Here is a 72,089-nt window from a genome sequence, read left to right on the forward strand (position 1 = left end):
TTTCTCCAAACACTTTTGCATCCTGCAGTGTTGCCACATCAAGCATAGGGCGTAATTTAGAATTCTCGGGTAGTGGTTGTAAGTGCAGCCTCTTGTCATCTGGCTATGCAATGCATTGCTTTCTGCCGATTAAGCTGTTTGGGTAAATGAAGGGCCGTTGCTTCTTAATTTCACACAGTTCCATAGATAATCATATGTGGTCGGTTTCTGATCACTTCCTCTGTACATGGGGACCCTTTAGCTCACCAGGCACTGGTACTCAAGGTATCACGGGAGCATTCTGTGTTTTTTCATGCTATTTTACAATTGACATCCACTACCTAGCAAAAACTGCTAGTTATGAACGCTGGGTCATACCTTTCTCTTTTATGATCAGAACATGACTTGAGTTTATTGCGCTTGATGATACAGCTAAAATTTTGTCAAACCGATCCTGTTTATGAATAAAATAATTACAGCTTACCGTTTCAAAATGAAAATCAAAATTACATCTTATTATTAACAGCTTAACTAGTAGTCACTTAGAGTAAGCTACAACTTCACATACACTAAAGAGCCAAAGAAACTAGTACACATGCCTAATATGGTGTAGGGTCCCCGCAAGCACGCAGAAGTGCCACAACAGGACGTTGCATGGACTTGACTAATGTCTAATGTGGTGCTGGAGAGATTTGACACCATGAATCCTGCAGGGCTGTCCAAAAATCTGTATGAGTACGAAGGGGTGGAGATCTCTTCTGAACAGCATGTTGCAAGGCATCCCAGATGTGCTCAATAATATTGACGTCTCGTGAGTTTGGTGACCAGCGGAAGTGTTTAAACTCAGAAGAGTGTTCCTGGAGCCTCTCTTTAGTAACTCTCGACGTGTGGGGTATCGCATGGTCCTGCTTGTACTGCTCAACCCCGATGGATTAAACAAAAGACATGAATGGATGCACGTGGCCAGAGAGAATGCTTCAGCACATGTCATCTGTCAGAGTCGCATCTAGTCGTATCTAGTCTATCAGGGTTCCTTATATCACTCCACCTGCACACGCTCATTACAGATCCTCCACCAGCTTGAACAGTCACCTGCTGACATGCAAGGCCCATGGATTCATGAGGTTGTCTCCATACCCGTACACGTCCATCAGTGCGATACAATTTGAAACGAGTCGAGTCAGACCAGGCAACATGTTTCCAGTAACCAACAGTCCAATGTCCATGTTGACGGGCCCAGGTGATGCGTAAAGCTTTGTGTCGTGCAGTCGTGAAGGGTACACGAGTGGACCTTCGGCTCCGAAAGCCCATATCGATGATGTTTTGTTGAATGGTTCGCACGCCAACCGTTGTTGATGGCGTAGCATTGGAATCTGCAGAAATTTGCGGAAGGGTTATGCTTCTGTCACGTTGGATGGTTCTCTGAAAGATCTTCTTCCGGCCGCAGCTATGTCGGAGGTCTGATGTCTTACCAGATTCCTGATACTCACGGCACACTCGTGAAATGGTCGTACGGGAAATTCCCCACTTCGTCGCTACCTCGGAGTTGCTGTGTCCCATCGCTCGTTCGCCGACTGTAATACCACGTTCAAACTCAATTAAATCTTAATAACCTGCCATTGTAGCAGCAGTAACCGATCTAACAACTGCGCCAGACACTTGTCGTGCACAGGCGTTGCCAACCTCAGCGCCGTATTTTGCCTGTTTACATATCTCTGTATTTGATTGTGGATGCCTATACCAGTCTCTCTCGCGTATTTGACCCTGACACAAGAGCGTAGAACAAGAATTTTAGCATGACAACCCGTAATGTGATTATCTGATCAGGACGGGCCTGAATTAACAGAATTCATGGGCGAGTTGCTTATGAAAAGTCCTCTTGACTGTACACGTAAAGGGTCTTTCAAATGGCCACCCAAGGCAGGACTTCAGAAACAAGAAGAAGCTCAAATAATTTATAGAAGCGCTGGCAGTAAGAAGATGCATAAAACAATAACCTTAAGAACGCAGACCAAGAACTGTAAATCAGTCAGTGCACATACACAGAAAATTACAAAGCATGCCAACAGCAATCCAATAATGTAAATCTAAAACGTTTTGAAAAAAAAAAGAATAAGTAAGCGTCCACACGTCTAACACTGCGTCTTTACAACGAAAAATAAGTACCATTTTAAAGCAAGCACTGCAGTGACATAGCAATATTTAGGCACAGCAACATACTAATCTTTGTACAGCAATCCGTGTTCCGAAATTTAACTCATTTGTCAGGTGAACAGAAAAAAGTGTACTTTCTTTTGCTGTTGTCGGGGGCGGGGAGAGTGATGGTGTGAATGCTTGCTGTTTACAAAGTCATTTAGTGCACAGTGATGCTTCACTTTATTCGCAAACAAGCGTTGAAGCCGCGACGAGACTCCAACCTTACTAACATCATTACACGTACAAGTGCAGAAACTAAAACATAAGCAAAATCAAGTCACACAGATGTAAATCATAACATATAACATACATTTGCCAAAACAAAATGCCTCCTTGCTCAACACAGTTCCTCAAAATTCTGTTTCCAGTAACTTGTGTGAGTCGTGCCGTCCAAACAGGAGACGCCAACCTCAAACATTTATAAACAAAGCCAGTAAATAAACGAGAAAAAGACAGGTACACAGCAGCTCGCTGTTCAACTCCGAACTCTCAGCCTAATAAATGAGTTACAACTGCCGTATGGCCTGCCAAAGAATGTACTCAAGTCACACGACTTTATATAAGACGTTGACTGAATGAAGGTACGGTAGAATCACTTCCAAAACCAGTCAAGTACGCGAAAACAAGTGCACAATCACTCACTGTTTAATTCTGTACACTCAGAGGTATAAACGAGGTCGTGTTAGTTGCCACACAACTTACTCAAGGCACACGATCGCGAACAAATACGAGATAGATACAGCAGGGAAATATGGCACTGAAAAGTAAGTTCTAAAAGTGCGTTCCGTTCACGCAGAGTCAGCAAAGCAGAAAATAGCACTCCGTCTTTTCTATAAGTCAATGATCAATGGAGATTCATGCAAAATAGTAATGACTACTTAAACTCTGGAAATGTAGTGGTATGTAAAGGTCAAATATTACAGGAACTGTTAGAATCAAACAACCTAGGCAAGAAGGAGGGGCGTTGTAGAAATTGGCTGATTACGTGCTATATGTTTTACAATAATTCACTATAGCTTTATTAAGCATCATATAAGAAAATTAAAATATTTGTGCTACAAGGTCGTGTTTGCTCAAAATTGGGAATTTAGCATTCAAACAAATCAGATTGTGTAACTCTTAGAGGATCACAAGTTACATGAAACGACAATGAATGCTATGCCACTACAGCTATTTCGTAAAACTAATTTCGCAAGATTTAAAATACATAATCACACCACCCTGACGACTTCACTAACTAACTAGCGACTCTGATTAATAACGTTTCGTGAGAGCGAAATAGCTCTAAGTACAAAATGAGATAGGACTACACCTAAATTACAGATGTAATAAAAAGCATGTGAGTAAAGGCATGGGAGACGCTACTGAAAAACAAAGACCCTGATTCCAGTCTCTGTCTAGTGCTCAGTTTTAAACTAGCAGAAATTTCCATTGATAAATTAGTTCCACGACAATGGTGAAACTTACCTACCAAATGAGGGTTTCTATCACACCTAAAATACGTAGATAGGCGTACTTCCTTCAGACAGTAGATCTATACGAAGAGAAAGCAAAACAAAAATTGTTAGCTAAGTGAAGGAAGCGTCAACAGCATATTTATTGTATGATTAAAATAAAGCTTTGTGTGCCCGCATCTCGTGGTCGTGCGGTAGCGTTCTCGCTTCCCACGCCCGGGTTCCCGGGTTCGATTCCCGGCGGGGTCAGGGATTTGCTCTGCCTCGTGATGGCTGGGTGTTGTGTGCTGTCCTTAGGTTAGTTAGGTTTAAGTAGTTCTAAGTTCTAGGGGACTGATGACCTTAGATGTTAAGTCCCATAGTGCTCAGAGCCACTTGAACCAAAGCTTTGTGAGTTCCGCATTGTGATCAGTAGTTATTGAAGATCATCACATAGAATATCCTTGGCCCATGCATACACTACATACTTTCATTGAAAAAATGAAACTCTATTTAAAAATTAAAAACGCAGAACTGGCCTCGCAACCCACCTACTTTCCAAAATACTATAACATAATGCTTTAATGACGGATCAAACACAACAAGTACGTCAGATCTTAACCACAATTAGGATCGTACTTGAAAACAATGGAAATACGAGACATAAACAGCCTTTATAGTTGTAAATTTTAGGGTCTGCAAAAAGAAAAAGTAGCAGTGACAACGGTTCCCTACCGCTATTGAAGGTGGTAGATGATAAATTTCATCGCACCGATCAGGAAATTTTCACACCGCTGTACGCTATGTGATTTCGGCTGCAGAAGTAAGTAGACGCTTTGCCTTAAAACAAGGCCTTTGTAAAGTACTAGAAAAAAGTACGTTAAAGTATAAATAAGTCGACATACTAAAGTGAACAAGTTCAGAAGCTGATAAGCAGTAAAATTTGACTGACATTATATAGAGAGGTATAGCACCTTTTTTGATAAAATTACAAAAATGAATGATTGTGACTAACTGAGAGTGTGTAAGAGGTACGTTAGTAATAGAGTGGTAGAATTTAGTAGAAAGGAGCGTGGTTATTAGTGAAAAAAAAGTTTCTTCGCGTATTTGGTATTGTGCGCAGTTTTCCCTCACAGTTTACAACAAAGCAAAAAGAAATATATCCTCAGTCCGCCAATAAAATTAGGCCACGTACTTCAAAAATAAAAAATAAACGTGGTCTTTTGGGTAGGAACGGGTGGAAGCTGGTATAAAGGCTGGTCCGCTAGATGGCGCTCACAGTAGTGAATGTTAACAATCCGCTACAGTTACACTTTGGAGATATGCCTTCTAATGTTATATGGCAGTAATTGTGATAATGCCGCGTGGAAAGCCTCTGTCGGGTGAAAATCGAGCAAGCATTTAGGCGTACAAGGAAATGGGCGTGGATAATAGCAAGATTGCTAAGAAATTATGGCGTTCCAGTTGTGTTATTGACAGTTTCGTCAGATTGGGTGCACAGAGTGCAAAATCAGCAAATATGGGCCGGACACGAAAATTGTCAGCATCAGATACGCTTTTGATTGTGCATAAAGCAAAAGTCAGCTGCTTGTATTCCTCTCAAATCGTGGCTTATTTCCAGTTATCTGTTACTTACAGTCGCATTAGACAAATCGTGGCTCACGACGCGAATCTGGCAATCAAGAAACGGCTCCACAAGCCACCTTTGAACAACGCGCATAAGGAGGCTGCACTGAACTTTGCGGAATAAAATATGTCGTGTACCTTAGAATGGAACAGTCATAAGGAGAAGTTTAATTTGGACGGGTCGGTTGCTTTTCAGTATTACTGGCATGCTATCCGCACAGAAGAACACATGCGGATGAACAGAAACTTTGCCGGTGGAAGCATTATGTTCCGGGCAGCATTCGTTCTAGAGACACGCCCATAGCATGGCTGCACCCGAAAATGAAGTCCGATAACTATACAGGAATGCTGGAGATTGAACTGGCTCGTATGTATGAGGTATCTGACGATGGTAATTTTCATTCCCATGATGATAATATGAGATTCACAGCTCTGCCAAGACGAAGTCATGGTTTCGAGATAAAGGAATTATACTTGTGAGTCGGCCATCAAAAATTTCGGTTTTAAATCACATGGTGAATCTATGGCGGATTCTAACACGACGTGTTTATCGCAGTGGACAAGAGTTTGAGACCGTGGCTGAGCTGAAAACTGGAATCCGAATGGAGTGGACCTTAAGTCGGGAGAAGAGATAACTCCCCTTATACAATCAATATCTAGGAGGAGTTTCGCAGTTGTTAAGAACAATAGAGATAGTATGTCACAGTTGTGCTCTATTTAGTACATTCTGACAGCAATTCAAAGGTGGGTTTTTATACCTTTATATCAAATTCCACCTCTAAGGTGGTCTTCTTTCTTTAATGCCACTGCTAATGGTGAAATGAGAATGTATTTTGTTTTGTTTTATTGTACACTGTATGGGAAAAATGTGTGAAATACCAAATACTCGTACGTAAATAAGCATGTTTTTTTTTCAAATAACCACGAGCCTTCCTACTAATTTCCACCACTTTCGTAATGCCGAGTGATATATATGCATATACACTGAAGAGCTAAACAAGGTGGAACACATGCCCAATATCGTATAGAGCCCCCACGAGCACGCAGAAGTGCCGCAAAACGACGTGGTATGGACTCGACTAACGTCTGACGTAGTGCTGGAGAGAATTAATACCGTGAATCCTGCAGGGCTGTCCGTAAATCCGTAAGAGTATGAGCGGGTGGAGATCTATTCTGAACAGCACGTTGCAAGGCATCCAAGATATTCTCAATAATGTTCATGTCTGGGCAATTTGGTGGGCAGCGGAATTGTTGAAACTCTGAAGAGTGTTCCTGGAGAAATTCTGGACGAGTGGGGTGTTGCATTGTGCTGCTTGTATAGCTCAAGTCCATCGGATTAAACAAAGGACATGAATGGATGCACGTGGCCAGACAGGATGCTTACGCACGTGTCACCTGTCAGAGTCGTATCTAGTTTATAAGGGGTCCCATATCACTCCACCTGCACACGCTCATTACAGATCCCTCACCAGCTAGAACAGTCCCCTGCTTACATGTAGGGACTATGGATTCAAGAGGTTGTCTCCATACTCGTACACGTGCATCAGCGTAATACAATTTGAAACGAAACTCGTCCGACCACGCAACATGTTTCCAGTCATCAACAGTCCAATGTCCATGTTGACGGACCCAGTCGATGTGTAAAGGTTTGTGTTGTGCAGTCATGAAGATTACGCAAGTGGGTCATCGGCTCCGAAAGCCCATATCGATGATGTTTCGTTGAATGGTTCGCACGCTGACATTTATTGATGGCCCAGTATTGAAATGTGCAGCAATAGTCGGAAGGGTTGCACTTCTGGCATGTTGAACGATTCTCTTCAGTCGTCGTTGGCCTCGTTCTTACAGCGTTTTTTCTGGCCACAGCGATGTCGAACATTTGATGTTCTACCGGATTCCTGATACTCATGATACACACGTGAAGTGGTCGTACGGAAAAATCCCCACTTCATCGCGACCTCAAAGATGCTTTGTCCCATCGCTCGTGCGCCGCCTATAACATTGCGTTCAAACTCACTTAAGCCTTGATAACCTGCCACTGTAGCAGCAGTAGCGGATATAACAACTGCACCAGACACTTGTTGTCTACCGAGCGAGGTGGCGCAGTGGTTAGCACACTGGACTCACATTCGGGAGGACGACGGTTCAATCCCGCGTCCGGCCATCCTGATGTAGGCTTTCCGTGATTTCCCTAAATCGCTCCAGGCAAATGCCGGGATAGTTCCTTTGAAAGGACACGGCCGACTTCCTTCCCCGTCCATGCGTAATTCCCCCAAACGACCAAACCAACCAAACTTGTTGTCTTACATAGGCGTTCCCGACTGCAGCGCCGTATTCTGCCTGTTTACATATCTCTGTATTTGAATACGCGTGCCTATACCAGTTTCTTTCGCTCTTCAGTGTACTACTATGTAATGACACTGACGTGATTTAATGTAAAAAATTTGTAAAGTTATGATAACTTCATTCAGCGAACAGTGAAGAACTATGCCTGATGAATGTATGACAACAGGGAAAATTTTCCAAAGTTATGATAACTTCATTGAGTGAACACTGAAGAGCTAGGCCTTGTGAGTGTATCATAACTGGGAAACTTAACTTATTTCCTGATGCTGTTACGCAGAGCATAAGTCTTCGACGAAACTTTTCCACCACACTCGATTTCGAGCAAGCATCTTCAACTCTGCAGATGTTTTCACCTTTTTCTTGACCTCTTCCTGCAATGTCCTCCTCCATGATGTCTTTGGGCTTTGTTTGTTTCGTTTTATCTGTGGGTTTCAGCAGAGAGCTTTTCTGTCTACAGCATTATGGATTTTTTGGAGAATGTGTCCGATTCAGCTCCATAGAAAGGCGATAGCCTCTTCTCTAGTTCTCTTACAAACGTCTTCGTTGGATATCACATTTGGGCAAAAGATATTTAGAATTCTCTTAAGACATCTTTTGTGGAAGAGTTGATAAATGTTGGTGACAATAGAGATAGTCTGTATCACACCCGCGTAGGAACGCTGATTTCATGTTTGCTCTACATGTTAGTAGTTCAATTGTTAAGCAAGTTTCTCTTGATTGTGGATAAAGTTTGTTCAAAACCAAGTTCGCCTTGCGGATTCTTGCTATGATATCGGCACCTGCTCTTCCGTCTTCAGTCACTACAAAGGTATGTGAACTCTTTTATCTTTTCATCACACTCATCGCTCAGTTTCAGCTTTCCTGCATCTCTAGTATTGAGTTTTATAAACTCCATCTTGGCGGCATTCACATTCACCCAACAATCTTGGCAACTTTCCTTCCGTATCAGCACTGGCAAAGAGGGGGCAGATGTCGTCGAGAAAGTCTTGCAGTCGGTCAGTCAGTCCTCATTGACAGCTCTCTTTTTTCCTCCGTCACTTACTTCATCTATTCTTCCATAAGCCGGTAAAAAAATTGTCGGAGATAAAACACATCCTTAGCGAATTCTAGACTTAAGTGGGTAGGGCTCTGTTACTCGGCATGTGTGTTTACTGTAACTTTCACTGGTAAACTTAACTGCCTAGTATCGCATACTTTTTCAAAGATTTCCACAGTTCAGTAAGGTAAAAGATGCGGTTAGAAACTGCGTAATGATAGCCGCCAACGATGAAACACAATGGGAGATTATGAGTCGGTAATAAAGGCATCTGTTTTTATATTTGTCTTTATGTAATGATAAGATATTAAAAAAAAGATGTTAAGGATTTCTGTAGGATGGTAACCAAGCCGACGAAAAATGTGAGTGAAACATTTGATTTCGAGTGTATAAATTGATGTTACAAAATGATATCTTACTTATGGTTACCATGCTGTTGTTTTGATCTTCAGTACAGAGACTGGTTTCATGCAGCTCTCCATGCTACTCTATCCTGTGAAAGCTTCTTCATCTCCCAGTACCTACTGCAACCTACATCCTTCTGAATCTGCTTAGTGCATTCATCTCTTGTTCTCCCCACGATTTTTACCCTCCATTCTGCCCTCCAATACTAAATTGGTGATCACTTGATGCCTCAGAACATGTCATACCAACCGATCCCTTCTTCTAGTCAAGTTGTGACACAAATTTCTCTTCTCCCCAATTCTATTCAATACCTCCTCATTAGTTATGTGATCTACCCATCTAATCTTCAGCACTCTTCTGTAGCAACACATTTCAAAAGCTTCTATTCTCTTCATGTCCAAACTATTTATCGTCCATGTTTCACTTCCATACATGGCTACACTCCATACAAATACTTCCAGAAACGACTTCCTGAAACTTAAATCTATACTCGATGTCAACAAATTTCTCTTCTTCAGAAACGCTTTCCTTGCCATTGCCAGTCTACATTTTATATCCTCTTTACTTCGACCATCATCACTTATTTTGCTCCCCAAATAGCAAAACTCATCCACTACTTTAAGTGTCTCATTTCCTAATCTAATTCCCCCCGCAGCACCCAACGTATTCGACTTCATTCCATTATCCTTGCTTCTGTTGATGTTCATCTTATATTCTCCTTTGAAGACACTGTCCATTCCGTTCAACTGCTCTTCCAGGTCCTTTTCCGTCGCTGACAGAATTACAATGTCATCGGCGAACCTCAAAGTTTTTATTTCTTCTCCATGGATTTTAATTCCTACTCCAAATTATTCTTTTGTTTACATTACTGTTTGCTCAATAGACAGATTTAATGATATCGGGGAAAGGCTACAACCCTGTCTCACTCCCTTCCTAACCATTGCTTCCTTTTCATGCCCCTCGACTATTATAACTGCCATCTGGTTTCCGTACAAATTGTAAATAGCCTTTCACTCCCTGTATTTTACCCCTGCCACCTTCAGAATTTGAAAGAGAGTGTTCCAGTCAACATTGTCAAAAGCTTTCTCTATGCTCCCACTTAAACTCTCTAAAATCTCTGGTTCTGTCGGTTTATCCTCGTCCCATCTCCTCAAAATTGCCATCTTTTTGCAGTTTCTTCAGTTTTAACCAACAGTTCATAACAAATAGATTGTGGTCAGAGTCCACATCTGCCCCTGGAAATGTCTTACAGTTTAAAACCTGGTTCCTAAGTCTCTGTCTTACCATTATATAATCTATCTGAAACCGTCCAATATCTCCAGGTCTCTTCCAGGTATAGAACCTTCTTTCATGATTCTTGAATCAAGTGTTAGCTATGATTAAGTTATGCTCTGTGCTAAATTCTACCTGGCGGCTTCGTCTTTCGTTTCTTACCCCCACTGCATATTCACCTACTACGTTTCGTTCTCTTCCTTTTCCCACTTTTCGGCTCCCTTCACTAAATGAATAATTTCTTTTGTCTCATCATACATTTCATCAATCTCTTCGTCATCTGCAACTACTTGTACTACTGTGGGAGGCGTGGGCTTCGTGTCTATCTTGGCTACAATAATGCGTTCACTATGCTGTCTGTAGTAATTTACCCGCACTCCAATTTTTTTATTGATTATGAAACTCCTGCATTACCCCTATTTTATTTTGTACACTAAGGGCCATTAAAATTGCTACATCACGAAGATGACGTGCTACAGACGCGAAATTTATCCGACTGGAAGAAGATGCTGTGATATGAAAGTGATTAGCTTTTCAGAGCATTCACACAAGGTTGGCGCCGGTGGCGACACCTACAACGTGCTGACATGAGGAAAGTTTCCAATCGATTTCTCATACGCAAACAGCAGTTGACCGGCGTTGCCTGGTGAAACGTTGTTGTGATGCCTCGTGCAAGGAGGATTGTAGCCTATCGCGATTGCGGTTTATCGTATCGCGACATTGCTGCTTGCCTTGGTCGAGATCCAGTGACTGTTAGCAGAATATGGAATCGGTGAGTTCAGGAGGGTAATACGGAACGCCGTGCTGCATCCCAACGGCCTCGTATCACTAGCAGTCGAGATGACAGGCATCTTATCCGCATGGCTGTAACGGATCGTGCAGCCACGTCTCGATCCCTGAGTCAACAGATGGGGACGTTTGCAACACAACAAGCATCTGCGCGGACAGTTCGACGACGTTTACAGCAGCGTGGACTAACAGCTCGGAGATCATGGCTGCGGTTATCCTGCATCACAGACACGAGCGCCTGCGATGGTGTACTCAACGGCGTACCTGGGTGCACGAATCTCAAAACGTCATTTTTTCAGATGACTCCAGGTTCTGTTTGCAGTATCATGATGGTTCATCGGCGTGTGGCGACATCGCGGTGAAAGTCCATGGGAAGCATGTATTCGTCATCGCCATACTGGCGTATCACCCGGCGTGATGGTATGGGGTGCCATTGGTTACACGTCTCGGTCATCTTTTGTTCGCATTGACGGCACTTTGAACAGTGGACGTTAGATTTCAGATGTGTGTTACGACCCGTGGGTCTACCCTTCATTCGATCCCTGCGAAACCCTACATTTCAGCAGGATAAGGCACGACCGCATGTTGCAGGTCCTGTACGGGCCTTTCTGGATAGAGAGAGTGTTCGACAACTGCCCTGCCCAGCACATCCTCCAGATCTCTCACCAACTGAAAACGTTTGGTCAGTGGTGGCCGAGCAACTGGCTCGTCACAATACGCCAGACACTACTCTTGATGAACTGTGGTATCGTGTTGAAGCTGCATGGGCAGCTGTACCTGTACACGCCATCCAAGCTCTGCCCAGGCGTATCAAGGCCGTTCTTACAGCCAGAGATGGTTGTTCTTGGTACTGATTTCTCAGGATCTATGCACCCAAACTGCGTGAAAATCTAATCACATGTCAGTTCTAGTATAATATATTTGTCCAATGAATACCCGTTTATCACCTGCATTTCTTCTTGGTGTAGTAATGTTATTTGCCAGTAGTGTATTTTTTACCCTGTATTCACCTGACCAGAAGTCTTGTTCCTCTTGCCACCGAACTTCACTAACTCCCACTGTATTTAACTTTGACCTGTCCATTTCCCTTTTTAAATTTTCTAACCTACCTTTCCGATTAAGGGAACTGACATTCCACACTCCGACCCGTAGAACGCCAGTTTTCTTTTTCCTGATAACGAGATCCTCTTGAGAAGTCCCCGCCCGGAGATCCGAATGGGAGACTATTTTACCTTAGGAATATTTTACCCATGACGACCCCGTCGTTATTTAACCATAGAGTGAGGTTGCATGCCCTCAGAAAAAATACGGCTGTAGTTTCCCCTTGCTTTCAGCCGTTCGCAGTACTAGCACTGCTAGGCCGTTTTGGTAAGTGTTACAGGGCCAGATCAGTCAATCGTCCAGACTGTTCCCCCTGCAACTACTGGAAAGGCTGCTGCCCCTCTTCAGGAACCACACATTTGTCTGCCCTATCAACAGACACCCCTCCGTTATGGTTGCACCGACGGTATGGCTATCGCTGAGGCACACATGCCTCCCCACCAACCCCTAGGTCCATGGTTCATGGGGGGATGGTTACCATAAAAAACTATATTTAAAAAGCATATCAAGTTTTGTGTTCATTATCTTGGAAGTTGAATGTAAAGTATGGAATTTTCTATATTAATTTGTATGCATTGTTTATCGTATTAGAAATGGTAATGGATTTAGTTATTAGGAGAGCATGGGAAATGCTCTAACAATATGATTGGATAAGAGGAAACTGAAATCCGAGACTGAGTTCGTGTCTCGATCCGACACATAGTTTAATCTGTCAGTAACATTAATACTGAAATGGCACGCCGATGTAATAAAAAGAGGTTATCTGGGGCCACATGACATAATAATGAAGTTGAAACTTTCTGTTAGCATTCTTCGATGTACAAAATGTATCGCCAAGCTTCGTAACTAATGATTAGTGCTTTAACAGTCCCCAAAAAATTAATAATTTATTGCAGAGTGCAAGAGAGAACGCAAGTTCCCTAAGTGTTTGAAACTGTAGTTGTTGAGGTCTTCAGTCCGGAGACTGGTTTGATGCAGCTCTCCATGCTACTCTATCCTGTGCAAGCTTCTTCATCTCCGAGTAACTATTGCACCGTACATCCTTCTGAATCTGTTTAGTGTATTCATCTCTGGGTCTCCCTCTACGATTTTTACCCGTCACGCTGCCCTCCAATACTAAATTGGTGATCACTCGATGCCTGAGAACATGTCATACCAGCCGAACCCTTCCTCTGGTGAAGTTGTGCCACAAATTCCTCTTCTCCCCAATTCTATTCCATACCTCCTCATTAGTTACGTGATGATCTACCCATCTAATCTTCAGCATTCTTCTGGAGGACCATATTTCGAAAGCTTCGATTCTCTTGTTGTCTAAACTATTTATCGACCATGTTTCACTTCCGTACTTGGCTACACTCCATACAGATACTTTCAGAAAAGACTTGCTGGCACCTAAATCTACACTCTATGTTAGCAAATTTCTCTTCATCACAAACACTTTCCTTGCCATAGACAGTCTACATTTTATATCCTCTCTACTTCGACCATCATGAATAATTTTGCTCCCCAAATAGCAACACTCATCTGCTACTATAAGTGTTTCATTTCCTAATCTATTTCCCTCAGCATCACCTGATTTAATTCGACTACGTTCCCTCATCGTCGTTTTACTTTTTTTGATGTTCATCTTATATCCTCCTTTCAATATGTTTCAGGTATTGCCTTCGTAACAATGGTAAATATAGTGTGTTGCAAGGGCCTCAGGGTAATGCAGGTTCTTCAAATCTCAGTTCTTTTGAAATATTTCGGTGTGGTTTACATGTTACAACAGTCAAACTTAGTGAGGTTCTATATCCACTTCCGCAAATTCCAATTACCACGTTCCTACGGGCTAGAATTAACTAACCGATAAACTATTAACTGTCGTCAAACAATTAATTGCGGTCAAACTTTTAATTGGCGACCTGCCTATCGGATAGCGCGATAATGTGGTTTTCCGTTGCTCATTGTCAGTTTATGGGAATCCATGCACTTCCGAAATGCGTCCCTGTAATAAACTGCAGTCAATTATCTTTGCAGCATTTAATAATGAGACCTACGTATATGGAAACAAATGATGCGAAATACAGTATGTAGTTTATCTGTCTGTTCATTACTCGAAATAATCGCCGACCACGTCCCGCGAAGTACGATAAATTGGAGAGTTGTCTCTGATAATTGCATGTTCAAATTCATGGAAGCGCAAAGATAAAGTTTCTAAAACTGAGCTAACACATCAAAAAATTCATATGATAGTCTAACTCGACCGAATTCGTAGCTGGAACTCCCCCTTAATCAAAGCTCACTTAATCGCGAGAATAATAAAAATTTTGCTTTAGGTAAATACACTGAGGCTATACTACTCACTGAAGCCGTTTAAGACTCACAATAATCTTTAAAAAAATTATAACTCTCGATGATCTTCTCCACACACTACTAAACATTTATGTACTCAAAATTTTCCAGTTTCCTATCCTCTTACGAGTTGAATTCGCAGAATTTTGAGCTTTTCTAAGTGCCAAAACTGTAAATATTGTAATGTTATAGTAACTGAGCAAACACTGTCCAAAATTATGATAAAATGTAGATACGAGCTGCCATGTCCAACGTAATTGCGAAATCAGTCTCGTCAAATGTGTCCAACAGAGTCACGAAGCTACGGAGGTCTCTTAGATTGTGCCATTGACAGCTCTTTGCCGGCAAAGGTATGAATCCACACTCCAGTGCCGATCGGGCAGACGGCATTGACTTGTAGCTAATGTTCGTCCTTATCGCTTTTTTCTTTTAGGTTTTCATACAAGATACGTCAAATTACGCTTATGATGCTTTTTTGGAGAACTGAAAGCTACCTGGTACCTTTTAAACCATGCCAATTATAAAGGTACATGTACAACTGCTTTTAATGTTTAATGGTTCATATCAGATGTAAATTGCTGGCCATAGTTAACTGGTATTACTCATTTTTGTCGAACAGAGAAAGCTAATGCTATCGAAACTAGTGGCCATATCTCCCACATTCAAATTTTGTCTTTTGTTCGCAAATCTTGTGAGGGCTATTATTAGGTAGATTATAACCACTTTCGATTTGAAGTGAGCAAAATGAGTGTTTTATTGTGACTTCAGGTGTTACTTTTGTAACAAGGGTCTGGATCTTAAGTGCTGATGATGACTCATCAGAATCGAAACCTTTAATAGTAGTATATCTAATAAAATGCGGTCAAAACATTTGCGAGTTTTAAATGACGGAGTGCTTCGATTTGAAAATGTCCAATTTCATATTTTATTTTGCGATCGAGAAGTGTATATTTGCGAAAAATTAAACTTGGTTCACACAGAAAAATCTTTAATCTACAAATCAAATTGCAGAAAGAAAATTGTATGGCAAGAACTCTGAGTACCAATCTCGTCTTAATACAAATTTTCTGTTGCCTCTTCAGAAGTTGCATTTACTTACACCGTTTGTACTGTACTATATACTAATCTTTCGCAGAGAATGATAATTCGTTCGTTTCACAATTACATTCATGTAGTGTTATCACTTTGAACACCAAAATATCCCACATCGTTAATGAACGTATTATTCCTTTAAAAATAAACGTAGTGGTGAAATGGACGTTTTCACTGTTCTTAAAATAGCCATACATTTCACTTCGGGAGGCAGCAACAAGAGCACACGATGTAAACAATTCTCCATTCATAGTGTGGCAGTGCACGTCTGCATTCCACAGTGCCCAGAAGCGAACTGGCTGAGAAGGCCGTGTGGTGAATGGTACACCAGTCTCTCGTGGACGACGTCGGTTTTGTTGCGTTAGTCGTCACGGTGAAAGGACACCAGTCGCTGGATGCTACATAGTGGTAGCAGAACGCCCACCGTTGACCACTCACTGACAATGATGGCTAATGCAGATGTAGCAAGAATCTGCAGGAGACACCTGTGGAGCACCTCTGTGAGGTCTTTTGTTCTCAAAGGCATGGATAGATTGAAGCCTGTCCAAAAGATTTCTTTATTTGTTACTTGAGAGTTTATTTCGAACCCGCCGATTTCTGTTGGAACTATGGACTGAGTAGGAGCGAAATTCCATCATCAGCACAAAAACTGAAAACAAAGATAAATTAAAATTTGGTCCATTATTGGTTACTATGATCGTCGAGACTCTGGTTGGTGGGTTCCTTACCTCTTGTCCATATACTTATACCCTGAGAGTAACTAGACAAATCTAACACGCTGAGCCACATTGAAGAATCAAAAGGGGGCAGTGAGCTCCCAGGCCGTTTTCGCAGCACTACACGGCATGTTCGTTTTCGGAATTGATAGTGGACCAACAGGAGTAGTGTTAGATGTTATATCTGGTGCAATATTCCCTAACAGGAAGGAATTGGACATATAGTGCACCGTAGCTTTCCACGCTCATTGCATTCCATATGTTGTGATATGACCCATGAAGTACGTAAAGGCGGTGCCACTTATTGAAGACACAGCAGCAGAGATCTTTGTGGATAGACATTCGACCTATCAGTGTCCAGTGTAGTATTGACTGTTGAAACGATGAAGCAAGGGAGGAAGGAAGGAATATTAGGGTTTAACGTGCTGTCGACATGGATGTCATTAGAGACCTAGCACAAGATCGGATTGTTTCAAGGATAGAGAAGGAAATAGGCAGTGCCCATTTGACTGGAGCGTTTTAGGGGAATCACGGAAAACCTAAATACGGATACCGCACGCAGATTAGAACCGACATCCTCTTCAACGCTAGTCCACTGAGTTAAACACTGTGCAACGTCACTCGGTCCAAATGGTGATGTCATCGCTTGTGGCCTAGGGGACACAGTGAGGATGCAACTGGAAAAGTCTTTACGTTTTCCTGTAGGACTTCATCGAGTCTGAAAGATCGTCACTGATATGACCACGAAACAAAACTTGTAACTTCAGACTGACTGGTATAGGACAAAATTAATTGTTTCTATATGATAAGACGTGATCAGAATTTCATGCTTAGTAACAACAAGAGCAGATGCATGGGGGCATGGAAGAATTCGAAGACTCGCGTTTTGAAGTGCTGCGAAGAGATTACTGTTGTGGTGAATCTGTAGTGATAGGAGTTTTGAACAAAAGTCACAAAAAAGGGAACATACAGTGTGATTCGCTCTAGGAATAGTTGAGATTGTTGTTCCTTACAGACAGAACTCAATACGTCGCTTTTAGCGAAACAAAATCGACTGATGTAATGATAATTTCCGCAATACCCAAAGGAAGTGTGATAATACCGTTGATAGTTTCTCTGACACAGTTGGTCACGGTTACTATTCGCTCGAATTTGCGTCTCATTTAATGTCCGTAATAATTAGCCGTTGCCTTTGCAGTATCGCTAAGTGTTAACGATGGAGATAAAACTGAATTAGTTTTCTTTGCGATTTCTTGGCATATGCTTGCTAATAACATCTGTCCTTGTCCAGGTTTCAGAGTTTCACAGTAATGTGGAAACCACTTCATGTATTGACCCTTGCAAAGATAAAATATGAATAATGTGGTAGTCAATGGAAATCACCTACTTCTCCTGAAGACCTACGGTACGTGTGTGTTATTTTCAGTTAATTTATTGAACATTCATTGCAGTGGTGTCGGCATTTCGTCAGAACTGTGGCTCAAACGATGATTAATATGCTAATTAAAGTTCGTAGCAAAAATAGACTACTTTCCATGCCCGCGGAAAACATGTACAGTAATAGGTTTCAATGACAAAGAAAGGTCTGCAATTTTTTTGGTTAAAAGCAGGAGGAGATAAACCCTTATACTTAGTGTGTAAAGCCAGTATCGTTTCGTAAAATCTGAACGTGAACTGTATAAATGAAAGAAAGATTTACAAAAAGCGCAAACTATATGCCAAAATGAAAATTGCAAAAATAGGAAAGAAAAACTTATCGAATGATTTACAATAGCTCATGAGACTCAATGTACTGTTACTGAGAGAGGTCTAAGAGAGTGGGCAATCTTAATTACAAGTGAGATGAACATTACCGATTTACAGGCATCTTCTGCTTGATTAAACAGATGCAGGAAATTAAACGGAGAAGGAGGTCGCAAAATTAGAAGTTTGCCTCCAGTAATCGTGTAGAGGTGGTGTTATTATTAGGTAATACCAAAGAGAAATTCGTAGCTGACGTGTAGACGAAGCGCCTTGTCATCGCATAAAAGCTGCATGTGAAGTCGATTAGTCAGGTTTCGTGCCACCCGTAATTTATCATCTCGAGCGTTTTTGCAGTTGATGAAACCTATGACACAATCGTATACAACTACGCCCTTGGTAAGTACCAGTGGATTAGTGTTACCGCAACTGTATATCTGTCTCCGGGAACGCCAAGTCAAATTAGGACGAATTTTTTTTTTTTTTAAAGAGTTGTTTACTTGCCTAATCTTGGCCTGGACGTAACAACAAACACCTCTTCCTTAAGGAGGACGACGAAGAGACTGTTAATGTAATTCGCGTTTCACCTGGAACTAATAGTGTGAGTCAGCTCCTCGTTAAAAAAAATTTCCAACACTGTAAAGCATTTTTCAGATAATTGTCGGGGAATATAATTTCAGAATGCTCTTTGTCGTTTCACTTTAATCAACGGAACAGTGTTGTTGAACTTCATTTCTGTATTGTCAGTTTGCATCACCACATTTTACGAATTTTATCAGGTATGACTGGTACGCAGCACAATATGCAGAACAACGCCAAGACCATTTCTTATTCAATTCCAGTTCTGTCTAAATAAGTCCGTGAAGTGCCTGAACGCATTAATTCTTCTTTTGTCAGGTGTGCCTGCTGTGTGGAGATTGTCTGTTTTCGTCGTCCAAGAGACTCTTCACATTTTTGTGGCGACTACAGAGAATAAACAAGGAGCCATTTCATTGTTGGTAAAATGTACATAATTCAAAAATTGTCATAAGACCTGTGTAACAGGAATTGTTCCGAAATATTGAATCTCAACAAATTAAAGTTTTGATAATGTCAACAAATTAAAGTTCTGATTGATGGAAATACATTTCCCTGATTTTCTTTATTTTCTAGTCTCTTGTGTAACAATTACATCTCCGTATGAACTGCAAGTTATTAAAAAATTAATGAAGTGTGACATTCTTGGCACGGTTTAAGTGCTTAAAATGAACGTGTATGCACATTAGACTTCACGCTTTGCGGTGCTACGTCCTCTTATCACGGCTACGCCTACTTATTCACTGATTTAAGCGCTAGGCATGAAGAGCTACACAAACCGCTAGTATATCCGGTTATTCGTGCAGCAAAGTGAGCAACTTAACACTTTTAAAAAAATACTTGCATTGCGCCACAGCAGCTAAAAGACTGACAGTGCAATTCCCATAGTGCTTTCTACCCCCACGAAAAATTTCAGGGTAGGTTTCGAAATGATGGATTGGACCATTCTTTGTTACTTCATTTGTTATTTGACGATTCTTGTTATTTCATTTGTTATCTGACAATTCTTGTTATTTCATTTGTTATTCGATAGTTAAAAAACTTTCCCACATCAAAGCTTATTTATTCTTTTACTTTTTCTGCTGGATTGGGACACCGCAAACATGTAATTGATGGGGTAGGGCGCTAGTCCTACTCTAAGATGAAGAGGTTGATACAAGAGAGGGATTTGTGGTGGGACGCATCAAACCTCAAACGAGCACAATTCTTTGGCGTTCGGACATGTCGCCGTCGTTGGGCGCGCTAATGAACTGAGCTCAAGAGAGCCCGGGGTTGACTTATATCACCTCCTTTCATAAGCCGAGAGTACGCGTCAGTGGCGACGGAAGCGATCGCCTTAGCGTTGCTCATAGCGTAGGTGTGATTACTCCGTCTGCCTCGGCGGCCGAGACGTTGTGTTTGTTCAGTGTCGTCTTAATTAGACCCAAGCTGCTCTGGGCGACGACTTGTCGAGTGTGCCCCTGGTGTTCTCGGCATCGGTCTTAGATGGTGAGAAGTGTTTATTTAAGTCTTGCCTCAATGGCACGAAGTCTTCTATATTACGGCCCTCCTCAATCTGAGGTCGTCTTTAATGTTCCCCAATAACGCGCATGTTTTATGTAATAGGCAAAAGTCAGTTTTTATTAGGTGCTTTTTTTCAGTTTTCCGATATTGAGCTGGTACAAAGGCAGTGGCAGCCACTTCCTCTGTCTCCGCGGATTGTGCTATAACGGTGAAGCGGACAGCGTGCCATTCTGAGAATACGTTTCTTCGGAACAAAGTTTTGAAGTGTTTCAGTTCGTGGTGCAGACTCTCTGCACCTGAGATAATGTGTATCCTGGGTACTAATGTTTTTAGTACCCCATTCCTCTGCGCAGAATGGCGGCATCTACATGTGTGCAAATGCAGTTCATGTATGTTTTCTTTCGATACACATCGTGGCCCAGGGTGCTTCTGCTCTCCTCTTGATCATGACGTCCAGGAATTGTAGTCTTCCTTCTGCTTCGTTTTCGATAGAGAATTTGATTAGATCAGATGTGCAAGGAAATCAAGGAATTTTTGCCTTACATGGGAACAGCTGACTAATGTGTCGTCCGCATAACGGAAAGAGTAGGGCTTAGTATTTCTGTCAGGTGTTTTCCCATCAATGAAGGAGTCCTCGTGTTGCTGACGATGGGACGTAATGGCATCTCATTTTTGTAGACCTACCGTTTTCTTTTCCATAAAATCTTGATGGTACAGGTCCTTGTGGTATCAATTTCTTGATGACCTCATTGATAAATTTGGGTCCTAGAGAAGAGCTCTGGTTTTGTGCTCCAGTTTCTTGGTGGGGTCAACGTTGATCTTTTTGTAAGAGTTACCATCTAGCACACTTCGTCCTATCTCAGCGTAGTAGAATAACAGAAGCGTTGCCTTTATCAGGAGGTCAGACAACAATCTCTGGGCACTTTCTCAAGTCCCGAACACCCCTCCCTCATTCCCTGCTGTTAAAGTTTAACTTCGTAACCTTAATTTTCGTCACAGCGTGACAAGTTTCACGACGTACTTCTGCAGCTGCTTCAGTCGGTTGTCGCGCTGCAACCTGTTCAGCTGCGCTGCCGACGACCACGACCAGCGTGACCTCAGCAGTGCCAGCAAGGATCAAACCCCTCTCCAGAACAGTAATCGCATTGTTACTCAGCTGCATGTTAGATTGATGACGGTCTTGTGCGCGGTCACCAGTGAGAGTCTGCTAAGGAGACGTACATTTTTTTATGTTTTTACGTACTGAATCCTTCCTATGTGCTGGATTAGTTGCTACACAGATATCGTCATCAATTGAGTACCAGATCCAAGAATTAAAATGATTGACCAGGTGCAAAATCAATCTACTTAGGATGGTTCCTGGCAGTTGTACTCAGGCTGCAGCGGATAAAATGTACCCACTCAGGTACCGAGACTAGGCTGGCACACTTCTTGATTCTCTTGGCTGTCGCTGAATCGATGTGATGCGTCACTTTAGTAAAATTCGGCACTTTATGTTGAGCTCGACACCTCTTCAGAAATGCAAAAACTCTCAGCAAACGGCACCTCCGCTGTCGTAACTTGTCGAATTTCTTCATGCTGCGATATATCTCCCTCCGTGAAAGCATGTGACATGATTCTTCAGTTTCTTCCAGCGTATTTGTTGATCGGACAGCCCACGGCTGTACTGCCGGCTCGTACCGTCCAACGGGCACAATATTGCGCGCACTGGACCGGCTATACACCCATGGCCTGTTCCATCACTGATAATCATTGCTTAGCAGGACTCACAAATGCGACACGGCTTTTCTGCACACACGTTTCAGTCAGAGAAGAGCTTAAAGTGTTTAATGAGTGGAGTCCATTAAAAGAAACTGTTTGACTGCTTCGTCTACAGTAGTGGCAGGTACCTATGAGAGTTTGATATTCGAGGACGATGCAAAGAAGATAATGATTTAATGTCACGACGATGACGAGTTCATTAGAGGAGGAGACATACCCAAATGCGGAAGAATAAGGAAGGAAACCGGCAGTGTCCTTTTCAAACGGTCCAGATCAGCATTTACCTTAAGCGATATAATTTAATCAAGTATAATCTATACCTGGCTGGCATGACGAAGTTTTTAATACCCGTCCCCTCGATCACCAATGCTTTGTCTTACGACTGTGCCACGTCGCTCGACCATTATTCGAGAGGTACTTGACAAGCACGCTTTGTAGGCGGGGAAGAATTTGTTTCGAAGGGCGACTGTGCGTTAGTAGCTTAGTAAAATTCTTGACACAATCGAAGCGTGTCATCTGTTCTTGTTTTGTATGACTGTCTGCTTTGTGGCCAATATATTCAGTGCCAAAGTATTTATCACTCTTGGAGCCACATACTTATCACTCTTTGAACTTCTTATCTGTCCAACTTCATACTTGGTTGCAGATCTCAATGAGAATGCAATGAGAGGCACCCAGAAATAGCGAGGGATGTCGTTTATTTTTAACGTGATGTGGTGAATTAAGTTAGGAAATGAGACACTAAAAGTTATTGATGAAATTTGTTGGTTGGACAGCAAAATAACTGAACACTCTAGAAGTGAACAGGTTATAAAATGTGGAATATATAGAGCAAGAAAAGGTTTCTAGAAGAGCAGAAGTATGTTTACGACGAACAAAAATTTTAGGTGAACTTCGACTGGCTTGGTTCGGACATCCACCTCTACCTATCTGGTGCCAGCCGTTTCACCCCTTTGTGACCACTAAACTCAACATCCTGTAAAATATCCACTGAATATTTTAGTCTAGTTCTGCCCCCGTTATTGGTCACGTCTACAGTTCCTTCCCACACCAGATTAACTATTTCTAGATTTCAATAACCAATCTGTTCTTTTCGTAAAGATCTTTCATCCACTTCTTTTCTCAACTATTCTTCAAAGTAAATCTTCATTTCATACTTTATCTGACGACTCAACTGTGTTCAACACTCTTCGATAGCACCGCTTTTCAAATAATTTCAGGTACCTTCGACCTCGAATTTCTGAAATTAAGAGTTAAAATTTGTTCTCCTTGTACTTTTACTGTTCTTCCGAAATTTTGTTTTACTATCTTCTTTGCTTCTCTGATGTGCAAGTTGAACAACAGTGGTGGTAAGCTGCAACTCTACCTTAACCTTCTTAAAACGAACTTGTCTTCCGTAGCCTTCCAATTTTATTTCTCTCACCTTCACTGATGTTGTAAACTATTCGTCTGTCTCCGTTCTTTAACCCCAAGCTTTTACGGATTGTGGTCATCGTACTCTAGGTCCAGCCATATTAATGTCACTAAGGCCTTTGTTCAGAGTCAACGAGCAGTTCCACTCACAGACGGCAGGTTGCAGCCCTAATATAGAGAGTTTATAAAGCGTGCCGGGGCATACGAAAAATACTGCAGTCGTTGCCTTAATTGCGAAACGGAACGATTTATCTGACCGCCAAGAGGGCATTATCATTGGCTTTTGGGTCAAGGTTAACACATTTCCGAAACGGCCAAGTTTGTCAACAATTTTATTGCCGCCGTGGTTAAAGTAGACCCTGAGTGGCGAAATGGCACTACCCAAAATTGGCACAGAGATAACTGTGGTGTACCTCAGGCCATAAATGACAGTGGTCAACGACGGCTGCGGAGCTGTGTATAGGTGAATGATGCCCAACTACCGAGTAACTGACTGCCAATATGAATCGAAGGGCTATTAACAGCGCTTCTTCAACGATCGTTGAGCGAACGTTGCAGCGTATAGGAGTCTGCAGCAGGTGCCTGGTTCACGCAGCCACGCTGACTGCTATTCATCAGAGACGAAGGCTGGAATTAGCACAACAGTGCCGCAGCTGGACGTCCATTGAGTGGCAACAGGTGACCTTTTCAGATGAATCACGTTTTATGCTCCACCGTACACGCGGCTGTTGGTTTGTACGGCGTGAATCATCTGAAAGCAAAGGACGCAGGCCGGAGAAAGGAGTGTTATGTTCTGGAGAATGTTTTCGTGGTATTCAGAGGCTGATATCGTCGCTCTGCAAGGTACAGTGGATCAACACAAGTATACATCTATCCTTGGGGATCATGTCCACCCCTACTTGCAGTCAGCTTTTATCTCCACACAATGACATCTACCAGCAGGACAACGCAACGTGTCGCACAGCTCATGGTGCACGAGCGTGGTTCGAAGAGATCTTTGATCAGTTTACCGCTCCCACATAGTTACCAAACTCTCCGGATTTAAACTGAATCGACAATCTGTAGGACCATTTCGATCGTGCTATTCGTGGCATGGGTCCTCCATACAGGATCCTAGGACAGCTGACACAGCACTGGAGTCGGCATGGCTCCATATCCTTGTCGGTACTTTCCAGGAACTCACTGACGCTTGCACGTCTCCCAGCGATGCGCGCGGCAAAAGATGGTTACTCATGCTCTTTGCAGGTGGTCATATTGGTGTGAGTGGGTTTGACTGGATAGTGTACTCGTTAACTCGTGTACTCGCTCTCGTTTCTACGCTGGTGTAGTTCACTTGTACCCGATACAGACTCAAGCGGCCAATGTTCAATTGAATGGGAAGCGGCAGAGACTAGTGAATCGAGTCGTCGGTTGCACGGAGACAGCGAACTCGGAGGTAACCTCGTAGAACCAACTGGCAAGTTTAAAGTCAGTGTAAAGATCTCATTTCCGGTCCGTAATGTAGAGTCGCAAAAATCAGGGAAAAATACTTCTTCAGTTACATATCACTTCCTACCTCGGCCTTATTGCACATAAAAATTATGCGCAAATTTTTCCATTCATTAATTATTGACGTTTCTGAATTAATTTTTACCGTCAAGTGCTTTATCTGTATCGCTTGAGGGTGTGATTTCATAGTACCAATGCAGACATGAAGACATTTACGCGAGATACAGAAGCTTTGAAAGCTGCATCAGACCAGTGTTTATCAACATCTGCTTAATTGCCGCAAGCCACCTGACGTTATGTGGTGGAGGGTACTTTTGGTGCCCCTAATGGATCCCCTGTTTCACTCACGAACGGCTAGTGGGAAGATTGGTTATCGGCAAGCCTCTGTGTAGGCTCCAATTCCTCGAATTTTCTTGTTGTGTCCATTTTGCGAGACGTATGTGGGTGGAAGTAATATGTTGTCCGACTCAAACGTCAGCTTCTCCATAATTCGCAAAGCCACGCTTGTAGTGTCTGCCACCGAAGTTTGTTGACCATCTCTGTAACTCTCTCGCGGACTAAACGAACCTGTGGCGAAACACGTCTCTCTTCGTTGGATTTTCTCTCTTCTTCTATCAGTCCTACCTAGTGAGGATCCCATATTGGTGAACAGTACTCAAGAATCGGTAGAAGGAACTCCTTCTTTAGTAGATGAATTACGTTTCCTTAGGAGACTTCCTATAAATCTCTGTCTGTCATCAGATTTTCCTGCTATATATTTTATGTTGTCACTTAAGGTCGCTCTGGGTAGTTCTTCCTATATGTTTTACGGTACTATTTCCAGCAATTTGTCATCAACTGTGTAGTTGTACACTAGTGGCTTTTGATGTGAAGGTCGATGACAGCATGTCATGGCCTCACACAAATGCAGGATGCTTTTCGACCGGTGCCCCTGGGATTTGCAGTGGGATGATAGAGGCTAGCACGAGTGGGGTGGTTGCAAGAATCTGGAACATTCTATAATAATTAGTACTGGAATACTTTAGTAAATAACTTTTACTTAACTTTGTTCTGCTAGTGCACTCCAGGAACACAACTAACAACAACTATCTTTCTTGAATACAAATGACTCATTAACAAACATTAACTGGGTTATACAACAAGAAAGATAACACAATTCTGGTATTACGTGCGGAATACATTCGCGAAGTAGAGGCTGCGAACCTAGCGACCTGAAGTCTGTTCTAATCTGACTTCGCTCACGACCTGTAGCTGACTCGGCCGGTGAGATCTGTAAGTCTCTGTCCGTGCCATACGGCGGCGTTGCAAGCCCAGCGAGTCCAGAGAGGTTGCACTGTCTTCTGGCGTTGTTACCTTCTTGTATAGATAATGGCCTAATCTGCAAGCAGTCTTAAAGAGCTTCTGGTTCATTCTGCTAAATCATTTTATACATTGTAAACGGTAACTGTACCATCACACTTTCTTGAGGTACCACCAAAGTTACATTTGTCGATTTTGTTCCGTTAAGAGCGACGTGTTGAGCTCCACCCCGAAGAATGTCCCCAACCCAGTTGAAAAACAAGTCAGGTATCCTGTAACGTCGTATTTTTTTCACTGAACGGCAGCGCGGGACGGTGTCAAATGAACAGAGCGAGCTGAATTTCGCCAAGATCTCTGTTTGCGAAATCCATCTTGATTTTTGCAAAGGCGATTTTCGTTCTCTAAGAACATCATAATTCTTGAGTGCAAGCATATTCCATGATTATACAAGATTGACCTAAACGATGTAGGCGTGAAATTAGCTGCTTCTATCCTACGACTCTTCTTGAAAACGCGAATGACCTGTGCTTTTTTGTAACCAATAGGTTCCCTTCGTGTATCTTATTTGTGGCCATGATGTATTTCCAGTACTATGCCATTGTACATTTCACAGTTCTTACGATGGTTGAAAGGAGGGACCGTATTACGATTTTTCGTGGCGAAACAACTTCGGAAGACCGAATTCAGTCTTTTAGCCTTCTCTCTGTCATTTCCGTTTCGGCCCCTTTATCGTCAATGAATGACGGACCATATGATTTCGAACAGCTTACTGGTTTTACGTAGCCAAAACCTCTTAGGGATTTTAGACAGATTACATACAAAAATTTTACTTTCAACATCAAAAATGGCTCTTAGGACTATGGGACTTAACATCTCAGGTCATCAGTCCCCTAGAACTTAGAAATACTTAAACCTAATTAACCTAAGGACATCACAGACATCCATACCTGAGGCAGGATTCGAAGCTGCGACCGTAGCGGTCGCGCGGTTCCAGGCTGAATCGCCTAGAACCGCTCGGCCACACAGGCCGGCTACTTTCGACATCAATGAACGCTTCTCTGATTGTCCTCTTTGCTCTCGTTTTGGTTCGCTCAGCTATTGTTCGATAGGTTGTTACTTCCCTTGAATACAATATAGCAGGTCAGCAGCTGGAAGCAGTTAATTCCATAAATTATCTGAGAGTACGCATTAGGAGTGATTTAAAATGGAATGATCATATAAAGTTGATCGTCGGTAAAGCAGATGCCAGACTGAGATTCATTGGAAGAATACTAAGGAAATGCAATCCGAAAACAAAGGAAGTAGGTTACAGTACACTTGTTCGCCCACTGCTTGAATACTGCTCACCAGTGTGGGATAGATACCAGATAGGGTTGATAGAAGAGATCGAGAAGATCCAACGGAGAGCAGTGCGCTTCGTTACAGGATCATTTAGTAATCGCGAAATCGTTACGGAGATCATGGATAAACTCCAGTGGAAGACTCTGCAGGAGAGACGCTCAGTAGCTTGGTACGGGCTTTTGTTGAAGTTTCGAGAACATACTTTCACCGAGGAGTCAAGCAGTATATTGCTCCCTCTTACGTATATCTCGCGAAGAGACCATGAGGATAAAATCAGAGAGATTAGAGCCCACACGGAGGCATAGCGACAGTCCTTCTTTCCACGAACAATACGAGACTGGAATAGAAGGGAGAACCTATAGAGGTACTCAACGTGCCCTCCGCCACACACCGTCAGGTGGCTTGCGGAGTATGGATGTAGATGTAGATGTAGATCTGTGATGAAGCTCTTTGTTTACGTAGTAGTTTTTTGACGCACCTATTAAGCCAGGAATGGTGCCAACAAGAACAAGACGCAGCTGTATTGTAGGTGGTTAGAGAGGTGGCCGTGTTGTGTAGCTGAGTAACAGGTAGTTGTAGTGGTGGTGGTGGTGGTGTGCCGCAGGTGGTGGCGGCGCGGCTGCAGAGCGCGCGCCTGCCGTGCGGCCAGGCGACGGCCGGCGGCGCGCAGCGGTGGTTCCGCGGGGACTCCCCGGTGGTGCCGCTGCCGCAGCCGCCGCGGCTGCTGCTGGAGGAGGCGCACCTGCGCGTCGCCACCGTGCTGCCCGCCGACGCCGGCCTGTGGCGCTGCGAGCGCAGGGACCCCGCCACCGGCGCCCTGCTCGCCGCCCCGCCGCCCGTCCGGCTGCTGCTCGCCGGTAAGTCTGCCGCCGTCTACCCACCTCTCTTGCAGTTCGAAAGAAGACAGGTGCTGACACATGTAAATGCTACTGAACCATCAGTTTAATAAGTCATAGTTGCAAAATATCGACAAGCATTACTCGCAGAAGAATGGAAACACTGGTAGAATCCCATTTCAGAAAAGGTCACTTTGGATTCTGGAGAAACGTAAGATCACATGAGGCAATACTGAACCTACGACTTTTCCTAGAGGATAGTTTGTAGAAGGGCAGACCGACGCTTACAGTATTTGTAGTTTCAGAGAATGCTTTTGACTATGCTGCTGGAATAGGCTCTTTGAAGTAATACAATTACGACATAAAGTCGCGTAGGGGGAAGGTGACCATGTTGAACATGAACAGCAGTACTGCATAAAGACTGGACTCACCGCTGATCAAAATTTCATGCTTCGAAAGAAGAATGCCTTTTTTGCTCGTATATGAACTTAGCCATCTACCTACACACTATGTGATCAAAAGTATCCGGACACCTCGTTGAAAATGACTTACAAGTTCATGGCGCCCTCCTTTGGTAACGCTGGAATTCAATATGGTGTTGGCCCACTCTTAGCTTTAATGACAGCTTCCACTCTGGCAGGCATACGTTCAGTCTGGTGCTGGAGGGTTTCTCGCGGAATGACAGCGCATTCTTCAAGGAGTTCTGCACTGAGGAGAGGTATCGATGTCGGTCAGTGAGGCCTGGCACGAAATCGGCGTTCCAAAACATCCCAAAGGTGTTCTACAGGATTCAGGTCAGGACTCTGTGCTACCAGTCCATTACAAGGATGTTATGCTCGTGTAATCACTCCGCCACAGGCCGTGCATTATGAACAGGTAGTCGATCGTTCTGAAAGATGCAGTCGCCATCCCCGAATTGCTCTTCACCAGCGGGAAGCAAAAATGTGCTTACAACATCAGTGTAGGTTTGTGGTCTGATAGTGCTACGCAAAATAATAAGGGCTGCAAGCTACCTCCACGAAAAACACAACCACACCAGAACACCACCGCCTCCGAATTTTACTGTTGGCACTACAGCGCTGGCAGATGACGTTCAACAGGCATTCGCCGTACCCACGCCCTGCCATCGTATCGCCACACTGTGTACCGTGATTCGTCACTCCACAACTTTTTCCACTCTTCAGTCGTCCAATGTTTACGCTCCTAACACCAAGCGGGGCGTCGTTTGGCATTTACCGGCGTGATGTGTGGCTTATGAGCAGCTTTCTCACCTCCAGCATAACTGTCATAGTACTTGCAGTGGATCTTGATGCAGTTTCGAAGCTCCTGAGTGATGGTCTGGATAGATGCCTGCCTATTACACATTACGACACTCTTCAACTGTCAGTGGTCTCTGTCAGTCGACAGACGAGGTCGGCCTGTACGCTTTTATGCTGTACATGTTCCTTCACGTTTCCACTTCGCTATCTCTTTGGAAACAGTGGAGTTAGCGATGTTTAAGAGTGTGGGAATCTTTCTTGCAGACGGCCGGCCGGAGTGGCCGAGTGTTTATAGGCGCTACAGCCTCGAACCGTGAGACCGCGACGGTCGCAGGTTCGAATACTGCCTCGGGCATGGATGTGTGTGCTGTCTTTAGGTTAGTTAGGTTTAAGTATTTCTAAGTTCTAGGGGACTGATGACCCCAGCAGTTAAGTCCCATAGTGCTCAGAGCCATTTGAACCATTTTTTGTGAAGGTAGTGAGACTAAAATAAAGAGAGCAATAATTATTTATACCTAGTGCAAAAATCAGACTGCAGTTATGAAAGACAAAGGACATGAAAATGGAGCCAGGGGAGCAGCGTTTTCTAAGGAAATTTTTACTGGTCAGCGCTCGAAAGATCCATAAAAGAGCCAATCCAAATAAAGTAAAGAGCGAAAACGCGAAAATGCGAGCTTTTCTTCTAGCAAACCATGATACGAAGTTACTTCATCTCCTTACTGCTTCCTCGTAGAGAGCCGTAGTCGTTTCACCTCTGAGAGTCTTGACAGCCAAGGCAGATGTATCCAGGGACAGAGAGATTTCGGACTGATTTGCACTTAGCCGTTCCCGACGGTCGTTGATGTGCCACCAGTGACGAATTCTGCAGCCACTTGGACTTCCAGCTACAATGTACTAAGATGAGATCGAGGCACAACCACGAGATGATGCACCGTGGCATCAACGTCATTTTATAGAACTTCATAACTTCAGGCTTCATTTTGAAGACGAGCTTTCTTCCATCTCTGATCATAGGTTCATCCCACACCCTTCTTTAGCATTATCTGTCCTTTATTTCAAGGTAATGACAATCATGGTTGACTTCGTGATTGCATTTGTCTTATTTATATGATTATTAGAATCTTACCCCAAGCGTTTTATCAGATGGTCAGGTTTTACTAGAATAATATTATCATTACTTTAAGTAACAAACCGAATTAACTGTGATTCCTGTTTCATCTCATAGTTATTCAATTCTCATATCATTATTTTGAAGGGTGTTTAAGTGTGTCAGATACAGAGCTTAATTTCCACATCTCCAACTTTGAATCATGCGACTCTGAGTTAGCACCTATCAAAAATTTTATTTAATCTGCACATTTTGCAACTGAGGAAAAATTTGGAAAAATAATTGAAGTTCAGGGAGAAGAAAGTATAACTTAACAATTTGCTGAAGACATTGTATTTATCAGAGCAGTCAAAGGATTTGGAAAAAGAGCTAGACAGTATGAATAGTATATTGAAAAGAGTTTATCAGATGAACATCAATAAAACTAAAACATGTTTAATAGAATATTGACCAATTTAATCAGGAAATTAGATTAGGAGCGAGACGCTGAAAATAGTATGGAAAACGTGGCCTTCTTGATACTAATATTTCAATTTTTTCCTTCTTCCTCTAAACTACCAGACATAAAAATTAATTTTCTTCACAAAGCTAACTTTTTCCAAGACTAAACAATTTTTTAATGGAAACAACTCTTCTTACTTACTTATTTTTCACTTCTCATTTTACTATGACTTTAATTAACTTGAGTCCATGTTACACCCGCAGTTGGATAACTTGTGCTCAGTCCTTTTTCTCAGTGATGTAGTAACCATTCGAACTGTTTTGAACAAGTAGGATGGAAAGATAGTTTACTTCAAAAAATTTATGAAACAGAATAAGAAACAGCAAGTGAACTATGCATATATTCAGGAAAAATACCAAGAAAATAATTTGTAAAGCATCATTAACACACGTTTTTGTATTGAAATGTTTGGGTGCCACGCTTAAAAAAATACTTTCATAGAACCATTGAAAAGGTTTTCGGGAACTGAGCATCATTTTAAGCATTTATATATTGTGCTTCAATCTCACTGTAAAAAGGACATCTCTTTGCAACTTTTCGAGATTTTAGTTTTCCAACATTTTCTTCCCATTTCTAGAATGAAATATCCTTCTAAGTTGGTAACCTTAAGGCTTTGTTGATGTTCCACAGATATATTTTTGGTCTACTTTGCTATGATTATAAGAAAACTTCTAATAAACTACCTCTTCAGTAAACAATCATAGTTGTAACTTGGAGCTTGCTCCATAGATGGTTGACTAGCTTTGACAGTCAAACATTGAAGGAAATCTTTTAAGTGAAAATCCACCACTTGGCATCTGTCAAGAAAGAATGCATTCGGACATGGGAAGTCATTTGAAAAATAAGTTAGATTAGTCGGAGTATATGAAGACACCAAAGACTGATAGGCGATGAAAATTTAGACTCAAGACAGGACAGATAAACTACATGCGATACACAACATAAATTCCGTCATGTAACCAGGGAAATCAAAATTTTGACAGACTAAATGGATTTGCAAAGGGATACCAATAATTGGACTTCAGGAAATGAGAAACATTGATCAGAAAAGAACAGAATCACAAGGATATAGACTTTATAAGGTAATACCAAGAAAAGGAGTAGTGAAGCAAAGTCCACAAGTGAGAAGAGTATTTGTGGTCATTCTCAAAATAACTGAATCTGTAGTAGAATTTAAATCACAGTCTCAAAGGCTATCAACACTAACTATAAAAGCTTAAAATAAAACGTGGACAGTAAAAAATGCCCATAGCCCATCTAACGATAGTACAATAAGAAGGAACACAGAGAAGATAAGGATGAATTTTTATAGCTTTCAGATCATAAAACAACAAACATAAATAAGTATCACATCAAAATTTTAATTTGAAATTTTAATGCCCAGCTAGGAAGGAAGAAGAGATATAGAGATGTAACAGAGAAATGGTCAGCATAAAGAAAATCAAACATGAATGGAATAATGTGAATCTTCAGGTTTTGGCAGAAATAGAAAAGGAGGGATGCCTTCCATTCTTGGATGTTTTGGTTCGTCGCAGAGAGGATGGCACTTTGGGACATGAAGTGTATAGGAAGCCGACGCACACCGATCTGTATTTACGTGCAAATAGCTGCCACCATCCTGCCCAGACAATGAGTGTTCTCCGAACTTTGACCCACAGAGCGCATATTATTTCTGACGAAATCAGTCTGCGAGATGAACTTTCCCACTTACAAAGAGTGTTAGAAGATAATGGGTACTCTCCACAACTAATACAGAGGGCACTGAAAATGAAACCGAAAGAGGCCACAAAGAAAGCAGAAGAAGATGGAGAAACCTTTAAATCGATTGCCTTCCTGCCATATGTTGGTAGCCTCTCATCAAAAATAGGACGGATTATCGGCAGACACAAAGTAAAAGTGATTTTTCGTCCTCCACCCAAGACAGCTGCACTCGTGGGGTCCGTCAAAGATGATTTGCTGCTCCGAAAATCTGGAGTTTACAAAGTTCCATGTGAATGTGGCCTGTCTTACATCGGACAAACAACTCGTACTGTCCAAGAAAGATGTACAGAACACCGGAGGTACACACGACTTTTACAGCCTAACAAGTCGGCAGTGGCAGAGCACTGTATTGATAATGGTCACAGTATGTTGTATCACAACGTCGAAATTTTGGCAACTATATCATCCTTTTGGGACTCGATAGTGAAGGAGGCAATTGAAATTCGCTTGGCGACGAATTTAATTAATAGAGATAGTGGTTTCAATCTTGATAAATCATGGAATCCGGCGTTTGCTGTAATAAACTCGCAAAGACGTCGTCACAGAGCAGCTCACAATGATATATCGATATGCCAACACAGATCGACTGCGGAGTCATAGATACAACTCGCCCATTATGCACGCCTCTGCCGCCGACCAACTTCTCTGGCGCATTTCCATCTGTGACCACATGCGCAGTCGTGCGGTACACGAGTATAAAGGGACGAAGCGAGCACTGGAGCGGCAGTCTTGCGACTCACTCTGAAGATGGCTGGACGATATACAGTCGAAATATTAAAAGAAGAAGGAGATTTCTTGCGGCTACACACCCGAAACTTAATGGAACATGAATGGCATAAGACTGGTGGAACTCTGCAGAAACCATGACATGGTCTCAAAGTCAACACACTTCATGAGCAGACCAAATAAGCTCAAAACACGGAAACATCTATACTGAAAAAAGGAGAACGCCAACTGGGTCATATCTGTATGGATAATAATTTCCACAGGAAAACTACATATTGGACCTTCTGAGACGGACAAATACTGGATCATATAGTTACATGATAAAAATAAAAATTAAATTCGCCCCCTTAACAGAGAAAAAAATTTCCGACCCAAAAAAGAAGGGAACTTATGACATTCATAAATTGATAAGCAAGAAACAAAACGAAGAATAAACAAGGAATATGAAAATAACAGATGAGATGGAGGAAGTAGTTCCCAGTTGAAACAAACAGCTGAACAGGTATTCACTGTAAATCAAAGGAAAAAACACCAATGGTGGACAGATGAATGCAATAAAACAGTGGTAGACAGACACCACAGGTAAGCCTGGAGCCGCGCGGGATTAGCCGAGTGGTCTAGGGCGCGGCACTCATGGACTGTGCGGCTGGTCCCAGCGGAAGTTCGAGTCCTCCCTCGGGCATGGGCGTATGTGTTTGTCCTTTGGATAATTTAGGCTAAGTAGTAAGGTTAAGTAGCTTAGGGACTGATGACCTTAGGAGCTACGTCCCATAAGATTTCACACACATTTTTGTAAGCCTGTATAAAGTACCAGAGTCATAAATCAGAAGAATCATGTTTGGAAATAAAAGAGCAATGAAATATAATTCAAAAAATAATAGTAAGGGTTAATCAAAACGCTGTACTCTTTGTGATAGAAATTAATATCAATAAGCTAGAGTAACTACTATAATTAGCAGACAACTACATATATATGACCCTCCAATATTAATGTTAAAGGATAAAAATAATAAAATGGCCAATAGCAGTAGAAAAATACAGAAATGTTAGCAGAAACATTCAAAAAATCACTAAATTGCGAAGATACTCCAGTACTACTACAAATAAACACAGATATCCCTATTAAAACACCAAGATCCACGAAGCCTACAAAGCTTTGAAGCAGCTGAGAAACTATAGAGCAAGGGTGGAAGGTCAAACATTTATGGAACTTTGGAAATATGTAGCAGAACCAGTGAACATATCATTACACCAATGCGTAGTGAAAATCTGGAACAAGGAACAGCTGCTAGACCATTGGACTACAATTATAATCCGCTCATTACGCAAAAAAGGGGGCAAATCAAATATAGACCTTTATAGAGGAATTTCCTTTTTGGACATACACAAAAAGTCATGCCAAGAATTCTATACGGTCGTTGTAAATATCACTTGGAACTGGAACCAGGGGAATACTAAGGAAGGTTTAGGCCCTGGACAAGCTTCCCAGAACAGATAATCACTTTGAAATTGGTAATGGATTTCTACAAAAGAAAACAATAAAAGTCTTCGTAATTTTAAAAAAGCTTATGATTGCATCCAAAGCTCTTCGGCGATGAGGATACTGAGGAATTTCATAAACATGATCAACTTTACTCTAACAAACAGCAAATCTAAAAAAAAGTTTAGAGGAGGAAAAATATCTTAGCCATTTACGATTACAACAGGGTTGAGAAATGGAGCTCGTTAATCGCCGTTACTATTCGATTGTGCACTCAAATACGTGATGAAGGAATGGTGCGAGGAAAATCCTAAAAACATAATATTTGGAAGCAAGAAAGATCAAATAAACTCTAATAGCTTGGGGATTCGTAGATGACTTAACGTTACTGGCTAGTAACATTCAAGGACAAATAACAAATATCAAACAAGAAGCGTGCAAAATATAGCACAAAAAATATAGCACAAAATATATAATTCTAAAAGACTGAGGTAATGATTGCAGATCCACTAATAACCAACCGTATAAAAGTAAATAACAAAAGTAAAAATAATGATACAATTTAAATACCTAGGAGATGTTTTAACATACATCTTCGACAAGAAACCTGCATGGCAAGTAAGAACTAACAAAATGATAAAAGCTCAGGAATTAACACGATATACACGTAATAAGAAATGTCTATCAATTAAAACTAAATTACTACATTACAAGACGGTGGTTCAACCAGAGGTAACATGCGGAAATGAAACTCATTTCAATGCCACCCGGAAGAACAGAGTCGACAAAATCGTAAAAGCAGATAGAAGGATACCTAAAACAAGCATAAATAAGAAATATCAAGAAGATGGACAATTGGCGGATAGTGCCAAATGAAGTGATGTACAGCAAAGTAGAGCCCATTACGATACTATACAGAAAAAAGGATATCTGTGTGTGGTCATATTATGAGGACACAGGATACCAGAATCAAGATTATCAAGAAAAATTATAGAGAAACTTTGAACACGAAGCAACAAATAGGTTAGATAAAGGAGTTTAGGGACGATATGAAAGAACTAGATTTAACCCTGAAATTGGAAACATAAAATTTAGATTCAAAGCAAAAACAGAAAAACGACAAACAAAGGAAAGGGTATTTACTGATGAAGAACGACAAGAAAGACAAAAAAGAATGAAAAGATACTGGGCAATTCGGAGAGAATACCTATAGAAGAAGATGACCAGAAAATGATTGACTGAAGTGATCCAATGACTCTGTACCAACAGAAGAACAAGAAGAAGAAGAAGCAACTGTGTATTACGAACAGAATTGTTGCTTTGCAAATGAGAGTACTTTATGGACCAGTTGAATCACTATAATATCTAATATGAAAACCAGTAACGTGATTCGGTGTTACTTGAGCACAAATTACATTAGAAAGTCGGTAGTCTCAAGTTACCCACTTTTTCAGCTTATGCTGAGTACTTTTTGATTTAATTTGTTCACGTGGTTGACACAAAACATAACACTGGTTGTGAATAATGTTGTAAAATGTGTGAACTTGTTGAAAAATGGTGTCATAGATGAACGATGAATATTAGATGGGTAGCTCTAATAACGAATGGAGGAGGTAGTGAATCGGATTAAGGAATTTATGGCAGAACTTGACTAAAAGAAAGGATCGGCTGATAACACATCAAGGAATTGTCAGCTGCATAGTGGAAGGAAGTGTGTGGAGTAAATATTGCAGAGGGAGACAAGGTTTGAATACTGTTAGCATCTTCAAATGGATGTAGGCTGCGGTGGTTATGCGGAGATGAAGAGACTTGCACATGACTGACTAGCATGGACGATCGTATAAACCAGTCTTTGGACTGAAGACCGCAGTAACTTCAACACACCTCTTCATCTTTATTGCGTCTGCTTCAAATTCAGGCGTCCGTACGTAGAGATGTACAGCGTTTCGCATATGCATCTTTCGACACACTTGTCTGCCCTCGCATTTGGTATTATGCATGGAACACACGCCCCTGTAACGACTGTACATTGTCAATGGATGTGGACTACAGCTATGCTTTTAACTGTCTCGACAGCCGGAAATTTGGGGGTAAAGTCAGGAGAATGTGTTGGCCAACCTGGAGCGTTCCTTTCATCCATCCTGTGCCTCGGAGTTTCAGCTGCATCGTTCCAATCCACACTCGTGGTTGCAACCAGAGCTCACACATTCTTGGCTATGTGCAACATATGAGACAAATGAAGCGACGTACAGCTACGCAGGTTTAATTCTCTGCACTGCTGCACACCTAAATCAGTGTCAGTAAGCCGGCCGGTGTGGCCGTGCGGTTAAAGGCGCTTCAGTCTGGATCCGCGTGACCGCTACGGTCGCAGGTTCGCATCCTGCCTCGGGCATGGATGTGTGTGATGTCCTTAGGTTAGTTGGGTTTAATTAGTTCTAAGTTCTAGGCGACTGATGACCTCAGAAGTTAAGTCGCATAGTGCTCAGAGCCATTTGAACCATTTGAACCAATCAATGTCAGTAACGGTCGCCAGCCATACTTTGACACACGAGACGGGGTCAAACTGCTCTCAGCTTACGTAATGATTCGAGTATTTGACCACTGGACTGAAATATGTTGACCGTGGATACTGGTTCGTAACAATTTTTGCCGATGGTCTCCACGCAACACACATAAGAATAAAGTTCGAAATCAACGGAGAAAAATTACAACAAAAATATCTCATCCAAATATCCACGGAAAAAATACGCTGAGCAGTCACATTAGTGTGATCATCTGTCAAAAAAGTCTCAATAGCCGCTTTTAGTAGCGCGGACGCCTGCGAGACGTACAGGAAGAGTGACAGCGAGGTTCTGGAAGGTACCGGTACCGCCAAGAACGTGGAGCCATACCAACTCCAACGCAATGACCAGCTGCTCTAGATTTCTCAGTTCTCACTCAAGGCGCGAACCACTAGATCTAAGTGGTCCCTCACGTTCTCGATTGGGTTTAATGCCGGAGAGTTTGGTGGCCAGGGGAGTAAGGTAAACTTCCCATGGACCCGTTGAACCACGCAGGTACACTGCGAGCAGTAAATCGTTGCACTGTCCAGCTGGAGGATGTCATCATGCTGAGGAAAAGTTAAACCTCATGTAAGGGTGGACATGGTCTCCAAGGATAGATACATATCTCTGTTGATATGTTGTTGCTGTTGTTGTTGTGGTCTTCAGTCCTGAGACTGGTTTGATGCAGCTCTCCATGCTACTCTATCCTGTGCAAGCTTCTTCATCTCCCAGTACCTACTGCAATCTACATCCTTCTGAATCTGCTTAGTGTATTCATCTCTTGGTCTCCCTCTACGATTTTTACCCTCCACGCTGCCCTCCAATACTAAATTGGTGATCCCTTGATGCCTCAGAACATGTCCTACCAACCGATCCCGTCTTCAGGTCAAGTTGAGCACAAACTTCTCTTCTCCCCAATCCTGTTCAATACTTCCTCATTAGTTATGTGATCTACCCATCTAATCTTCAGCATTCTTCTGTAGCACCACATTTCGAATGCTTCTATTCTCTTCTTGTCCAAACTATTTATCGTCCATGTTTCACTTCCATACATGGCTACACTCCATACAAATACTTTCAGAAATGACTTCCTGACACTTAAATCTATACTCGATGTTAACAAATTTCTCTTCTTCAGAAAAGCTTTGCTTGCCATTGCCAGTCTACATTTTATATCCTCTCTACTTCGAGCATCATCAGTTATTTTGCTCCCCAAATAGCAAAACTCCTTTACTACTTTAAGTGTCTCATTTCCTAATCTAATTCCCTCAGCATCACCCGACTTAATTTGACTACATTCCATTATCCTTGTTTTGCTTTTGTTGATGTTCATCTTACATCCTCCTTTCAAGACACTGTCCATTCCGTTCAACAGCTCTTCCAAGTCCTTTGCTGTCTCTGACAGAATTGCAATGTCATCGGCGAACCTCAAAGTTTTTATTTCTTCTCCATGGATTTTAATACCTACTCCGAATTTTTCATTTGTTTCCTTTACTGCTTGCTCAATATAAAGATTGAACAACATCGGGGAGAGGCTACAACCCTGTCTTACTCCCTTCCCAACCACTGCTTCCCTTTCATGTCCCTCGACTCTTATAACTGCCATCTGGTTTCTGTACAAATTGTAAATAGCCTTTCGCTCCCTGTATTTTACCCCTGCCACCTTTACAATTTGAAAGAGAGTATTCCTGTCAACATTGTCAAAAGCTTTCCCTAAGTCTACAAATGCTAGAAACGTAGGTTTGCCTTTCCTTGATCTATTTCCAAAGATAAGTCACAGGGTCAGTATTGCCTCACGTGTTCCAATATTACTACGGAATCCAAACTGATCTTCCCCGAGGTAGGCTTCTACTAGTTTTTCCATTCGTCTGTAAAGAATTTATGTTAGTATTTTGCAGCTGTGACTTACTAAACTGATAGTTCGGTAATTTTCACATCTGTCAACACCTGCTTTATTTGGGATTTGAATTATTATATTCTTCTTCAAGTCTGAGGGTATTTCGCCTGTTTCATACATCTTGCTCACCAGATGGTAGAGTTTTGTCAGGACTGGCTCTCCCAAGGCCGTCAGTAGTTCCAATGGAATGTTGTCTACTCCAGGGGCCTTGTTTCGACTCAGGTCTTTCAGTGAACTGTCAAACTCTTCACGCTGTATCGTATCTCCCATTTCATCTTCATCTACATCCTCTTCCACTTCCATAATATTGTCCTCAAGCACATCGCCCTTGTATAGACCCTCTATATACTCCTTCCACCTTTCTGCTTTCCCTTCTTTGCTTAGAACTGGGTTTCCTTCTGAGTTCTTGATATTCATACAAGTCGTTCTCTTATCTCCAAAGGTCTCTTTAATTTTCCTGTAGGCAGTATCTATCTTACCCCTAGTGAGATAAGCCTCTACATCCTTACATTTGTCCTCTAGCCATCCCTGCTTAGCCATTTTGCACTTCCTGTCGATCTCATTTTTGAGACGTTTGTATTCCTTTTTGCCTGCTTCATTTACTGCATTTTTATATTTTCTCCTTTCATCAATTAAATTCAATATTTCTTCTGTTACCCAAGGATTTCTACCAGCCCTCGTCTTTTTACCTACTTGATCCTCTGCTGCCTTCACTACTTCATCCCTCAAAGCTACCCATTCTTCTTCTACCGTATTTCTTTCCCCCATTCCTGTCAATTGCTCCCTTATGCTCTCCCTGAAACTCTGTACAACCTCTGGTTCTTTCAGTTTATCCAGGTCCCATCTCCTTAAATAAATTTGTACCTTCCAGAATGACGAGATTCCCTAGGGAATGCCACGAAAGCGTACCCCAGACCACAACGCTCTGCCCTGTGATGGATCATGAATCGTCATTCATCTGAAAATACTACCTGTCGTGCCTCAGTGCACGTAAAGGTGCGGTATCCTAGTGAAAATTCCAGTCTTCGTCCCCCATCAACAGCAGTCAGCATGAATACACGAACCACGTATCTGCTGCGGTGGTCCACACGGAGCAACGTTCACTGAATGGTCGTTGAGGAGACACTGCTGATAACCATGGCCATTGTGCATATTGGCGGTAACGTGCTGCACGTACACTCCTGGAAATTGAAATAAGAACACCGTGGATTCATTGTCCCAGGAAGGGGAAACTTTATTGACACATTCCTGGGGTCAGATACATCACATGATCACACTGACAGAACCACAGGCACATAGACACAGGCAACAGAGCATGGACAATGTCGGCATTAGTACAGTGTATATCAACCTTTCGCAGCAATGCAGGCTGCTATTCTCCCATGGAGACGATCGTAGAGATGTTGGATGTAGTCCTGTGGAACGGCTTGCCATGCCATTTCCACCTGGCGCCTCAGTTGGACCAGCGTTCGTGCTGGACGTGCAGACCGCGTGAGACGACGCTTCATCCAGTCCCAAACATGCTCAATGGGGGACAGATCCGGAGATCTTGCTGGCCAGGGTAGTTGACTTACACCTTCTAGAGCACGTTGGGTGGCACGGGATACATGCGGACGTGCATTGTCCTGTTGGAACACCAAGTTCCCTTGCCGGTCTAGGAATGGTAGAACGATAGGTTCGATGACGGTTTGGATGTACCGTGCACTATTCAGTGTCCCCTCGACGATCACCAGTGGTGTACGGCCAGTGTAGGAGATAGCTCCCCACACCATGATGCCGGGTGTTGGCCCTGTGTGCCTCGGTCGTATGCAGTCCTGATTGTGGCGCTCACCTGCACGGCGCCAAACACGCATACGACCATCATTGGCACCAAGGCAGAAGCGACTCTCATCGCTGAAGACGACACGTCTCCATTCGTCCCTCCATTCACGCCTGTCGCGACACCACTGGAGGCGGGCTGCACGATGTTGGGGCGTGAGCGGAAGACGGCCTAACGGTGTGCGGGACCGTAGCCCAGCTTCATGGAGACGGTTGCGAATGGTCCTCGCCGATACCCCAGGAGCAACAGTGTCCCTAATTTGCTGGGAAGTGGTGGTGCGGTCCCCTACGGCACGGCGTAGGATCCTACGGTCTTGGCGTGCATCCGTGCGGCGCTGCGGTCCGGTCCCAGGTCGACGGGCACGTGCACCTTCCGCCGACCACTGGCGACAACATCGATGTACTGTGGAGACCTCACGCCCCACGTGTTGAGCAATTCGGCGGTACGTCCACCCGGCCTCCTGCATGCCCACTATACGCCCTCGCTCAAAGTCCGTCAACTGCACATACGGTTCACGTCCACGCTGTCGCGGCATGCTACCAGTGTTAAAGACTGCGATGGAGCTCCGTATGCCACGGCAAACTGGCTGACACTGACGACGGCGGTGCACAAATGCTGCGCAGCTAGCGCCATTTGACGGCCAACACCGCGGTTCCTGGTGTGTCCGCTGTGCCGTGCGTGTGATCATTGCTTGTACAGCCCTCTCGCAGTGTCCGGAGCAAGTATGGTGGGTCTGACACACCGGTGTCAATGTGTTCTTTTTTCCATTTCCAGGAGTGTATATTCGCCCGTACCGCAGTCGCATTGGATCCGGTTTTGGATAGCGCCAATTCGCCATGCACAGTGCACTTTAACTACGGCGGCGTGCAAACAGTTTATAAACGTAGCAGTTTCGAAAATGCTTCCACCCTTCGCCCGAAAGCCAATAACCACGCACGTTTGGCAGTCAAAGAACATGCTCCGTTTCCTCGATACGACAACGACTGCACTGTCACTTGCCGTCTGTGAATTGTCAATACACGTTGACGTCGCCCACAGGACGTGGTCACATGAATGCGACTGGACCGCTTATAATTTATAGGCCTGCATTAAACTTCCCAGATTCGTCTTGTTTATTAAAACATGACCATCCAGGTAGTTCATTGACTCCACAACCTGACGGAAAATAGCTGTTCTTATCTGGAACTTACACTCTCGTTTAAAGGCAATAGACACCTAGAGTTATGGGAAGTGACCAAGCAGATTTTCCCACATACACAAGGGAGCATATTTTCGGATTCTCTTAGTCTTCCGTACTGCAATAAATTAGTTGATCACTAATCCCCTGACTTCCGGGGACTCTACGATAAACCGTCCGCTACTTGCCACCTTAACACCGCGAGGGCGTCCACCCAGTTTCCATGATTTCGGGATATCTATAACACTCAAAGGAACTATCCAGCATTTAGACTTTCCAGCCAATCAGAATCAGGAGACGTTTTCATTGGTCCAGAATGAAATTTTCACTCTGCAGCAGAGTCTGCACTGATATGGAACTTCCTAGCAGATTAAAACTGTGTGCAGGAACGAGACTCGAACTCTGTACCTTTGCTTTTCGCGGGCAAGTTCTCTAGCAACTGAGCTACTCAAGCACGTCTCAGGCCCTGTCCTCACACCTTTACTTCTGTTAGTACCTCGTCTCCTACCTTCCAAACTTCACAGAAGCTCTCCTGTGAACCTTGCAGAACTAGCACTCCTGAAAGAAAGGGTTTAGTGGAGACATGGCTTAGCCACAGCCACTTCCCCGCGAAAGCAAAGGTTCCGAGTTCGTGTCTCTATCCGGCACACAGTTTTAATCTGCCAAAAAGTATCATTTTCAATGGTCATTTCTTGTTCCCGCTTTTCCAAGATACTGCTTCCTGTCAGGAGTTTTAGTAGTTTCTCTGCAGCAGGTGTTTAAAACACTACCCATCATAGGGAAATCAATCATCTAGAGTCGATTGCGCATTATATTGAGTCGACTTCCTATGTCCAGACCATTACCTACGAGTAATTAGGAGGATTGTCCGCCCCTCGTGGTCTCGCGGTAGCGTTCTCGCTTCCCGAGCACGGGGTCCTGGGTTCGATTCCCAGCGGGGTCAGGGATTTTTCCTGCCTCGAGATGGCTGGGTGTTGTTGTGTCGTCTTCATCATCATCATTCATCCCCATTAAGGTCGGAGGAAGGCAACGGCAAACCACCTCCATTAGGACCTTGCCTAGTAAGGCGGTGCGGGTCTCCCGCATCGTTCCCCTACGCTCAGTAAAGAAGCATGGGACTTCATTTCCATTTCAGTTAGGAGGATTAGGGAAAGGTTGTCCAGGCTAAAGAAAATCCCCTTCTCCCAGCTACCGCAAAATGTCCCTGTAGCATAGATATTTGTCGGAGTGGTTACGTCACATCGTTCCCCTACGCTCAGTAAAGAAGCATGGGACTTCATTTCCATTTCAGTTAGGAGGATTAGGGAAAGGTTGTCCAGGCTAAAGAAAATCCCCTTCTCCCAGCTACCGCAAAATGTCCCTGTAGCATAGATATTTGTCGGAGTGGTTACGTCACAATCGCATTATAGGAATATTATGCAACAGTAACTTGTGTAATCCTGTGGCCTAGCGAATCTTACGTAGCTCGTTTGCAAAAACAAAGTTCGCTCTGTTCTTCCCACATATCACTCCTAAATATATATCTATAACCAAAAGATCTGCAATATTGTTATTTAAAACATGCTCTTTTCTGCTTCAGCAGTCGAATTGTAGGCCCTGAATAGTATTAGTACTTCAAAGAATTACATTCCAAATGTAATTACGTGAACTGAATCAAAGATGTACCCCGACCAAGGATTACTGTTAACCTCAAGATCAATGAGTGCAACTATCTCTGGCTGGAGTAGCCGGCCGGTGTGACCTAGCGGTTGTAGGCGCTTCAGTCTGGAATCGTGCGATCGCTACGGTCCCAGGTTCGAATCCTGCAACGGGCATCAATGTGTGTGATGTCCTTAGGTTAGTTAGGTTTAAGTAGCTCTAAGTTCAAGTGGACTGATGACCTTAGATGTTAGGACCCATAGTGGTCAGAGTCATTTTATTTTGGGTGGATTATTAAATTTGTCGAGTACAGAAAATTATTATTTGCGTGATTTGTGATCACTTTTTTCAACACCTGAATAGGAAAACTAATCACTTTTCATGGATATATTCCACCACATGTCAATTTTTTTCAAAATATTTCAGTATTCACTATTCATAATATGTTTTCTTGAGCTCGGTAACTCAGAGATTAAATAGTATTTTGCATTGATTTCGTAATAGATTTTAAATTTCCAGTCAGAAAAAAAATCACTCCTATTCATGATTTTCAAATATCTCAGTGCAACTAAATTAGATTCAGGATTTTCCAAAACAATTCATTCTTCTTTTCCTGAACACTATCCTCAAACTACTGCCACGAGTGAATTTTAACATTCATATGTCTGCAAGCGTGACTATCACATAACTGAACATACAACATTTCCTTTTCGTTCTGAAACAGTGAACATTGTTTAATTAACATATGCCATAGCATCTAAGAGACGCTTCCAACACCCTCTTCTTCTGCGTGACCGTCAACTCTTTGAAGGTTACCACCGGCGACATCAACATTTTATAGAATGTTGAAGACCCCTTCGACGCAATACCCCTCGTGAAAATACACACATTGGTAGCTCTCAAAAAATAGTAACATACATATAAACAAAGCATTTGTTACGTAATACCCAAAATAAATAATCTTGGGCGGATACTTAACCATATGTCATTGTGGCGATAACAGACAGAGAAAAAAAGACCTGTATCATTACAGTACACAACACAGGCAGCATGAGCAACGGACACAGTTAAAAAATTTTGTGTTACAAAGCTACTGGACCTCCTAAACTAACTCGTCGCTAATTACACGTTTGCGTTAGGTAATGTCGTAGGAGGAGTAGAAAATGGGACGCTGCCCAGTAGAGCATAAACGACATCCGTTGCTTGACTTCTGTGATAATACTTTCCATCAGTGTGACAAATTTACCATACAAATCAACAGCACTTGTTAATATGTCAGCAACGTGTGTACCTCTGTGAGTCTGCCACTCACAATTTCTACCCACCAGATGATAATAAAGCAAATCAGGTACTCTGCTAACATCATTGTTTGATGATTTGTTTACGCGTGGTTGTTGTGGTAATTCATTATCCCAGTCTCTGTGCTTGGGCCCATACCAGTAACTGATATTCAAGATGTGAAATGCAGACCTTCAGTTGTGTATGTTACAGTCCATTGGTACAACATTAATGTCGGGTCGTGGTATGGATGAAGCAACTGATCGTACAGCATTGTCAACGCAAGAGCGTTCAACAGATCCAGCCCTTCGAATACTTGTTTCAGGATCCTCTTCTGCTCAACACTTTCGTTTCATCATATAGGGCGATCGAACTGTACAACTTCTACTGCGGTCATTTTTCTCGCAAGGCCACTGGAACAAGCTGATGAATGCGGTGCTGAGGACATCGTTCGGCGTATGCGAAGCGCGCCCACCTGTTAACGCTGCTGCTGAACAATTGTAAAAATCCCTGTTTGCCGTTCCCCGTGCTGAATAATAGGACCCCATTTCAGTGATTTCGTTGTTGGTGGATTATCTAATCTCGTTTTGGTGCCAGCACAAAACAAAACGTACTAAACGGATGATGTAGGAGGCAGTTCTATATGATGTGCCTCACAACAGCATCAGAGTCAGAGGACTACGTAAATAAATAAACGCAACCAATAAAAAATAGTCGGCGGTAGGAAAGCAGCCGACACAATTGAATATTGACATTCTCGAAGCAAGTAATATAGTCCATATTTTAACACTTTTTTATTTACGGACGTATTCTTATAGGACAATTTTTACCAGTTGTTACCACTTATATTTCCTGTAAGAATGTGAGACACATTTTTTGGACAACCTATGTGAGCGACAACAATAGTTGTAAGTTCCTCAGGGAGGTCGTGGCGTCGCGTTTACTGTCACTATCAGCCCTGGCAGGAATCCACTCACCCTTGGCGCTCGAGGCTTATTACACAATGTATGGTTCCTAAGGTAATCTAGGAGACTTTAATAGTGAACCCGAACTACAACAAGCGTTTACGCATCCAGGTTCCTTTATAAACAAAATGCAAAACATCAGTACATAATAGCCCCATATAACCCAAGTGTCTATTTATAATTTCTCGCTGTAGTATCGATTATAATATTGGTGTGTGCACCTACGCTCACCTTATAACTTAAGAGACGGCTTTATGAGCTACTGCCTCCGCAACCATACTGTCTACTGTGTTTGGAGTTGAGGTATTGACACCCTTTTCGCCGTGTGTCGCTGTGCGATGCTGTAGCCGACATAGGTGTACAGAAAAGCGAGGCTTGGCTGCTCACTAGCGGTGGCTGTACAAGACTTCTCTCTGGAGTCCTGAGTTACTCATCTGCGACATCAGAAGGTGAGCCACTGTCATAAGCTAAACACACGTCAGAGTTGGCGGTAATCAGCCTGCGGCTGGAGCATTGGAGAGTGGCCGGTGGTCGTCCATTACTGAATGATTAATACTCATAACACTGAGACTTTGTCTAATGCACAATTAAATGAGAGAACAAGACCTTTCTTTTAGACGTTAACGGTTCCTGAATTCCTCCGTCTCTACAGCAGGGGCTAATTCAATTTTGTTGTGCAGTGATGCAAAGCAAAACAGTTCAGTGGCTTCAGCAATAAATATGGAACAATTAGCTTTGGAAGGCTGAAATGATAATACTACATGATTATTACTTACAGACTGATGCACAGAATACTGACAAGGTCACATGCACGCAGTGTTGTTCAATTCCACAACAACGAGACGCAGCGTTCTGGGTTCCACTGTTACAAAGACAGCAAATATACCGCTGACTGTCAGTTTATCGCCCTCTGCATCCCTTTCCCCCATCCTCTCCCCTACCACATCGAACAGCCACTCTCTCAAAAGAGCAGTCCCCGTAATTTAAGCTACGTCATTTCTTATACATCCATACTCTACAAGCCACTATACGGTGCGTACCGGTGGTTAAGTTGTACACTACTAATTGTTTTCTCTCCCGTAACACTGGCAAATAGATCGAGAGAAAAGGGTTCAAATGGCTCTGAACACTATGGGACTTAACTTCTGAGGTCATCAGTCCCCTAGAACTTAGAACTACTTAAACCTAACTAACCTAAGGACATCACACACAACCATGCCCGAGGCAGGATTCGAACCTGCGACCGTAGCGGTTCCAGACTGTAGCGCCTAGAACCGCTCGGCCACCCCGGCCGGCCTATGCCAAGGTGCGAGTATTAATTTCACTTATCTTATCTTTGTGGTCCTTACGTAAAATGTACCTTGGCGGGAGTAGAATCATTCTGCAGTCAGCCTCAAATGCCAATGCCCTAAATTTTCTCAGCAGTGTTCCTCGAAGAGAACGTCACGTTTCCCCCGGACAAACCCATTTGAGATCCCGAAGCATCTCTCTGTTTTGCTTACTTGTCTGCAATTAACTTACATTTTTACACATTTAGAGCTATCTGTCGTTCATGACACAAATTAGAAGTTTTTTCTAAGTCATCTTGTATCCTCCTACAGTCACTCAACGACGACACCTTCGTATACAGTACAGCATCATCGGCAAACAGCCACAGGTTGCTGATCTCCCTGTCCGTCAGATGAGTTAGGTATGTAAAAAATAACAGTGATCTTAGCGCACTTTCGTGGGGTTCTTCTCACGATAACCTTCTCTCTAACACATGTCATCGAGGACAGCGTACTGAGTTCTATTACTTAAGGAGTCTTAAAACCACAAATTTGTCTGGGAATCCATTGCGTATGCTCGTTTCTTCGTTAACAGTCCGCAGTGGCGCATCGTGTGGAACGATTTTCGGAAATATGAGGTTATAGAATTTGACTGTCGCGCTTCATCCATGGTTCACAGGTTATCATGTGAGAAAAGAACAAGCTGAGATTCGCACGAGGAATGCTTACTAAAACAGCGCTGATTTGTGGACAGCAGTTTTTCCGTCTCAAGGAAATTTATTACTTTCTTTATCAGTTTTAGATTACGTAAATACCACTATTAAAATAATCATCTACCGCGTATGCAAACACTCATGCTTAAAATGCTTCGAAACGTGTTAAATTTTGCGGAATATAAAGTATCTGGTAGAAGTACAACACAACAAATTATGACCGTTGAGTATCCTACACGCGGAGAGACGTATTACGGCAACACGGTCATCTACGCTCAACAGGCACACTTATGACATACAACACAATTTAACGTTAGTTGCCACTGTGTGCGGAGGAAGGAAAACCTTGGCAAGTAATCAACTGGATCTACCACTTCGGGTCTCCCAGCCTTGAATGGTGGTATTTGTAATAGAATTACAACAGATGAAGTAATACAATTTCCGTCTCTTATTTACATTCATATATAAGTGCGAGCGGACTCGAATAATAACACTTAGATGTCAGATGTTGTTACGTTATAACATTGTTAGTTCACATGACACTGAAGAGCCAAATAAACTGCTACGAACGCCTAACATCGAGTAGGGCACCCGCGAGCACGCAGAAGTGCCGCAACACGACGTGGCATGGACTCGACTAATGCTTGAAGTAGTGCTGGAGAAAATTGACGCCATGAATTCTGCAGAGCTGTCAATAAATCTGTAAGAGTACGAGTGGGTGGAGACCTTTCCTGCACAGCACGTTGCCAGGCATCCCAGATATGCTCAATAATGTCATGTCTGGAGAGTATGGTGGCCAGCGAAAGTGTTTAAACTCGAAAGAGTGTTCCTGCCACTCTGTAGCAATTCTGCACGTGCGAGATGTCGCAATGTCCTCCTGGAATTGACCAAGTCCGTCGGAATGCACAATGGACGTGAACGGATGCAGGTGATCAGAAAGGATGCTTACGTACATTTCACCTGTCAGAGTCGTATCTGGACGTATCAGGGGTCCCATACCACTCCAACTGCAAACGCCCCACTCTGTTACAGAGATCCCACCAACTCGAACAGTCACCTGCTGACATGCAGGACCCATGGATTCATGCGGTTATCTCTATACCTGTACACGTCCATCCGCTCGATACAGTTTGAAACGAATATCGTCCGGCCAGTCATCAACAGTCCAATGTCGGTGCTGAAGAACCCAGGCGAGGCGTAAAGTTTTGTGTTGTGCAGTCACCAAGGGTACACGAATTGGCCTTCGGCTCCGAAAGCCTATATCGACGATGTTGAATGGTTCGCACACTCACACTTCTTGATGACCCAGCATTGAAATCTGCAGCAATATGAGGAGAGGCTGCACTTCATATCTTCATCTACATCTACGTAACTTCTCTGCTATTCACAATAAATTGCCTTGCAGAGGGTTCATTGAATCACCTTCAAGCTGTCTCTCTACTGTTCCACTCTCGAAAGACGAGCGGGGAAACCAAGCAGTCAAATTTTTCTGGGCAAGCCCTTATTTCTCTGTCACGTAGAACGATTCTCTTCAGTCGTCGTTGCTCCTATTCTTGCATGACCTTTTTCCGACCGCAGCGATGTCGGAGATTTGATGTTTAACCGGATTCCTGACATTCATGGTATACTCGTGAAATGATCGTACAGGAAAATCCCCACTTCATCTTTGCATCGGAGATGTTTTGTCCCATAGCTTGTGCGCCAACTATAACAACACGCTGAAACTCACTTAAATCTTGATAACCTGCCATTGTAGCACCAATAACCGAAGTAACATCTGCGCCAGACGCTTTTTGTCTTATAGAGGCGTTGCTGACCGCCGCGCTGTATTCTGCCTGTTTACTTATCACTGTATTTGAATACGCATGTGTTCAATGTATATGCGTATTACTAGAAACTAATTGAGAGAACTTTTCAGATTCAAACAGATTGCCGCAGAATATTTAATGACACTGTAAATGTAGTGTGTAGTGATTCATTATTTTTTGTAATATTCAGATGAAAGATTTCTTACTAACACTGGAATACAGTGGCGAGGCACTACAGTTAGATGTAATGGCACAGTATATAATGGATAACCGAAAATATTCTTTACAACATATGTCTCCTCTTCGTCTGTATGACGGCTTGTACTTCGCTGGGAACACTTTCATTGAGGTTTCTGAATGTCCGTGGACGAATGTCATACCATTCTTTGTCAAGAACCGAAACCAAAGAAGATACTGATGTTAGATTTCTGAATCGAAGTCAACGTTCTATCTCACCCTAAAGGTGTTCCATAGGAATGATGATTAAATCGACACCCTAGCTGCAAACAGACGTTGATATACATCATTGCAGCCGTGAAACAGCACGGTCATCAATGGTATCTGTTCTTTCGGGAACAGATACTGCTTTCAAATATAGTTAAAATATGGCTACCCGGCCATTGGCCTTCTTGTGCGAACGCACACACTATGCCCCAACTCTTATCGGATTTGGTAGATTAATCTGCCACGAGTAATGAGTGTGATGGGCAAACATGTATTAGGCGCACTACGAATGTAGTGGTGTGGACACGTTGGGAATGTGGGTTTCACAGGGAGCGTCCAAGTAATAAGTCCCTTCAGGCACGCACTCCTCTGTGCCCTCGATGGCTCAGATGGATAGAGCGTCAGCCGTGTAAGCAGGAGATCCAGGGTTCGAGTCGCGGTCGCGGCACACATTTTCAACATCTCCCCAATGATGTATAGCAACGCCTCTTTGCAGCTAGGGTGACGATTTAATTATTATTTCAGTCTAGAGAAGCTGCACTGTTATCAATGGTATCTGTTCTTTTGGGAATAGATACTTCCTTCATATATAGTGTTCCATAGGATTGAGGTCGGACTTAATGAGCAGAGTAGTCCATTTCAAGAATATTATTGTGCAATAACCACTATCTCACCGACGCGTTACGGTGCTGATACACATTATCATCGTCTCCGAACCGTTCCTCTACCGTACGCAGTGGTGTAAAGTATGTTGATCTCCAACAGCATTTAGCATTTTCTTCAGCGCAATCAAGGGACTACACCCTATCCACGAAAAGCACCCCCCATCCTCACTTCTGTATTTTAGTGTTGGCACTGTGCATGGTGGTAGTTGCATCGGGTTATCCCAGGCTACAGCGTGCTTCTTCACTCCAAATCACTTATTTCTCGTCATACGGTGTCCTGTGGTGTCACTCTCTACACAAACTCAAGCGTCGGTTGGCAGTCGCTACACAAATGTGTGGATTACGAGGAGTTGCTCGACCTTCGCATCCTATTATCTTGAACTTCCTCCCCATAGTCATTGTGCTATCTGGACACTTTGATACTAACAAGAGATAACCTCAGCAATGCTCCACAGTACCAAGGAGGACTGCCAGGTCTTGGATTACCTGTTGTTGTTCCTTCACGTTTCCACTTCACCATCACTTCACCAACAGAGTGCTTGGGCACCCATAGAAGGGCTGAATTGTCCCTGATGTTTTTGTCACTAAGGTGACATCGAATGTCTAGCCGACGTTTGAAGTCGATGAGCTTTCCTGACCGACCCATTCTGCTGTCACTGCTACTCGACTGACAACACAGTACTCCCGCTCCCTTTTATACTGGCGGTCTGCCTCTTGTGACGTCTTTTTATTTCTCTTTTTAATTTTCCTCAAATGGTTCAAATGGCTCTAAGCACTATGGGACTTAACATCTGAGGTCATCAGACCCCTTTACTTAGAACTACTTAAACCTAACTAACCTAAAGACATCACACACATCCATGCCCGAGGCAGGATTCGAACTTGCGAACTAAGGCAGCAGCGCGGCGGTTACAGACTGAAGCGCCTAGAACCGCTCGGCCATAATTTTCCTCAACTGTTTTTTTTCCATATAAAATGTTTATTGAACATCAATACAAATACTATCTGTCTTATAACTGAGAATTATGCATCACTACAAACAGTACACAAAATGCATTCTTTGAACAGTTGTGTATGAAACGTTGTTTCACACTTACAGAAAACGAAAGTCACACAAAAATCGTTAAACGCAGTCTTTCACATACATAACTCCTTGATGATGAGAAACAGAAAAATGAAGTGTTAAATTTCTTGAACGAAAGTACAATGACAATCAACGAATACAAAACTTAGCTTGTACACCAGCAATGGATTATTCACTGCTCCATCCTCTCTCCTCCCTGCTGTTGATGGTTGGTAACTGCTTCTACTACTCACTCACGGCCCGCTGCTGGAGGGATAGCCTTCCTTGGTACCATGATTATGAGGGCACCATCCGATGACAGTTGCGTCTCCACCTAGTCAGTCACTACGTCCTTCGGCAGCAAACAGCTATGCTGCATGTGGCGCAATATGTAACCGTGCTCATCTTGACGCTCTTCACGTTTTTCCTCTACCACCACGCTGTGGGCCCACAACGTTTACCGTCAGTTCCTCCGGTTTGAATTACTGGACGTGTGGGTTAACCTTGAACCCATCTTTGCTGTTCTCTGTGGTAGATACGCCGGAATTACGAGCTGCCAAATGACGCCTTGGTCTGTAGTAACCAGGCAGAGCAGGAACGACTGACAGAAGAGGGTAAAGCGAGTCGTCATGTGTCAGCCCCAAGCCAAACATCTGGTCTAATAATGACATCTGACGGTCAACATCGTCCAACAAGTCGGGGATCATCGGTGTCAAAACCTTCTTCACTAAAATTATTTTTGTACTGTATCCAAGTGAACAATTCCTTTCTTTGTAGTAAACTGTTCCATTTCAATCACTGAACCACAGGATAAATTAATTGCTTGTATGCTGATAGCAACACATGGATCTTATTAAATGGTGTTTTAGAACCCTTAATATTTCTCACACCAATGCACTAAACCACAATGGTGAGGTTACGAAAGTTTTTATTTAAGTAAGGGCCTTTCGCGCGTATAGTCCCGTAGTTCGCGCGGAAGCCGCAACAAGCCGCAGCGCCACTTGCCGGCATCCTTCCCGTTCACACTGATGCAAGTTGCAGCTCTGTAGCTGACGTGTACGCATCGCTGTGCTACTTTATAATGTTTACGATTATTGAATCGCCCGCCGCGTGTGAGATACGGTCAGTGATACGTTTTTTGACCGCGAGAAGCCTATCAGCTGCAGAAATTCATCGTCAGTTAACAGAAGTTTATGGCTTGAATACAATGAGTGAAGGTAAAGTGCGTCAATGGGTTAGAGAGTTTAAAAATGGCCGTCAAAACGTCCATGACGAAGAACATTCAGGCCGGCCCTCTGTGATCACTGATGATTTGATGGCTGCAGTCGAAACAAAGATTCGTGAGGACAGAAGATTCACAATTTCCACTCTTTCTTTGGAATTTTCACAAGTTTCGAGATCGGTTTTGTGCAAAATTGTGTCTGAAAACCTAAACTTTAAGAAATTGTGTTCTCGGTGGGTACCCTGACTCCTCACAGAGGACCACAAAGGGAAGAGATTTGCCACTTCATTGGACTTTTTGATTCGTTACGAGGAGGAAGGGGATGACATGTTGAGTCAAATTGTCACTAGAGATGAAACATGGGTGTCCCATATCACTCCCGAAAGCAAGCGACAATCGATGAAATGGCGACACACAACCTCACCCGTCAAGGTCAAAGCCAAACAGACGCTGTGAAAGCGCAAGATTATGGCAGCTGTGTTCTGGGACCGGCGCGGTGTTTTGCTAGTGGACTTTATGCCATGAGGAACGACAATCAACTCAGATGCCTACTGTGCAGCTCTAAAGAAGCTCCGCAGAGCAATTCAAAACAAAAGGCGCGGCATGCTGACAAAAGTAGTTTTGCTCCTGCACGATAACGCTAGGCTTCACAGCTCTCAAAAGACTCGGGATTTGATTGATTCTTTTGGCTGGGAAGTTTTGGACCATGCAACATACAGCCCCGACCTTGCTACTAGCGATTTTCACCTTTTCCGGTACCTGAAACACCATCTTGGTGGGCAGCGCTTCAATGACGACGATGAAGTGAAAGCGGCCGTGAACTCTTGGCTGTCGGAGCAGGCGGCCAAATTCTTTGAAGAGGGAATTAAAAACTTAGTTGTACGGTATGACAAGTGCTTAAATAAACAAGCCAACTATGTAGAAAAATAGGTGAAAATGTGTAGAATCAGAAAATAAAAGTTTTCTTACAAAAGTATTTGTATCTTTTTTTTAAAAATAAAAACGGCCCTTACTTAAAAAACAACCCTCGTTAGTTTTCAAATCTTGAATACTCTTATTGAAAGTTATATTAGTCTTGCTTATAAATAAGGGATGTTGGTAGTGTAATGGTAGAGACAGAGACTGTTAAATTTCAAGCAATACCCTGCCATTGTTCTCAAAATTATCTTTCCCTGGATAATTGTGAAACAGAAATTTTCTTTTTTGTCTTCTTGTATTTTTGTTATTCTTTTCCGTAACTAAAAGTGCCCTGTTTGTATGACAAGTGATATCTCTCTTCAGGTAGATGACAAGTAATCATCTGATTATTTAAAATGTCTTCCTGTACAAACTAAAATTGGTGCTTTGCCAAATAAAGGAAAAAAATAAGAAATAAGTGGTCGATTCCGTGTTATATAGGGATGTCCAAATACGTTTGATCAGAGAGTGGATAATAGGTACGAACAGTTTGAGAAAAGAGGTAGCGGAAGAATACATATGACAGAGGAGGTACGTGGGGGAAATTTTCAGTTTTTGTAATATTGTGGTCAATGAGGGATAGATTTTTGCACGACCTCAAATTGAAGTCATAGATTCGGTCGTTTGCTATAATCAGCCCAAATTTCAGCTCTGCCTGATTATTATTTACAGAGACATTTACAATTTAACTAAAACAAGAACTGCGGGCTTTTATCCCCATGCAGGACGGGTATTCACCACATTTGTGACAAATATGGATAAAACTGGACGAATGCGTAAGAAATACTTTAAATAAACTTTTATAGCACTTTTGTATTATAGCCAAGCTACCTAGCACAATACTGAACTAAAATATCTCGTAAATTTGAACATATTGCTTTAAAATACCTGTTATTCTTCTTCGGATACTTCTTCCCCAAGTAATATCTATATCTATGGTACTGCCTGATTTGAGAAGTGTGAATCTGAATCTGAAGAATAGTTAGCTGTCTGTTTTTTTCCGTTATTTGGCTTTGACGTAATGAAATCTAGCTTAAGTCTTTTGTTTCTATAGTACGCTCTGCTCTTCCTATGGTACGTCTTTGCTTCTCAGTAGCAAGCTTTTCTTTTCCCATGCATTCCTTTTCCATTCGTTCTTTATTGGGTAACGACCTTAGAAGCACAGATTTCAATGCTTTGCCATTAACTTTTCTCTAAATCTTTAATTTAGACAGCGGAATTATATCTTCAGACGAGATAACCACACGAAGTGTGTACTGAATGTAATCTTTTGTGGGGATTATCATTGAAGAAATGTCAGGAATTTACCCCAAAATACCTGCAAGGGATTACCGCATTTTGTCCTTTTCTGAAAAATGCGCCATTTTTTGTTTCTGGGGACGAATTGGAGCAATTATTTCCACGCAAAGCGAAGCATAAATGCAGTAGTGTCAACGAGTGATTCGTTCACTCTTCTTTATAAACCTACATTGAACATTGCTAAAATAAAATATCAGAAAAGGTACATGTAAGAAGTAAGCAACAGACTTCTCATTTTCTCACTTCTGGAGTGATCTGCAGGGCAAATTTTTGCGGCACGAACGGTTACAGTAAGACAAACGTGCCACCTGGCGGTCGGCTTCTGAATCGATGGTAGTCAACGCAAAAAGACGTTCCGGCTCTTACCTCACGTGTGGCTTTACTCCCACCTACCCTCTACGATGCTGAAGATTACCACTATTTTATAGCATAACGCATGAATTACTGTATATGAATTTTTCCTTTACATCATGTGTGGAAGTAACCATTTCCGGATACCGTGCCAGTCAATATGAGGGGCGGCGTAACGATGTTTCCGTCTATGGAAGTCCAATGTTTTAAATGCTTAATGAACAGGTCGTCATATTATTTATGTACGCATCTGCCCCGTTCAGTGAGATATCTACCAGACAATGGTCTGATATGAAAAAGGCGTTCTGCGGTCGCAAATATTACCGATGTTCCCGAAAAGCCGGAAGGAGCCAGCCACAAGGCTGCCTGTTGGTTATCTAAAATTAGATCTGAGCGCGAAAGAGCAGGCCTTTTGTTGACGTCGAGGAGGGGCGTTCTTTTCTCGTGGATGATCATTCCGCAGCCAGCTTACAGAGAAAGAAACTTGTTATGAGGAAGGGAGACGTTTCCCTTCGGCGATACATGTCTGCTCTAAGGCCGAGGAAAATATTCGTCGAAAGTTGGGTTGAAGTCTAAATTGATTTTTATGATGAGAAGAATATACAGTATAAAAGTGGAAGTTTCAGGAGTAAGTAATCCTTTGGGAGCGTGCAAGTGAATTTGTTTGAAGCGAAAGGTCAGATAAAATGAGATATGTTATCATACATTAAATTGACGTGATGTCCTACATCTCAAGAGATACTTCTGTTATTAATATATACAATACATGTAATCAGCGAGTGCCGTCTCGTGTTTCGCCAATGTAAATCAACAGAGCGAACCATAAACCCTGAAGCCGAAATGATCCTTACATTAACACACGAGTGTGTAACTCAGATCGTAGCGTATTTGTTTGCTTAATATGACGGTCTGTGGTGGCTTTCCTTTTCTCTTTTTGTTAAGGGACACAATGTGTGTGGGGTTACTATATGATGTTTAGAAAGACTATCGCAGAGGACGGGTGTGATCATAACACAGTACATGTTCAACAGAAGTTTACTAAACCACAATTCCTAGCACTCCATTTACATACCAGTATTTCAACAAGACTTTTTACCCTCGTACGTTAGCTGAACCGTAATTTTAATTGTGAGACTAACATCGTATGTTCAGTTTTATAACTTCATGTGTACAATTTTCATCACAATAATGTTGGAACGCGATAGTCTGGGGGTGATCTATTTTTTGAAATTATTAAATGCTACATACTTGAAGACCAGTAAATACTATAAAGGAACGTAATTAAATGTTTTATTATTTTACTTTGCGGTAGCATCTCAGTGGCGGAAAGCTGCTAAAATTACAATTTTTTTTCCATAAAATGTAATTATTTCTCATTTTCCATTAATGGCCAGTTTTTGAGCAATATTACTAAATGAACCGTAATAATAAATTGTGCAAATGTTGTCATTTTTAGGAGTAAGAAACTTTAAAACGGAAAGTAAATATGTTAATCAGCTAGATATAAATGATACTAAATTTTCATTGGAAATACACGTATGAAAAATAAATATCCAGAAAGAAATTCTTTAGATGGTTTTCAATACAGGTTTCAGAAATTTTAAGTACTTGGTCACTGTTACTGAACAAGACGTAAGTGAACTAGCAGTGCTAATGGAGGTAATGTACGTAACATTTCCACCTAATATTGTATCTGGCCACATAACTATTTCTTACAAATGAATTGTAATGACACATTTCATTACCGAATAGATCCCTTGAGAAGCTGTATTCAAAAATGTGCCAAGACAGCTGTTGTATATTACTAACTATTATTTCTAATGATCACTTTCAAAAATGGTTCCCAATACTATGGGACTTAAGATCTACTTAAACCTAGCTAACCTCCATGCCCGAGGCAGGATTCTTGCTATAAATGCTCAAATGTGTGTGAATACCTAAGGGACCAAACTGCTTAGGTTATCGGTCCCTAGACTTACACACTACTTAAACTAACTTATGCTAAGAACAACGCACACACCCATGCCCTAGGGAGGACTCGAACCTCCGACGGGGCCGCGCAGTCCGTGATATGACGCCTCAAGCCACGCGGACTACTTGCTGCAAATCACGTAAATCTGTAAGGGAAAAACGTTACCAAGGACTATCTGTCAGGACCATCCTGTGGTGCCTCTGTTTTCGGGTACTAATATGGAACCTCCGCTGGAGACCGTAATAAACGAGAAGGTTCTTCTGGGGACGGCAGAGGGCAGCGTTTTGTTGTTGGTCGGGTACAACAGTAGAATAGAGATAGAGTAGGAGAGTAGAGCAGATCTGGGCACGTTGTCTTTGCGACGTGAACGCAATAAACTTTCATCTGTTCCAAAAAAACCATTTATTTAACGTATAAAGACCGTCTACAGCGTGATGCAATGATGAAAGTGTAAGACTCACATCTCCACAGAAAAATTTGATCATGATATTTTGGAATATGTCTCGGTGAGAGCTGTAGCATTTCGAGTTTAAGGCTCACCTGAATTTTAGAGGCAATTTTTGGAAGTAAAAGATGTGACATGTAGTCCACAAAATACGTTAGCTGTTGCAATTTACATCCATTTGAATTCGCTCACTGTAGACAAATCTTGGTCCTCCCCTAAACTTTGTACTTCTTACACTTCCCTCGATTATTAACTCAACATTTCCTTCCTGCCTTATGTTGTATCCTGTCAACCGATATCTTTCTTTTTGTCAAGTAGTGTCGCGATTTTTACCCTCCCCCCATTCGATTCAGTAACTCTTGGAAAATTACCCGAACTCTCCACCAACCTTGGAAGTTACTGTTTTTTTTTTCTTGCCTATAGCGTTTATCGTTCACGTTTCAATTGCGGTCAAGGCTACACTGCAGAAATATACGTCCAGAAAAGCCAGCGTAACACTTAATTTATGATAAAATATTTCTGTTTTTCATAAAATCTTTTCATGGTATTGCAACTCAATATTTCATATTATCTTTACTTACGCCATCGTCAGCTATTTTTTCCTCTAAATAGAGCAACTCGTCTACTACTTTCCATGCCTCATTTCTTAATGTAATTTTGTTAGCTTCGCCTGATTTAATTCGACTACATGTCGTTACCTTTGCTATACTTTTGTTGAAGTTCATCTTACAATTTCTTTTTGAGAGACGATCTATGCGATCATTCGAGTCTTTTTCTGTCCCTTCAGAATAAAATGACATCGGTAAACCTTGATATTTTTATTTGTTTTCCATGAACTATGTTTTCCTTTCCAATTTTTTCTTCTGTACTGCTTGTTCTAATTAGAGATTAAGTAACATAGCGGGTGGGCTTCAATCCTGTAACATTCCCTTCTGAACTACTTCCTCTTCTCATGCCCTCTACTTTTGTAAGTGCATTATGGTTTCTGTACAAGTTATAGTTAAGCATGCACTAATTGTTTTTATCATTATAATCTTCAGAAGTCCAACTTTTCCTGTCGACATCGTCAAAAATCTGTCCACGAGGGTTGGAACTTAAATAGTGGCAACTATTTATTCACAACGGATACAAAGGCGTTACATGTTTGCACCTGTTACTGTCCTTCAGCTTAGTCACCAGCGTTGTGTAGAACCCGTTGCCAGCGATGTGGAAGGCGTAGTACACCGCTAGCAGAGCCTGTTCTGTTGATGGTGCTAATGGAGCAGTCTACTTCCTGTCGAATCTCTGGAACAGTTATGAATCGAATGCCACAAAAACAAAACTGAAGCGCCAATCTAACGAATGGCGTCTTTATGGGTCGCCGCGAAAGTCGAAAGTGCGTCAGAGCCCCACTATGATGAAAGTTATTGTGATTTTCGTGTACGACTGTGATGGTATTATCCTAACGCATTACGTTCCTTCACGGCAGACCGACAATGCACATTATTACTGTTCGTTTTTGGAGCATCGCCTGCTACCAGCTTTGCGAAAAGAGGGGCAACAAATGGTTGGTTCAAATGGCTCTGAGCACTATGGGACTTAACATCTGAGGTCATTAGTCCCCTAGAACTTAGAACTACTTAAACCTAACTAACCCAAGGACATCACACACATCCACGCCAGAGGCAGGATTCGAACCTGCGACCGTGGCAGTCGCTCGGTTCCGGGCTGAAGCGCCTAGAACCGCTCGGCCATCACGGCCGACAAGCGGCGACACTTCTTGCGCAACCCACCCATTATTTTGCACATCATTTTGCATGACAATGTGGGAGCGCATACAGCGCAAGCTGTGGCTGCTCTATTCGGTCGATGGGACTGGGAAGTACTGTACCATCCACCACACTACCCGGACTTAAGTCCTTGTGACTTTGATTTGATTCCGAAGATGAAGGAACGACTTCGTGGCATTCGGTTCAAAACTGTTCCAGATATTAGACAGGCAGTAGACCGCTCCATTTGTACCATCAACAGAACAGAACCTGCTAACGGTATACTGCGCCTTCCACATCCCTGGCAACAGGTTCTACACTACGCTGGTGACTACTTTGAAGAACCTTAATAGGTACAAACATGTAACTTTATGTATCGGTTCTGAAGAAGTATTTGCCACTAATAAGTTCCAACCCTCGTATAAATGCTATAAACATACGTTTCAGCTTCTTGAGTCTACCTTCGAAGATAGCATTCAGCATCGGTACTGTATTACGGGTTACTACATTTCGCTCGGACTCAAATTATCGTCTCTGTGTTCGGGTTCTACTAGTTTCAGTGTCCGGGAAATAATTTGTTTTGGTATCTGACAATTCTGTCTTATTAAACTGATGACTCGGTAATTTGCTCACATACCAGCACATTACATCTTTAGTATTTACTACATTATCCTTCACGCCTGTGTGTATTTCGCTTATCTCATATACTTTTTATGCCACCATCCCACGTGGAATAAATTTATCGTGTTTGGCTCTTCCTGTGATCTTAACCATTCTGAGGGAATGTCGTCTGTGATACAAGTGTTCCAGTGTTCTGCTCACAACGTCGTACCTCACATTATCATTTACTTCCTCCTCGCTTTCCGTAGTGCTATTTTCAAGTTTCTTTCCCCTGTATGGGCCTTCTTTATATACCTTCCACTTTCAGTCTTTCCTTCTTTTTCATTACTTCTGTCTTGTCATCCGGCCTCTTGATACTTACACAGTATATTCCCATTTCCCCAATGGTAGCTTTAATTTTGCTATAGACACTATCGTTTCTTCTCAGACTCATGCATGTTTCTATCGCTTTGAATTTCTCCTTTAGCCAAACGTGTTTTGTCACTTTGTATTTCATGTCAGTTTCAGTTTTGGGAGACATATATTCCATTAGGCCCGCTTTACTTGCGGCATTTTCGTAAGTTCTTCTTTCGTTAATAGAATTCAGTATCTCATGTGCTACCCAACAATTTTTGTTTCGCCATGTCTATTAGTATTGTAGTTCCTCAGCATCCTTCACCATTTAATCAATCAAAGTCATCCATACGCGTCTCGCTGACTTCGCTTCCCCTGTTTCACTCAACAGTTGCTTAATGCTCTCTTTGAAACCCTCAACCTTTATCTTAGTTATGTCCCATTTAGTTACTTTTCTGACGTAATGAAATTTCTGAAGTTTTCACCTGTAGTTCACATTCAATAATTTATGTAATTTTAAACTAGGTTTCGAAATCTCTGTCTTACCATAAGTATCTGAAACTTTCAGGTGTCACAAGGACTCATCCATGTAGGTATTCCTTTTTCATGATAGTTAAACTAACTACAGTGATTAAAATTGTCCTCTGTGCTAAGTTCTATAAGGAGGTTTCCCGTGACAGTCCTATCCTCTTAAACCCGTTCTCTTATTATTTTCATCGCTTCCGGTTCCTGCTATCGAACTTCAGTCTCTCAGCACAAATACCCTTTCATCTTCTTTAAGGAACTGTTTAACCTTTAATCTATTTTATCTCATCATATATCATCCCAGTCTCTTATCAACTGTGCCAGCTGCTTAATAGCGTGTTGTTCTTCCTTTGGAACACAATACAGCAACTATTCTGCTTGTCGTGCGTTGTAGTCTCTGATAGGTTTCCAGAGTAATGTGGTGCCGCACCGGATATCTGCGCACAGATCAGGCAGTTTCAGTAAGTTACAGGCAGGTAGTTTGTGGTACAAAGCTGACCGCCGTAGCGTCCCGAAGTATGGCCAAGGCGTCAACGTGAGTTTACCATTATGCTTCTCAAACCACTGGGGCACAATTTTGGCCTCTTGACACGGAGAGTTATCTGCTAGAAAACGCTGTCACTGTCGAGGAAGACGTCAAATACAGTGGGATGAAGGTAGTTCGCCATAATGTTCACGTACTTCACAGCCGTCATGGCACCTTCCATCCTTAATACAGATTCCATGGAAGTCGAGGCGAGTGTCATACATAACGTGTTACTGTTCCCATCGACACCCGTCCGTGGGGCGATTCATGTTTCGAACAGGCGTTCGCCTGAATAACTGGGTATCCATATTGCAGTCTTACTAGACTGGACCGTTCATTTGTTGTGGTGTAGAGTTCCCATACTGAAACTGCCATTTGCAGGGTGGCGCTGTGCTTGCACTTGGTAAATTATTTCAAATATCTGATAAAACATTTTATAGACATTTACTTAACAGATGCAAGTAACCTTCATAAGGACTCTGCATCCCTGTTGTTAGAAAATCTGTAAAAATTAAGTGGCTAGTTGAAGTTATATTGAAGATAAAATTATTCAAGTCCACGCTAATTGAATGAAAGATGCCATAAAATTGTGAAAAGTAAGGTGGATAAAATTATGCTATACAAAATAAATAACTTAAATACTGAAAAATAATCTGAAAAGACTGACGCAGGATAAGGCAGAAAATAGTAAGCAAAAACCGAAAGCGAACAGCTTCGGGAATGAGAAAGGAACCATACGCTCTTGAATAGATATTTATAATTTTCCGTCTTTTGATGAAGACCTAATTCAGAAAACTAGGCAACTTAATTAATTTAAGACAGGCTCGGCTGTTCAGTAGGAATTTTGACGTAAACATCTTTTTATCTGTTCTCAGATTTCCTTTCGTAGTCTATCAAACTCTTTAAACCATAGGCCAGTATTCATTTTCGTCGATGCAAATGGCGGTTTTCAGTTCAGGAACAGCTTCTTCACTTCGCGCTACGGCAACGTGGGGGCTTGATACGGAGGCCACCATCGACCTGGTGTAACAGGAAACGTGACAACGTTGACGTTGATACACGGTCCAATCTCGAGCATTGTGCCCTGTCGTCAGGTCTGCCACAGATTTCCGCCTATCCTACTTTACAGAGCAGGTCAAGCCTCTGCACTCTCTGTAATGAGGCATCGGTGTTCAGTACCTTCTCACATACCCGTGGCTTCACTGTCTGTCGACCTGCTTCCATATAATCTCACGACAGCAGTACGCTAACAGCCGACCAGCTTGGCCGTTTTCGATATGGTCCTTCTCAGGTGCTGGGCCATAATAACCTGGCCTTCGTCAAAATCGCTTATGGGAGTTGGGTTCCCATTTGTGGCTCATGTCGTTGCTAGAATGATACCCCATTACTCTGCTTCCCTTATACAGGGTGGTCCATCTGAAGTTTGGGATGAGATTATCTCGAAAACTATACATCGGGTGCCGGCCGTTGGTGGCCGAGCGGCCCTAGGCGCTTCAATCTGGAACCGCGCGATCGCTACGGTTGCAGGTTCGAATCCTGCCTCGGGCATGGATGTGTGTGATGTCCTTCGGTTAGTTAGGTTTAAGTAGTTCTAAGTTCTAGGGGACTGGTGACCTCAGAAGTTAAGTCTCATAGTGCTCAGAGCCATTTGAACCATATACATCGGGTAAAAGTAGTGGGTAAGACAAGTTCGTAAGCCCAAAGGGGGGACATCAAATGATGTTACACATGACTTCCAGCCCTGGCCCACTTGGGTGGGCCGGGGGCCTACTTTTGAATCTGAAATGGAAACACCCATTTTTATTGCAGATTCGGATTATCCATGAAAAAGTAATCAAGGATCGTCTGAAACATTTTTAAACCGTTGACAGACGCCGTTGAAATCGCGAAAAAATTAAAATTGGGGAAGGACCCTGATTTATTTAGAATTATTCGAGAAAGAAGCATCAAATTGATAAAAAACGTGCACCAGTTCTTTCCTTACGCCAAATTAAGCTATTTTTGTACAAAATGTACTGTATCCTACTTTTAGCGTTACCCAGGAACAACGACATGGACGTAGTAGAATGATGTTCCCATGGGGTGCTTCATTAGTGTGAGTCCCCTTGCCTCTTAGATGTTGAGATGTTTCATTAGTGAGAGTCCCCTTGCCTCTCACATATTGGGGTGCTTCATTAGTGTGAGTCCCATCGCCTCTCACAATTTGGAGTGCTAAATTATTGAAATTAGCCACGAAGAAATTGTTCAAAATTATCCCAATTTGTTCAATGCATGAAGTCAATCGCCTGCGAAAGTTGGCCACAGTTTTCAGCAGCACATCCAATGGTATGGCTGCACACCCTCTTCGAATGCGTTGCTCCATATCGTTTCGGGCTGTGGGCTGTCGTTCATAAGCAATATTTTTTGAATAACCTCACAAGAAAAAAATCAGGAGATGTTAGGTCTGGTGAACGCGGAGGCCGCTGAATGGGTCCACCGTGTCCTATCCACCGACCGGGGTACCTTAAATTTAAAACGTTCGCACATTTTTAGCATAATGGGGAGCTGCTCCGTCTTGTTGGAACCACATTCGTTGCCTAGTTTCTAAATCATCACCTTCCATTAGCTCCAACAAATCATCGCGGGGAAGTTGTAAATAAGATTCCCCAGGGCCATTTCGGTCAAAAGAATACGGTCCTATCAAGTAACCGTTTAAAATTACACACCAGACCATTAATGACCATTTGTGTTGATTGTCGACGGGTCTGTTTTAATTCACCATTGTTTTTGAATGTGGTTTCATCGGTGAACATAAGGTATCTAAAAAAATCGTTGTTACATCTTATCATATCCAAGGCCCATTGGTATTTGCATATCTTTCGGCGTTAACGCCTGTGTCAGTGTGATATGATACGCGTAATATTTATGGGCCTTCAAAATCCTCAAAACAATTGATTTCGGCATTCCAGTTTTCCTCTGAAACGCACGACTACTCATTTTGGGATCCAGTTGAACACAAGGGAGAATGGTTAGGGCATGAGCGTCAATTTCATTGCATTCGTGGTGATGAGGTGGATGGTGCATGTATCCATTTCGAGCTCGTTGAGTGCAATTTCGAATAATGTTTTCGCTTGGATGTCGCCTGTTTGGGAAACGATCCGCATACAATTTCGCAGCTGCAGTGTAACTGTTACGGCATTCACCTAAAATTAACATCATATCAACAACCTCTGTAGGAGGATAGTGAGCCGTGTTTCAATAAAGAATAATTTACTTTCGTCAGTTGATGTTTACCTTTCACAATCTGAAAGTGAAGTGACGTCAGATCGCATTGCACCGACCTTTATACTGAGGCATAGCTCGCAGTTTGGCCGCGGTAGCGTCACAGTCGGGTGAGTAATGCAATTGTGAAGAGTTCCGTAACGAGGTTTTAATACCATTCCACCTCCCTCCATCAAAAACTGTAGCGGGTAGGATACATTTTGTAACCAAATTGCTTAATTTGAGGTAATGAAAGAATTGGTGCACATTTTGTATCGATTTGATGCGTCCTTCTCTGATCATTCTAAATAAATCAGAGTTCGTCCCCAATTTTAATTTTTCTCGATTTCAGCACCATCTGTCATTGGCTTAAAAAAATGTTTCAGACAGAACTTTATTACCTTTTTCTATAGAATCCGAATCTGCAGTTAAAAATGGATGTTTCCATTTAAGATTTAAAAGTTGCCCCACGCCCCACCAAAGGGGGCTGGGGCTGGAGGTCCCCCTTTGATATTACAGACTTGTCTTACCCAATATTTTCCCGATGTATAGTCTTCGAGATAATCTCATCCGAAACATCAGCTGGACCACCCTGTATACTTTACTAACCACACCGCGTGCCTCTAACGGAACAAGGTGGCATTCAGTATCATGCATATATATGCAGAGTGAAGTCATGAAGGTAAATTTCTACCAAGGCCACGATCAGAACCTGGGTCTACTACTCAATAGTTATATGTGATAATCACCGCCCCCCCCCCCCCCCGCGCCCCCAGTGACACAGTGGCTTTGCACAACTGCACGGACTACCCTGGCATGCCCTTGCATCCAAATTCCTATTCACGTCTCAGTCCGCTTGATATTCCCGTCCAAATTTGAACAGAATTGCAGAGGCTCTCCAGCTGCATTGCAATACCATACCAGATAGAACTAAATGGGGACACTACCTAAAACTCTAACACAAGCGCATTAATCAAATGTACCTATATAGTTCCAGAGACCTTTACAATTCTCAGACGTATATATGCGAACTGAAGCAACAAATGTACATTTTTACCAAGGATGGGATTCGAACCAGGGTGACCTTTACACAAATTTACATTTGTCGCTTCACTCTGGATATATACATCGTAGATGAATGAGACTTGAAAAGGTCTCGGGAACCATATAATTTCATTTAATTCGGTATCGTGGTGGGCAGTGATCATAATGTTTCGGCTTATCATTGCACACACGCTTTACTGATACATTCAGTCACATCCAGAAATAAGTTGCCCTGTAACCGACCCCCTTCACATAATGTCCTTAAACAGATTCACGTCACGTCTCAATGAAAATTGTACGCACAAAAACAGATCATGGTATCTACAGGATGTTTCACATTTCATGTTATACACTTATATAGTTTGTAAATGAAGTTAGTAGATGAAGGTTTATATACACTCCTGGAAATTGAAATAAGAACACCGTGAATTCATTGTCCCAGGAAGGGGAAACTTTATTGACACATTCCTGGGGTCAGATACATCACATGATCACACTGACAGAACCACAGGCACATAGACACAGGCAACAGAGCATGCACAATGTCGGCACTAGTACAGTGTATATCCACCTTTCGCAGCAATGCAGGCTGCTATTCTCCCATGGAGACGATCGTAGAGATGCTGGATGTAGTCCTGTGGAACAGCTTGCCATGCCATTTCCACCTGGCGCCTCAGTTGGACCAGCGTTCGTGCTGGACGTGCAGACCGCGTGAGACGACGCTTCATCCAGTCCCAAACATGCTCAATGGGGGACAGATCCGGAGATCTTGCTGGCCAGGGTAGTTGACGTACACCTTCAAGAGCACGTTGGGTGGCACGGGATACATGCGGACGTGCATTGTCCTGTTGGAACAGCAAGTTCCCTTGCCGGTCTAGGAATGGTAGAACGATGGGTTCGATGACGGTTTGGATGTACCGTGCACTATTCAGTGTCCCCTCGACGATCACCAGTGGTGTACGGCCAGTGTAGGAGATCGCTCCCCACACCATGATGCCCGGTGTTGGCCCTGTGTGCCTCGGTCGTATGCAGTCCTGATTGTGGCGCTCACCTGCACGGCGCCAAACACGCATACGACCATCATTGGCACCAAGGCAGAAGCGACTCTCATCGCTGAAGACGACACGTCTCCATTCGTCCCTCCATTCACGCCTGTCGCGACACCACTGGAGGCGGGCTGCACGATGTTGGGGCGTGAACGGAAGACGGCCTAACGGTGTGCGGGACCGTAGCCCAGCTTCATGGAGACGGTTGCGAATGGTCCTCGCCGATACCCCAGGAGCAACAGTGTCCCTAATTTGCTGGGAAGTGGCGGTGCGGTCTCCTACGGCACTGCGTAGGATCCTACGGTCTTGGCGTGCATCCGTGCGTCGCTGCGGTCCGGTCCCAGGTCGACGGGCACGTGCACCTTCCGCCGACCACTGGCGACAACATCGATGTACTGTGGAGACCTCACGCCCCACGTGTTGAGCAATTCGGCGGTACGTCCACCCGGCCTCCCGCATGCCCACTATACGCCCTCGCTCAAAGTCCGTCAACTGCACATACGGTTCACGTCCACGCTGTCGCGGCATGCTACCAGTGTTAAAGACTGCGATGGAGCTCCGTATGCCACGGCAAACTGGCTGACACTGACGGCGGCGGTGCACAAATGCTGCGCAGCTAGCGCCATTCGACGGCCAACACCGCGGTTCCTGGTGTGTCCGCTGTGCCGTGCGTGTGATCATTGCTTGTACAGCCCTCTCGCAGTGTCCGGAGCAAGTATGGTGGGTCTGACACACCGGTGTCAATGTGTTCTTTTTTCCATTTCCAGGAGTGTAGGAATCCATGTTCGGTAACGTCATCCAACAGAGCGTCAAAGTTACGGGTGGCGGCGCCTGTAAATTTTTGCATATATACAGAGTGATTTCGTGATGATATGACAAACTTTCTAGGATGATGGAGAAGGATAAATGTATCTATTTGAGATAAACGTCCCTGTATCTGAAACGAACGAGTCGAAAGTTACAAGCGAAAATCATTCTGACGGCTCTGACAGTGGAATACATGTACTGGTAGTGTTGCTGCTAAGAACGTAGGATGGCCAACTTCCTGAGGTGGTAATATGGACCAAAACAAGAAAACAATGTCCAGTAAACATGGGCTCTAAAATGTATACTCGAGGAGCTATGGGAACTTGTTCATCTTCGCTACTGTGAAACAGATCTCCTCTCTTGAATAAGTGCTCATTGCTCTTGAGGTCTGCATTTTAGAGCCTATGTTTACTGGACATGATTTACTTGTTTTCGTCAGTACCACCATCTCTGGAAGTTGCCTACCTTACCATCTCAGCAAAAACAATCCCAGTACATGTATTCCACTGTCAGAGGTACCAGAACGATTCTCGCTTATACACTACTGGCAATTAAAATTGCTACACCAAGATGAAATGCAGATGATTAACGGGTATTCATTAGACAGATATATTATACTAGAACTGACATGGGATTACATTTTAACGCAATTTGGGTGCATAGAGCCCGAGAAATCAGTACCCAGAACAACCACCTCTGGCCGTAATAACGGCCTTGATACGCCTGGCATTCAGTCAAACAGAGCTCGGATGGCGTTTACAGGTACAGCTGCCCATGCAGCTTCAACACGATACCACAATTCATCAAGAGTAGTGACTGGCGTATTGTGACGAGCCAGTTGCTCGGCCACCATTGACCAGACGTTTTCAATTGGTGAGAGATCTGGAGAATGTGCTGGTCAGGGCAGCTGTCGAACATTTTCTGTATCCAGAAAGGCCTGTACAGGACCTGCAACATACGGTCGTGCATTATCCTGCTGAAATGTAGGGTTTCGCAGGGATGGAATGAAGGGTAGGGCCACGGGTCGTAACATATCTGAAATGTAACGTCCACTGTTCGAAGTGCCGTCAATGCGAACAATAGGTGACCGAGGCGTGTAACCAATGGCACCCCATACCATCACGCCGGGTGATACGCCAGTATGGCGATGACGAATACACGCTTCCAATGTGCGTTCACTGCGATGTCGCCCAACACGAATAGACCATCTTGATGTTGTAAACGGAACTTGGATTCATCCGAAAAAATGACGATTTGCCATTCGTGCACCCAGGTTCGTCGTTGAGTACACCATTGCAGGCGCTCATGTCTGTGATGCAGTGTGAAGGGTAACCGCAGCATGGTCTCCGAGCTGATTGTCCACGCTGCTGTAAACGTCGTCGATCCGTTACACCCATGCGGAAAAGATGCCAGTCATCTCGACTGCTAGTGATACGAGGCCGTTGGGATCCAGCACGGCGTTCCGTATTACCCTCCTGAACCCACCGATTCCATATTCTGCTAACAGTCATTGGATCTCGACCAACGCGAGCAGCAATGTCGCGAACCGATAACCCGCAATCGCAATAGGCTACAATCCGACTTTTATCAAAGTCAAAAATGTGATATTACGCATTTCTCCTCCTTACACGAGGCATCACAACAAAGTTTCACCAGGCAACGCCGGTCAACTGCTGTTTGTGTATGAGAAGTCGATTGGAAAAAAATGGTTCAAATGATTCTGAGCATTATGGGCCTTAACTTCTAAGGTCATCAGTCCCCTAGAACTTAGAACTAATTAAACCTAACTAACCTAAGGACAGAACACACATCCATGCCCTAGGCAAGATTCGAACCTGCGACCGTAGCAGCAGCGCGGTTCCAGACTGAAGCGCCTAGAACCACTCGGCCACACCGGCCGGCTAGTCGGTTGGAAACTTTCCTCATGTCAGCAAGTTGTTGGTGTCGTTACAGGCGCCAACCTTGAGTGAATCATTCGCATATCACAGCATTTTCTTCCTGTTGGTTAAAGTTCGCGTCTGTAGCACGTCCTCTTCGTGGTGTAACAATTTTAATGGCCAGGAGTGTAGCTTTCGACTCTTTCGTTTCCGGTACGGGGACCCGGACCTGAAATTGATGCATTTATCCTTGTTCAGCATCCTAGAAAGTTTGTAACATCATCACAGAGTCACCTTATATATACAGTGATGAGCCAAAACATTATGACCAGCTGCTTAATATTCTTGAGGGTATTTTTGTCTGCCGTTGCAACAACAAAAATTCGTGATTTTTTTTCACCAGACGTCTTTCGCCTTATTGAGGTAAAGCATCATCAGTGGTCTGTAATTAGGTTATTTACATTTTGATTTTCCTTTAAATCAAACGCGTCTGGTGAAAAATATCACGCATTTTTGTAGTTGCAACAACAGAACAAAAATACCCTCAAAAATTGTAAACCAACTACGGACAATATGGCCACACAAATAAAGAATCTGCTTAACTTCTGTGTCAGTTTGCGAGACGAAATAGATCACTGATTCTGTCATTGATAGATACGACAATTTGTTGGTATGTTTTTGGTGGTATGCGGAGTTAGATGTCTGCGCACAGGTCATGTAATTCGCGTAAATAACGGGTAGCTGATATGCGCACACGCTGATGTCGCCAGATAGCGACCAAGATGGTTTCCATAGGATTTACATGAGACGAATTTAGTCGCTGAGACATCAACATGAGTTTACTATAATGCTCCTCAAACCACTGCAGCACGGTTCTGGCCGCAAGACACGGACAATTTACACTGCTAAAAGATGACATCTTCGTCAGGGCAGACATCTGGCATGAAGGTATGCAGGTTGTTCGCAGCTGTCAACTTGTCTTCGATCACTACCACAGGTTCCAAGCAAGTGTAGGGGAATGTCTCCCATAGCGTAATACGCTTCCACCAGCCCGCAACCGTGGCGAGCTGGATGTTTCGAGTCGCCGTTCACCTCGATAACGGCGTTTATGGAGACGACCATTGACGTAATTTAGCCAAAATTGTGTACCCAAAATGTGATTTACTCGAAGAGCCAACACGTTTCCATCGATCGACGGTCGAATCCCGATGTTTCTGTGCCCGCTGCAATCGTAACTGACGATGTAGTTGGGTCAACACGTGAACACATAGGGGTGGTCTACTGTGGAACTCCATGTTCAATAATGTACGAAGAACGGTGTGCTCCGAAACGCTTGAGCGTGCAATAGCAATGTGCTTTTTCTGCAGAGATGCCCCAGATCACCATCTATCGTAATTTACGCGGCAGACAAGCCTCCGAACCCCTTGTTCTTTGAATAGTCTTGGACGTCCAACCATTTAGTTCCTAGTGGTAGTTTCATTGTCTTTCTACCTCTTCCCGTAGATGTTGACGACAGTAGTTCGTGAACATTCAACCAGATTCGCCGTTTTCGAGATTCTCGTTCATAGGCTTTGCCCTTTGTCAAAGTCGCTTATCTCATTGGAGTTCCCCATTTGCGAACCATATGTTCGCTAGGGTGAGCCCCGTCCGTGTCTGCTCCGCTTACATACTTTTGTTACCGCG

The sequence above is a fragment of the Schistocerca serialis genome, chromosome 2, assembly GCF_023864345.2.
Source record: "Schistocerca serialis cubense isolate TAMUIC-IGC-003099 chromosome 2, iqSchSeri2.2, whole genome shotgun sequence".
In the NCBI taxonomy this organism is placed as follows: domain Eukaryota; kingdom Metazoa; phylum Arthropoda; class Insecta; order Orthoptera; family Acrididae; genus Schistocerca; species Schistocerca serialis.